At 45.8% G+C, this 72,089-nt stretch overlaps 1 protein-coding gene across 1 annotated transcript; it reads left to right on the forward strand.

Moving 5' to 3' along the window:
• Positions 1-28,276: 28,276 nt before the first annotated feature.
• MYL10 (myosin light chain 10) lies at positions 28,277-54,629 on the forward strand. The gene is made up of 7 exons (XM_079955926.1): positions 28,277-28,407; positions 39,734-39,823; positions 41,091-41,166; positions 42,159-42,263; positions 47,581-47,659; positions 52,977-53,025; positions 54,299-54,629. The coding sequence occupies exons 1-7, from the start codon at positions 28,405-28,407 to the stop codon at positions 54,395-54,397; spliced, it is 501 nt and encodes a 166-aa protein (XP_079812052.1). The 5' UTR covers positions 28,277-28,404; the 3' UTR covers positions 54,398-54,629.
• Positions 54,630-72,089: the final 17,460 nt, after the last annotated feature.

Raw genomic sequence — 72,089 nt, forward strand, 5'->3', positions numbered from 1 at the left:
GCTGCATCTCAAAATTTGGGAAAGCTTGAATGGCAAAGGATAGCCGTGTTTTGGTTTGTCTACTGGGTTGGGAAGCGTGGGTTAGAATGCAAACAAAACCCATTCTCTCCCCCCCATCTCTACCCTGAACAAGTCGACGGGTGGCTGGGGCCCGGTACTTTGCTGGGGTTGCCAGACCTCTGGGGCTGACTCGAAGTTTCCACATTTGCCTGGCCCCTCCAAGTGGCAGCGGGAGGTCTTTAATCTCTTGGTGGGCAAGAGTGCCTTTAATTTTAAGAGGGGAGAAATCAAGAAGATTATGTGTGCAGCCTACAGGCTTCAGAGTAGCTGCAGACGGCTGCAAATCGTTGCATAATCAAGTGGGGGGTGGGAATGGTCATTGCCTGTCCTCCTCTGCTCCCCAATGAACCTCCGTCTCCAGGGCTCAGTGGTGGTTGGTGGAAGAAGACCCTCCAGGGCCCGTTCCTTGTGATATCACCAGGGATGTGAAAATCTCAGGGTCTGGGATGCTTCTGACTTGGCAACCCGGCACTTTAGGCTCATAGAATTGTAGAGTTCATCTATTCCACAACCCTGAGATTAAGAGTCTCATGCTCTACCATTGCTGCCCTGTAAGCAAAGGGAAGTAAAACAAATAAGTAAAAAAATGTAATGGTTTTAAAGGTTTTTCTTTCTTTCTTTTTTTAAAAAAAGGAAGGAAATGAAGCAAGATAGCCTGGGACCAGTGGCGTAGCGTGGGGGGTGCAGGGGGGCCTGGCTGCACCGGGCGCAACATCTGGGGGTTAGGGTTAGGGGGCGCAAATCCACGGGTTAGGGGGCACAAATTACTTGCCTTGCCCCAGGTGCTGACAACCCACGCTACGCCACTGCCTGGGACTCAGACTTCCTGGGATACCAACTCACCACACCCATTATATTATGCCACATCTGGGGGGATATAAAAAATTCTTCCTTTCTAGGGTAACTTTTTTGGCTGCCAGAAGCTGGGTGACATTCTGTCCTTTGGGATGACGTAGCATTTCTCAGAAGAAGAAGAAGAAGAAGAGAAGAAGAAAAGAGGTTTACAGGCTCCGGATGGGTTTGATTAATTGTATATGTGTGCAGCTATTAGCAAAAGGGCGAAGCTGGGTGTGGATCCATTTAAATACCTGAGAGAAAACAGAGGAGCCTGAAGCTGCCGTAGGGAGGGAGCCAGGATAATGGGGCTGTAAGATCTTGGGAGGGACAGACGGAATAAGAACTGGGAGGGTTGTGAGCTTAGTTAACCACATGCCAGCCAACTTTCTTAAAAAAAATAGGAGAGAAATTTATTCTGTCTCTCAGCACTTAAGAGCCGCGATCAAAGTAGTAGGCCCATGATGAAAACCTGGATATATCTGTGCCAGTTCTGAGGGTTCTGTCAAACTTGAGAGCAGGGAACCCTTCCTTGACCCTGTTTTTTGTGCTCTTCGCCACAACAAATTGGTTGGTCTTTAAGGTGCCAGAAGACCTATTTTGTGTGTTCCTTATTTTGGAGAAGGGGAGGTCCGCTTTTCGGAAACCTCACCAGGGCTCCCAACCACCTTGATTTGGCCTTGCTCATCATAGGAGCATAGAATTGCAGAGTTGGAAGGGACCTCAATCGAGTCCAACCCCCTGCAATACAGCTAAAGTATCTCTGACAGAAGATGATAATAATAATAATAATAATAATAATAATAATTATTATTATTATTATTATTATTTATTTGTACCCTGCCCATCTGGCTGGGTTTCCCCAGCCACTCTGGGCGGCTTCCAACAAGATTAAAAATACATTAAAGTGTCACACATTAAAAACTTCCCTGAACAGGGCTGCCTTCAGATGTCTTCTAAATGTCAGGTAGTTGTTTATCTCTTTGACATCTGGTGGGAGGGCATTCCACAGGGCGGGCGCCACTACCGAGAAGGCCCTCTGCCTGGTTCCCTGTAGCTTTGCTTCTCGCTGTGAGGGAACCGCCAGAAGGCCCTCGGAGCTGGACCTCAGTATCCAGGCAGAACGATGGGGGTGGAGATGCTCCTTCAGGTCTACTGGGCCGAGGCCGTTTAGGGCTTTAAAGGTCATCACCAACATTTTGAACTGTGCTCGGAAACATACTGGCCCACCCAACCTCTGCTTAGAAACCTCCAAGGAAGGAGAGCCCACCACCTTCCAAGGAAGTCCATTCCATTGCCAAGCAGCTCTTACCATCAGAAAGTTCTTTCTAGTGTTTAGTTAGAATGTCATTTCTTGTCATTTGAATCCATTGGTTCGGGTCCTGCCCTCATGTAGAAGAACACGTTTGCTCCCTGTGACAGCCCTCCAAGTATTTGAAGATGGCTATCATATCACCTCTCAGCCTTATGTTCTGCAGGCTAAACATACCCAGCTCCTTCAACCATTCCTCATCAGGCTTGGTTTGCAGACCCTTGATCGTCTTGGTCACCCTTCTCTGCACACATTCCAGCTTGTCAATGTCCTTCTTAAACTGTGGTGCCCAGAACTGGACATGGTACTCCAGGTGGAATCTAGATGCTGCTATAGACTCCACGGTTGCAGCAGAGTGGAATGTGTTCATTCCCCTCTCTGCCAAGCCTTTTTGGAACAGGGTGTGGAAGGGCTGTTTTACAAGATTAAAAACATGATTATGCACATACAGAAGTAAGAGATACCATCCGTGTCAATCAACTGGAAGCAAATGAGATGCAACCCAGCAAGGTCAATAAGGCCCATAGATCAATCTGGGTTCGGGCACACCCAGCCCTTACAGGCTAGTGATCAATTTGCATGTCTTCGTATGTTAAATAATTATCTCTGCTCAGCCTAGCGAGAAGAAAATTGCATCAGATCTGTCCATGTTCAGTGCTGATGTATCTGATGGGAGGCTGCTGAGCAGGACTTTTCAATATGCATGGGTAGGTTCTGGAACCAAACACGTTTTTGGCTCAGGTGCTGCTCAACTGGTACCACCCACAAGGTTCCTGGATCTCAATGCTGCTGGCACATTAGAATAAGGAAGTGGTTGTGAAACCTTTCCCATATTAACGTATGCATCCGAGGCTGGTCCTTCAAGATGGAGAAAGGGAAGGTAAACAGGATATTTCCCAGTGTTTCCCAAACTTGGGATTCCAGCTGTTTTTCAGACTACAATTCCCATCATCCTTGACCACTGGATAGGTAGGGATGATGGCAGTTGTAGTCCAAAAACATCTGATTTAAGCAATGCACTTTATATGGGGCTGCCTTTGGGCTTGGTCAGGAAGCTCTGTTGTTGTTGTTGTTGTTTAGTCGTTTAGTCGTGTCCGACTCTTCGTGACCCCATGGACCAGAGCACGCCAGGCACTCCTGTCTTCCATTGCCTCCCGCAGTTCAGTCAAACTCATGCTGGTAGCTTCGAGAACACTATCCAACCATCTCGTCGTCTGTCGTCCCCTTCTCCTTGTGCCCTCCATCTTTCCCAACATCAGGGTCTTTTCTGGGGAGTCTTCTCTTGTCATGAGGTGGCCAAAGTACTGGAGCCTCAGCTTCACGATCTGTCCTTCCAGTGAGCACTCAGGGCTGATTTCCTTCAGAATGGATAGGTTTGATCTTCTTGCAGTCCATGGGACTCTCAAGATCTCCTCCAGCACCATAATTCAAGAAGCTCTATCTGGTGGAAGCTTTACCTGGTGCCAAATGCAGCGGCCAGACTGTTGATAGGGGCATCTGGCTGAGAACATGTGTCACCAATGTTGAAACATTTTCCCTGGCTGCCCACCAACTACCAAGCCAGATCCAAGGTCTTTAATTTACAAAGTCCTGAACAACATTGGTCCAGGCTGCCTTATATTTGGACATTCCAACCCCTGCACCACACAGGCTCTCAGTGTTGCCTGTGGAGTGATGTGGATGATGCTTTCTGCAATCTTCATGCATCCATGGAACTTGGGGGTTGCTACCATCAAGTGATGAATGAGCAAACCATCCTTACTCCATATCTTCTTCCGTTTACATGCTCTGTGATCCGCAATGACAACTGCACAGTCTACCATTGTCTTTGTTTTTTAAACAATTATTGAAGAAGCAGAATCCCAACAATCTCACAGTTTAGTTCCAGGGAGCTCATGGGACATTTGCTAAGGCCAAAACAGAGAGAGGGAAAGAGAGTCAGCAGAAAACTCCAATAAATTAAGAGATGGTTGGGCAGGCAGAGGACGGGGAAGGGGGAGAAATCTCATCATCTATTTCACCTTACTTCACATCAGAGAAAATCAAAAAAGATTACTCACATAATACAATGATGACTTTCTCCCCCGGGGTGTTGAGTTCCTTTCTTCTCAACTTCTCTCAGTGCTTTTAAGATTGCCACATTTCTTCTTAGATCTGGACCTCGTTCCAGGCTAAAGTTGATGCAACCCTGGGTGATTAGGGATCGCAGGAAGGCCTATGGTACGAGGAGAAATCTTCAGATGGCTTTTCTTTCTCAGTCTCTTGATCAACCGCTTCACAAGTCACCGTCGAAGTTGCACAGGGTGATGAGTAAGTTGGTCCCAGGTCTCAGCTCCCCGAAGGGTGTCCTTGGGCTTTGCCTTGGGCCTGGTGACTTGGAATAGAGGGGATGTTCCACAGATTTGCATATGACATCAAACCAGGAGGGGTAACTAATATTTCAGAAGACAGAATCAAGATTCAAGACGACCTTAACAGATTGGAGACCAGGTGTACAAAAATAGGATGGATGACACTTAGCTTGACAGTAGTACAGTGGTACCTCGGATTACATACGCTTCAGGTTACAGACTCCGCTAACCCAGAAATATTACCTCAGGTCAAGAACTTTGCTTCAGGATGAGAACAGAAATTCTGCGCAGCGGCAGTTGGAGGCCCCATTAGCTAAAGTGGTGCTTCAGGTTAAGAACAGTTTCAGGTTAAGAACAGACCTCCGGAACGAATTAAGTACTTAACCCGAGGTACCACTGTACATGTGAAAAGGATTTAGGGGTTTTAGCAGAGCGGAAGCTTAGTAGCCATTATCCTCCATGAATTTATCTACATAAAAGTTGTTAGGAGACCCTCTCTCCCAAATTCCCTTCACAGAACTACAGTTCCCAGAGTGGTTTAACAGTCAGTGCCTTTCCCCAGCAAACTGTGGGAATTGTCGCTGTGTGAGGGGAGTTCTGAGGAGTCCTCCTAATACTTCTCAGCACCCTTAATAAACTACAGCTCCCAGGATTCTTGGAGGGAAGCCGCAACTGTTTAAAGTGACATCATATTGCTTTTAAATGTGTGGTGTGAATTTGGTCTGAGTATTTTTCCCCATGGTGCCCCACTTCCTTTCCCCAACCACAGATAGGATGGAGAATTATGATAGACGATTTGCAGACAACACCAGTCAGAACTGCTGGGATCACACGGAATCAGGCCACTGATCTACCTCCAGTGCAGTATATCCTACTCTGACTGGCAGCAGCTCTCTTACGAACAGGTCCATTTCCAGTTCTGCTGAGATCCTTTTAAAACAACTAAAAAACTGGTGGTGTAATATATTGAGCATGGGGTATTCAAACTACCTTATGCCAGTTTAGACCGTTTGTCCATCTAGCCTAGTGTTGTCTGCTCAGACTGGCAGCAGCTGACCAGGGTGGTCTCAGGCAGAGACAGGTCTTTCCCATCCCCTGCAACCTGTTCCTTCTAACCTGAGTTGCCAGGGATTGTTTGTAGGCCAAGCTGGTTCCCTGGAACTGTCCCTGTATATATTCCTGCCCCATGTTCCCAACTTTCTGGGGGGACACATGGACTCCCCCCAATATCAGCCATCTTGGACCCTATGGCTGGCATAGGAGGTGCTCTGGCTGCTGCCCACTTGGCACTGGTCTGTGACAGAGCCTTTTTGGTGACGGCTCCCCATTTGCGGAACACTGTTCCTAGTGAGATGTGACGGTCTCCCTCATTACTGATCTTCAGAAGAAAGGTAAAGTCATTCCTATTTACCCACACATTTGATGGCTGAGAGATACCGGCTGTGGCAACAGTAAAATTGAACACTGTGAGGGTCTGTTATTTCCACATACATCCAGATGTTCTCATTTTTATTTTAAGTTCCAGGTGGTTTTAAATGAATGCATTTTTTATTTGATTTCATATTGTTTATTTTATTTTTAACATGTTGCTCTCTGCTGCCCTGGGCTGGATGCAAATTTAATAAATACAGAAATGAATAATCGAAGGTGTGGGTTTATTTTCGCTTGGCGAAGCTTGAACCCAGACTCTTGTCTCCTGTATTTCGAGCCTTCTCCTGGGCTCAGCTGCAGATGCAGGCAAACGAGGGAGAGGAAAATATTATTGAAAGAAACACTCTCAGCACAGAATAGGACATCTGGTGAAATTCAGAAGATAAAGAGAGCAGGAACTGTTCCCACCAGACGCCGTGTGATGCTTGGTGGTACAAGGTGCCCTTGATTACTGTAAAAAACGTTCCATGCCAGCATGCAGGGAAGGTATCAGTTTTTATTGGTAAACTCTAGGTGTTTTGAGTTACTCAATGTATTCCCATGCTGTTCCAAGGCCAATTGTTGAGACTTTGAGCTCCCAACGAAAACACTTTCTTTGTCAGGGAGGTGCCACCTAGTGTTGAACTTGAGTACTGCTGTGGAATGTAAGTTATTAAGAACTGGGGAAGATGAGAAACTAAGAAAGAAAAAGAAAAGAGGTCACAATTTCACTTTCAGCAGACGTTTTATGAATGGTGAAATGAAGTAGACAGCTACCAGACAACACCAATTGCAAAAATGAGGGCTTTGTCCTGGAGATATAGAAACGTTTGTCCTGGGGAGATATAGAAACGCTGCTGGCATCAAGAGAGGCAGCGTGGTGTAGTGGTTAGAGTGTTGGACCTGGGAAACCAGGGTTCAAATCCCCACTCAGTCGTGTAGTTCATTGGGTGACTTTGGGTGCAACTGAGCTTTCCCCAAAACAATATATGAGCTGAAACAAAGCCGTCCTTTGAATTTTGCCAAGGTATGAATTGTCAGTGGATGCTTGGCCCGGCCTTTCTGTCCACCAGAGTCTACTTTGAATCATCCACTAAGGAATAAAAATGCTAAGCTTATCATAACATATCAGAGTCCTTTTGTGTATCCTTCCTCTGCAGATCTTATGATAGCTTTAAATTTTGTGTAGTTTTTACACTTCTTATAAACGCTTTTATTCCACATACATCCTTGCGGTTCTTAGTTTTATGCCTGCTGGAGTTTTTGTTTTCAGGTTTTTTTTTAAATTCATTGCTGATTATAGCCAATGAGCTTAAACAAACAAGACTTATTCATGGCCGTTGTTAATAGCCAATAGTCACACAAGGCTGAATAGAGGCATAAATTAAACCAGGCATTTTAGCATCCTGATGCCACAAGTGCCAGATACACAGAGCAACTCCCGGCCCACTGATCAGGCAAGGTGAGGCATCCGCCTTGAGCCGCAAAGCCCAAGAGGGAACACCCACATCACCTCCACCGTCACTGGAGAAGCAGCGCTGGCAGTGGGACCAGTTTCTGGTGAGATCTCGTGAGATCTCATTGAAATCTCACAAGGTCTCTTGATATTTCAGCACTATCCCTCCAGAAGTTGGTGCTGCTGCTGCTTTGTGAGTAAAGGTAAAGGTAAAGGGACCCCTGACCATTGGGTCCAGTCGTGATCAGCTCTGGGGTTGCGGCGCTCATCTCACTTTATTGGACAAGGGAGCCAGCATACAGCTTCCGGGTCATGTGGCCAGCATGACTAAGCCGCTTCTGGTGAACCAGAGCAGCGCACGGAAACGCCGTTTACCTTCCCGCTGGAGCACTACCTATTTATCTACTTGCACTTTGACGTGCTTTCAAACTGCTAGGTTGGCAGGAGCAGGGACCGAGCAATGGGAGCTCACCCCGTCACAGGGATTTGAACCACCGACCTTCTGATCGGCAAGTCCTAGGCTCTGTGGTTTAACCCACAGCGCCACCCTGTTGCTTTGTGGGTGCTGCCACCAAATACAAGTAAGAGAGGCATGGCACTGCAGGTTGTTTTGGCAGTGTGAAATTTATTTCTAGCCATCTGTGTGGTAATAACTAAGTAGCCATTAATAATATGAGTCACTAGCTGGAGTAACAGGACTGCCCTGCAGGGAGAGAATGTCATCTGCTACTTAGCTCAAGCTTACACTGCAGACGGACTTTTAACACAGTTCAGAGCTGCGGAGAATCTCCTTCCCAGGAAACGCTGATCACCAGCCTAACAAAGCCTGTGCTCAGTTTATCTATCTCTATCACACACACCCTAGTACTGAGCACAAGTGGTCAGGACTCAAACTGACCACTCAGGACTCAGACTGGAACAACTGAGAAACAAGAGGCTGGCAACTGCAGAAGAACAATATACACACAGTGCGTGGGAGCAATGTTGCCACTGATTATGTTCTTGTTTTGTTTGCAAAGTGAAGGAGGAATATGTACGTAGAGGTGCAGACACAGAGAAGCAGAGCCTAAAGCAAAAACGGTGCTATGTATCAGCCCTCAGAACACTCTTTCGGGAACCCCTGCCACATTTTATTTCTATTAAAATCATTTCTAAATTTACATCCGTACATATAAATTGCCATATGCAAATTTCTTCTGTTTTCGATTTTGTGGTTTTTTTGGCAATGCATGACTGGCCATCCTCTTTGGGGGCTGGTAAAGACAGGTGTTATGTACTGAGTTGATTAGGATCCAAAATGCAGCAGTCTGATTGGTCCTAGAACAATAGGATTCAGACTGCAGCATTTTGGATCCTATTGTTCTAGGACCAATCAGACTGCTGCAGTTTGGATCCTATTCAACTCAGTACATAACACCCCTCCCCTCTAAGTTCCAGTCCTGCCCGGGAGGATGCATTCATAGTCCTCAAGGTACGCTGGCTGCCTACGCGTGCGTTGCGGCCTGGGGTGTTCCCTGGTCCAGGGTTCTGGCTCGTGTTCCGAGGATGCTGGCTGTGATGGGGCCGTTTGGTCTGGCGCAACCGGCTCGCTCAGTCATGGCTCTGATTCCAGTGTCCTTTTGGCCTCGCGGGTCCTCTCTGTATTTACTGATTCTGCCAGCTTTTTTTGGAATGGGGAAAGAGGCAGAGACAGTATGGGTGTAGGCAGTGGCATAGCGTGGGGGGTGCAGGGGGTGCCGGCCGCACCGGGCGCAACATCTGGGGGTTAGGGTTAGGGATAGGGTTAGGGTTAGGGGGCGCAAATCCAGGGTTAGGGGGTGCAAATTACTTGCCTTGCCCCGGGTGCTGACAACCCACGCTACGCCACTGGGTGTAGGAAGCCACGGATTACAAACCCTGCCTCTCATGAGAGGTGGGCCAACAGCTCATTTGCAAACCTGGCCCAAGAGTTCTTGCCTCTAGAGTTTTAATTGAACCCTGATTCCTTTCAAAACCCACTAGAAACCTCTAAGTTTATATCTTCCCATATACATAAAGGCTGTCGTCATGCAGCCCCCATTAGAAAATGTGTAGGCGCATAAGAATCCTGGATTTCCATGAAGGAAAACCCAAGAGGTTAAGAACAGTGAATTTAGTAGCTGCACGGGGTGGGAAGGAGATCTAAAGGGGTTAATATGGGGGGGCGGCGGTAATGGCAGGTGGTTGATAAGCAGGGGATGCAGCCCCTAATAATATCTATATCTCTCCAAAGCTGTTTAGTCCAACTTCGCTATTGATTATTCAGCACTGCTTGCTGGATTTACAAATGTTTGGCTCCCTCATTCCTCATCCTTCTTCTCTTCTCTGCGCTGTGTTCCCCCCGCTTTTCTTTGCAAATAACTGGGCCACTCTGTTTCCCCAATTGGAACAAGCGTGTTGTTTGATTTATCTGACGGAGAGCCTAAAACTAATTCTGAAGAATAAGGAAGGGGCGGTGGGGTGGGTGGGAGAAGGGAGAAAAGATCTAGAAGCCGGCTGTGAGCTTTTGACTGGTGTCGTTTGTCATTTTCCTTTACGGAGGTGAGCAGGGACAGTTTTATGGTGTCAGGCTGTGGAGTGACAAAGCTGCCCGCGATTTGACACAACCGTGTCCAGGTTTCCTTTACAGCCTCTTGCCTCTCTCCTGATATTATTTTATTTTATTATTTATTCTGCACCCAATTCAGTTAAAGCACAAGATTTGGAAGCGGGATGTCGTGGAACTTTATGCAACTATCGTGGAATGGTTAGGATCCTGCCTGTACTTTAACATTAATCAATGTTTCCAAAAGTCTCCTTGACCGCAATCCAAATTGCTCTCCGGGTGCTGCTGCTGCAGAAGAGCAGGTGACAACCTGTCACTGAATAGCGATGAATGCACTAGGAAGACTCCCATTTTATATTTACAAATGTTATTATGCAAAATGGTCTGCACGCCAATTCTGGAGGTTTCAGGGATGGGCAAAAACCCTCCTGCAGGAAGGTGTAGTGGATGTCCTGATGGGGGAATGCACTTATACTTAGGGACAGGGGTGGCGCTGTGGTCTAAACCACTGAGCCTCTTGGGCTTGCCGATCAGAAGGTCAGCTGTTCAAATCCCCACAACGGAGTAAGCTCCTGTTGCTCTGTCCCAGTTCTTGCTATCCTAGCAGTTCGAAAGCACGCCAGTGCAAGTAGATAAATAGGTACTGCTGTGGCGGGAAGGTAAACGGCCTTTCTGTGTGCTCTGGCACTCGTCCGGGTCCTCCGTGCACCAGAAGTGGTTTAGTCCTGCTGCCCACATGACCCAGAAAGCTGTCTGTGGACAAACACCGGCTCCCTCGGCCTGAAAGCGAGATGAGCACCGCAACCCCATAGTCACCTTTGACTGGACTTAACCATCCAGGGGTCCTTTGCCTTTTACCTTACCTGCACTTATACTTATGAGGTGCCCCATGGGCTTTTAAAATACAGTGGTACCTCTGGTTGCGAACGGGATCCGTTCCGGAGGCCCATTCACAACATGAAAAGGCCGCAACCTGAAGCGCCATATCTGCGCAGATGCGATGCACGATTTGCTGCTTCTGCGCATGCGCGAGCAGCAAAACCCAGAAGTAACCCTTTCAGGTACTTCCGGGTTGCTGTGGGACGCAACCTGAAAAAACGTAACATGAGGTATGACTGTAACCTTTTATCCATGTTTAAAAGAGAATTTTTCCAAGCAGGCAGGGAAGTGGGCTTCGATGCCTCTTGATGTGGCGCTGAAAGGAACAGCATCACTTAATGCACCACCAAATCAAGTGGACAAAAGAAAACACAGATTTGTGTAAAAACAGTACAGTACATGCTACTTTTCATATGTGCAGGGGCAAAAACAACCCATCTCACTCTTGCAGGGAAGGTGTTGACCCTGGCTATTATCAGAGGAAGCCTTGGTGGAGCAATGCCACTGGTTTCCCACAACTGAAGGATCCCTGACAGGTGACCATCCAACTTCATGTGCTCTTGTTTTTTGGTTTTTCCCCAGGAGCCGCCTCTTGAGAGGACTTCTGAAAGGAGCCCTCCTCCTCTCCATGTCTTCAGAGCCTTCCCTTGAGGTGGGGGAAGGGGGCTGGAGTTGAGTCCCGGGACTTGCCAGAAGCCTTGTAGGAAGCGTGGCTGCAAAATCTTTCTTCTTGGATCTTGCATGAAGCGATCGTTACACGGTTATCACCACCAATTTCATAGGGTGCCTTCAGCTGTTATGTCCGCAGAGTCACATCAAGGCAACAAGTTTAAGAAGAAGTCAAGGGCGGGCCATGCCAGGGGCCCCCCAGGCATCCATTCTGCAGAACATAAGAAGAGATGGCTGGATCAGGCCCAGGGTCCGTCTAGTCCAGCGTCCTGTTCTCACGGCGGCCACCCAGAGGCCTGTGGTCAACCCGCAAGTGGGACCCGTGCCCTCCTGCACTTTCCAGCAATGGGTATTCAGAAGCATTGCTGCCTCTGGCCATCCTGGCTAATAGCCATTGATAGACATATCCTGCATGAATCTCATCCTCCTTTAAAGACATCAAGATTTGTAGTCATCACGGGCCCCTGTGGGAGTGAGTTCCATAGGCCCTTTCTTTTCCTCTTTCCCAAATCTTCCGTCATTCAGCTTTGTTGGATATGCACAAGTTCTAGTGCAATGAGAGAAGGGGGGAACCTTTCTCTGCCCACTTTTTTTCTATCCTGTTGCTTCTTTCTCTAAACTAAGGATTCCCAAATGGTTCCAGCTTTCCTCATGGCTCTGCTCTCTTCAATCCTCTGTGTGTTCTGAGAGACCAGAGGGAGGGGAGCTGGTTGCAGCAGGAGGGGGGACTCACTGGCTTCTTCAGCAGGTGTCAGGGGCTGGACTGAGGAGGAACGGTGAGGACAGCCGCCTCCTCCTCCTGAATCTTTCCAAGAAGTGGAGGACAGTATAGATTTAGAACAGTGGTTTGCAGAAGGGCATAATTCAGAGGCTGCAGAGGGGAGAAGCTGGGAAATACTGGGAGATGAGCAGCAGGAAGAAGAAGATGCACCAGGGGAGAGACAGGTGACAGACTCAGTGACTCTTGAAAGCGTTCCTGACCCTCCTTTTCCCAGGACCCAGCAGGCATTGAGAATAGGAGAACAGAAAGCTCAGAGGCGCAAGGGTGACGTAGAATAGGAGGGACTGAGGGGGTGGGGCTTACTCAGAGCAAAGCCATTATCTGAGATAGACAGCATTTCTACATTCTCTCTCTGTGAAAATTGAATTGGTAAGAATTCTTCTTGTTTATCTGCTTCTTGACATCTCACTGTGGGAGAGATAGGATTCCCTGAAACCTGACAGCAGGCTTATTCCTCCCAGTCGGCTCCCTCTTCTCCCTCTGACCCCTCATGGTTGTCCTACCACCAGTCCCCTGGCTCTGAGCCTTCTTCCCTTGGGGGTTCCCTTTGGGGTTCCCCAGCTGGTGCCTCCCCCCCCGACTCCTCTGCATCCATCCAGTCCATCACAGCTACTTTTGTTTATGCAGTTGTTGTCATACTTACATTCCTATCCTACCTTTCCTCCAAGGAGTTCAAGGTGACTTACACAGTTCTCCTCCACCCCATGTTGTCTTCACAACAACCCTGTGAGGTAGGTTAGGCTGAGAGGCAGTGACTGGCCCACAGTGGCCCAGTGAGCTTACTTTTTTCAATAATAATTTTTATTGGTTTTTCCAGATATTTTCCATCAAAACATCCATCTTATATACAAAATATAAAACCATTTGGCTATTACAGCCTGAGACTTCCCTCCTCCTCGGCTAATGGTTTTCCAAATAAATCTCAAATATGCATTTTATTCTTAATAATATTACTTTTAAATCCTAGCCTTAAAAAAAAGCTATAAATTTCCTTTTAGCAATAAATGATAAATTTAACCTACAAAGCTTCTTGTAACCCTACTAGCGATTGCCCAGTGAGCTTCCTGTCTGAATGTGGATTCAAATCCTCAGGTCTCCCAGGCCCAAGTCTGACAGTCTAACCCAGAGCTTTCCAAACCGTGTGTAGTGACACATCAGTGTGTCGGCAGCAGTGGGTAGGTATGTTGTGCAAATGCTCCCTATGCTCCTCCTGAGGCTGGAAAGGGGTTAGTTTAACCTCTGGTTTGCTAGTCAACCTGTGTCATGAAATGGTGCATGTCTAAAAAGTGTGTCACCAACATGCAAAGTCTGGATAGCTCTGGTCTATTCCCCTCCCCCCAGTAGAATAAAAATTAAAACTTTACACCCGTTCATTGGCCCTTCTGCTCCTGCTTAATTTAACATGTAGCCCCCTTTAAAATTAGTTCCCAGACCTGCCAAGGAAAATAAAGAACTTATTTATGTATGCTACAAAAGTGGCAAGAGTCTTGATAGCACAAGGATGGAAGAATAAAGAAACCCCGACAAAAGAACAGTGGCAAGAGAAACTGATGAACTATGCAGAACTGGCGAAACTGACATACAAATTGCGAGATAAGGACAACTGTGACTTTAAAGAAGAATGGGAACTTTTTACAAATTATTTAAAAAGACAACAAAATGAACTGGACTCTGTGGCAGGTTTTGAATAAACACACACAAATTTATTGAGGGTTAATATAGTAGACAGATAATAAAAGGATGTATAGTGGTATCTCGGGTTAAGTACTTAATTCGTTCCGGAGGTCCGTTCTTAACTTGAAACTGTTCTTAACCTGAAGCACCGCTTTAGCTAATGGGGCCTCCTGCTGCTGCTGTGCCACCAGAGCACAATTTCTGTTCTCATCCTGAAGCAAAGTTCTTAACCTGAAGCACTATTTCTGGGTTAGCGGAGTCTGTAACCTGAAGCATATGTAACCTGAAGCGTATGTAACCCGAGGTACCACTGTATACAATTTTACAGTATGCAGAGAATAACATGAGTTGAGAAATTAGAGAGAGGAGCTGAGGGAAGTCTTTGGAGGGGAGGGAGGGTTCTTTGGGGAGGGGGGAAGGGGAAAAGGGGAAAAATAATGAAGATGATTTGTTTTGATATTTTGTTATGTTGAAATTGTTAATAATAATAAAAAAGAATAAAAATTAGTTCTCAATCAGGTCACAGCAGACGGTGGGGTGGTGGGGTGACATTCCCCTGACCCACAGTGGCTTTTGTTGCTAGAGATATGGAAGGGGAGGCATTGGCGAGGTCAGCAGGGTGCAAAGGCTTTGGCAGGAGCCCCAGATACCATGCCGACCTCGCAGCTCCCTCTCCTGGGATGCAGCAGCGATGCAGGTAGCCGGAGGTCAGGTGAGAGCTGCTGGCCCACTGTAGGGATAACTCTGCCTCTTTCATGTTCCTCTTGAGACCGAAAATAGCAACCACCTGTTCTCCATCTGCAGCCAGAGAATAGAGAGGTCCCATTATATCCAGGCAACTCTGGCTCACCAAAGCTATGGCGTTGGTTGAGTCATGATCTGTGAGTACGAAGCTGTCAAGCGGCTTTCTCGCAAAGTCCTAGGGATCAGTTGCCTTCATTTGACACTGGGAGGGATCCGATTGTGAAAGGTCAGTGTATTATAGATCCATGTTTAATTGAAGCGCAGGCCAGCCATTTGACCGGCAATCGCTGCTTTGCATTAAGATTCTTCTCCCAATCTGTATTTGTCACCGGGGCGAATTTATCTTCCAGGGGCCTCCTCATCAATTTTCCCCATGACAGCTGCAACCTTCTGTCTTAGCCAGTAGGCTTAGGGTGTATGACATGATGGTCTGATTTTGTACACACACACACACACACACACACACACAGACAGACAGACACCAGCTATTTTGGCAGCCTGCTGGAAACAGGGCGAAGGCTTTGGCCACTGGAGGATTACACCCTGAACAGATGGCAAGAGAAAACCTAGCAGCGGACTGAAGAAATCTTAACAGTGGAAAATTGGAAAGATAACATTCTCATGCAGGGGTCTCCAAGTTCTGCACCAGAGCATTAAAACCATGTGAAGGCTGAGCAGCGTTTTTCTGCATATTTGGTGGTTAAGGAAAATTGGATTGCAATTAAACAACGCTCACCTCCGTACAGCAGGATACCAGCGGAAGATGGATCCAACTGCCTCTCTGTTCTCCCCTTCTAAAGGACTTCAACAGATTTATTCATTTATTTCCATTTGTGAATCTCTTCCCATAAAATATCTCGGCACAGTTACACAATAAGAACATCGGCAGGGGAAAAACAACAATTAAGTTGTGAACTGGCCTGTGATCTTCAGCCGAAGGGTGGTGCCTGGTCACAGTAGTTCATGCATTGGTTATTTCAAGACTGGATTACTGCGATGCTCTCTATGTGGGGCTTCCCTTGTGCTTGATTTGGAAACTGCCGTTAGTGCAAGATGCTGCAGCACGATTGCTGACAGGAGTGGGGCATTGTCAGCATAGAGCACCTGTGCTCAGAGACCTTCACCGGTTGCTGATTTGCTACCAGGCCAAGTTCAAGGTGTTAGTATATTCCAGGCTTCCTCAAACTCAGCCCTCCAGCTGTTTTTGGCCTACAACTCCCATGATCCCTAGCTAGCAGGACCAGTGGTCAGGGATGATGGGAACTGTAGTCTCAAAACATCTGGAGGGCCGAGGTTGAGGAAGCCTGGTATATTCAGTGCTTTTTTTCTGGGGGGAATGCAGGGGTACACATACCCGTAACATTTTGTGATTCTAAGTTTGGCCTCTTTGAGAGGCAGTATTTCAATATGAGTAGGAAAATGAGAGTATGCTTAAACATTTTTTAAGGAAAAAAAGCACTGAGTATATTAGTATATAAAGCCCTTGACAACTTGGGACCAGTTTATCCCATAAATGCCCACTTGACCACTTTGATCAGCAGAACTGGAATTGTTGCAGGTGCCACATAATTAACCCATTCTGCATTTGCAAGAACTCAGACTTTTAGTGTAGCAGCAACTATACTTTGGAACTCTTTCCAGCACCTGCAAAAAACCCCCACCTTTTTTACTTAGATGCTATGAAGAACCTTGATGTGGATTTTAATCAGTAGTTAGTTTATTGATGAATTTAATTTTAAAAAATAAATCAATCACCGTTTTAACTTTGTTGTTTTATTCTTTAATGCTGTTGTTTTTATTACAGTCAAGCATGTGTATAAATTTTATGAAATAAAAATCAATAAACTACAGAGATTCTTGGGATGCCTACACACACACACACACACACACACACACACACACTTGCATGTTGCATAGCCACAAGGCAGGAAAATCTAGTGAGTAAGCATGCCATGCCATAGGACCTACTGCCTGAACACTGTTGGGTGACCCCATACTCATACAGGGACACACCAGCCCTGATCAAACCTTCATGTCCAAATGGAACATTTAATCAATGAAAAATTAAAGCATTCACAACTAAATGGGCAGTAAAAAAAATTCATTTTAGCAGTAATTTTTAGACAAATCACGTGGGTATTGTGGTAAAGTGATTTGCTTTTGAGGGGCAGAGACAGCTTCTTACCAAGGCTGTAAAGGACCCTAGGTAAGCCTCTGCTTCCAGGTGCCACAATGCAGAAGGCCCTGCCCCCATGACAGTTTTAAGTGTCAGACAAGGTGCATGGAGAGCAAAGTTCAAGCCCTAGCCAGCCAAGAAACTCACTGGGTGATTTTGGGCCAATTGGAATACCTCTTGCCTTAACCTGCTTCTCAGGCTTGTCACGGGAAGTGAAATGAGAGCGCGGATATGTCCCTATATAAATCAAAGAGGGGCAGGAATGCTCGCAAAAATGAGTTTCAGGGGAAATTACATGCAAAATTATCTTTGAGTTTTCATGCAGACTTTAAAAAAAAAAGTTGCAGAAATGGGGTGAACTGCACTTAATTGTGGGGGAAATGCAAGAATCTGAAACGGATGGATTTGTTTATCCCTGCCCAGTTGCTGGAAGGGATACCCTTGTTAAATCTATGGCCCTTTATTCTGTCTCTAGATCAGATTCTACTAAAGCTGGGGTCAGCAAACTTTTTCAGCAGGGGGGCCAGTCCACTATCCTGCAGACCTTGTGGGGGCTGGACTATATTTTTTTTTTGGGGGGGGGGAATGGACAAATTACTATGCCCCACAAATAACCAAGAGATGCATTTTAAATAAAAGGACACATTCTACTCATGTAAAAACACACTGATTCCCGGACCGTCCGGGGGCCGGATTTAGAAGGTGATTGGGCCGGATCCGGCCCATGGGCCTTAGTTTGCCTACCCATGTACTAAAGCCTATCCCAGGCCTATCTTGCTCCGAGATTTGTGTAGCAGTTTGCAGTTGGGTTAAATCAGTGTGAGTGATATATAGCTGGCCTCCATGCCCTGTGACCATGTTCGGTGTTATGTTAAGGTGCCCTTCAGAAGATGCAGCTGCCTCTAAGGTCAAACAAGACTAAGGGCTTTATATTGGCAAAGAACAATAGAGACCAAGCAGCTGTCAAATAGTTGCTTTGCTCTCTCGGGTGGTGGTCTGGCAAAAAATAAAAAAAAGGAACTAAAATAAAAATGGGATCTGATTTCATTGTTTCCTCCTACACTTTTAAAAGGGGGCTGGTAGTTATTTCAGCCATATTAAATACTGGCATCCTGTTACGTGTGGCTGCCGGGAACATTTTTTGGGATCAAAGCAGGAACACAACATCTGTGCTAAAGATTAGTGGGTGTAAGAGAAGGCAATATGCTGGCTTTGATGGGTTTGTGCCCCCTCCCAAAGCATGCCTGCGTGCCATCTTAGAATACAGTTGGTAAAAGAAACCACTAAGATTTCTTTTTGGAGTGTGTGCCTTCACTGTCCTCTTTTCAGTGCCTGCTAAAAACATTTTTTGTTTAGACAAAAGCTTATCCAGATATGTAGAATGTTGACTTTTGCTTTCATCTGTTTTTGGTTTATAGCTGATCTTCTTTTTTTCCTTTTCCTTTTAAAATGTTTTGAATAGTTCTTTTCATCAATAATGTTATTAGAATCATGGAATCAAAGAATTGTAGAGTTGGAAGGGCTCCTGTGGGTCATTCAATCTCACCCCCCTGCAAGGCAGGAATCGCAACTGAAGCATCCATGGCAGATGGCCAACCAACCTCTGCTTTAAAACCTTCAAGGAAGGAGGGTCTACAAGAGAGTCCATTTCACTGTTGAACAGCTCTTAACATCTGAAAGATCTTCCTACTGTCTAGTCGGAATCTACTTGTTATGTACTGAAGTTCTCACCCTGGGCCAGCAAGGAGATACTGTAGGTAGTTTTCACTCAGGTCCACATATGCAAATAAGGAATTGAAAGTGGCGTTCAGTGATTGGATAGTTACAGAAAGTTGTTACTGTTGCATTGTAGTGGAGCTCTATATAAGCAGGTTGGCTGAACCCTTCAGTTCAGTTCAGTTCTGTTCTGGCCTGTGAATAAACAAGAGCTGTTTGAAGAATCGCTGTGTCGTCTGATATGTTCACCCACAACTGAACACCACTTGCTTGTAACTTGAATCCATTGGTTCAGGTCCTACTGTCCTCAGCAGGAGAAAACAAGTTTGCTCCACCATCCAAGGCACAGCCCTATGAAGAAGCTTGGCTTCCAGACCCTTGATCATCTTGGCCAACCTCTGCAGCACAAGTTCCAGCTTGTCCACATCCTTCTTAAACTGTGGTGCCCAGAACTGGACACAGTATTCCAGGTGTGGTTTGGTCAAAGCAGAATAGAGCGGTCCTATAACCTCCCTTGATCTGGACACTAGACTTCTGTTGATGCAGCTTAGAATTGCATTAGCCTTTTTTTTGTTTTGCTGCAGCACCACACTGTTGACTTATGTAAACCACTTTGAGTGTTTTTACAATCAAGCAGTGTATACATTTTTGTGAGATAAAATTGATCTAAAATCTAAAAGTTTAATCCATATGTATGTAAGAATGGGTACTTAAAAAAAAATCACTTCAAACGTAACAGGAAAACAGAAAGAAATATTGTCATCGGACAGTAACAATTAAAGTACAGTCATACCTTGGAAGTCGAACGGAATCCGTTCCAGAAGTCCGTTTGACTTTCTAAATGTTCAAAAACCAAAGCACGGCTCTTGATTGGCTGCAGGAAGCTCCTGCAGCCAATCGGAAGCTGTCGAAGCCCCGTTGGACATTCGGCTTCCAAAAATTGTTCGAAAACTGGAACAGTCACTTCTGGGTTTCGATCGTTTGGGAGCCGATTTGTTTGAGAGCCATGGCGTTCAAGATCCAAGGTATGACTGTATTCCAGTGATCCGGACCTAAATCAATAAATTAATATAGGCAGCCCATATGTCCAAATGCAGAAAGGCTGTGAGATCTTCCAACTGCTGAGTAGTTTTCCAGCCTCCCATTCTCTTTGCAACCACAAATCTTTGCTGGGTCCACTTTCGTTGTCCATCTGTTCTTCCCCACACCACAGGGTTATAATCTAAGACTGCCTGCACATCTGCAGTATTAAGGGCTTTTTCCAAAACAAAGTTAATATGAATAATAATTTCTGACCAGAAAGAGGACATCATTGGACACGCCCACATCATATGCCTTAAAGAAGCACGAGAATGGGATTTGTGGAAGAGCCCGGCCATCCCATTCTTTGAAACAGGACTTTTGCAAAAGAATTTAATCCATGGATTGGGCTCTGATGCACTGCCCTTGGGATAAGTCAACCGGTATCTACACCAAGTTACCTTCTGAAGGAAGCAAAGCTAAATGAGGTGGCCCTTGTAAGTCTGCATACATTATATGCAGACTAAGCACACATCTGTTATATTTTTCATAGTTCATTCTGCTTTTTCGTATGCAGACAGCGATTGATGCCCACCAGAGCTAGTAGAACAGGTTGCCGTTACCTGAAGAAGAGAGGAGAAGGAAGCTCAAGCTTTTGCTAGATGGGTGGGCTGTTGTTGTTGTTGTTGTTGTTGTTGTTGTTGTTGTTGTTGTTGTTATTAGATTTCTGGATAGGGTTGCCAGCTCAGGAGCATCCAAGAAGCTTTGATTTGAGGGTCCAAACCTGAGACCTAGGGCCAGCCCTGGGTGATGTCACAAGAGGAGGTCCCTGGTGAGTCTTCCTCTGCCCTCCCTGCCACCATTGAGCCCTGGAGATGGAAGTTAATTGGGAGAAGGGAGGAGGGAGCAGAGGAGAGAAGACTCCCCCACCGGTAGCCTATGCAAGAATTTGCAGCTGGCTGCATGCATAGTTGTATGCATAGCCATAAGAATGGTAATAGTCAAGTCCTCCCCCTGCCACCTGGAAGGGACCAGGCAAACCTGGATTCAGGTCAGCGCTGGAAGTTTGCCAGCCCTATTGCTGGAGGGTTGGAATCCCCTCTCCCTCTTAGCAAAGGGAAGACCAGGCTGGCTCCCTCCTGGGAGCAGCTGCAGGGAGCTTGCTTCCCTCTTTCCTGCCAACAAAAGTAGAAGAAGTCTTGGCTCTCTATGCCAGGGGAGCACACTTTGGACCCTCCATCAGCCGGCTCAGGAGCATCCAAGAAACTTTGATTTCAGGGTCCAAACCTGAGACCTAGGGCTGGCCCTGGGTGATGTCACAAGAGGAGGTCCCTGGTGAGTCTTCCTCTGCCTTCCCTGCCACCATTGAGCCCTGGAGATGGAAGTTAATTGGGAGAAGGGTGGAGGGAGCAGAGGAGGAAAGACTCCCTCACCAGTAGCCTGCATCCTCTGCTTCCTAGGAAGAACATCATGAGATGGGGAAGAGCAGCCTGGGCCCATCAATTGTTTGATTGTAATTTAGTGGCTGATTTGTGATTGTAACAATTCAAGTTGATTGATTGATTGATTGATTGATTGATTGATTCAATTACATAAAAAGTTGTCCATTTTTTCTTTTCCTTTCATCACTTTTAAGTTATGGGTTATTTTCTCAGGGATAGCAAATCGCCAGACATTTGACTGAAAGCTTTTCATTTCGCCTTCCCAAATTAGCCTGCTTTATTTCCGTGGTTTTTAATTCTTGCTTTTCAAATGTTTTATTTATCGTCTGCACGACGTTTTATATTCTGTTTCCACGCACCGCTAGCGCGTCCTCTCATACAGCCGTTTGTAAATTCTGAAATACATGCAATAAAATAAATAAACAAATAAGTAAATTTGGAGCGCACGGGCTTTGATGGCTTTCATCAAGCGATGGTGCTGCTTTAAGCTCCCTTCAGTGGCTGATTGATCTTCCCTGTTAAAAAACAGAGGCATCTGAGATTGTTATCCCACTGGGTGAAACCAATTAGCACTCAATGTGTGTGTGCAGTGAGCTGCTAATTTGGACTCTGCCATTGCCACTGGACAATCAATACGGAGCGATCAATATGGAGACCTGAGCAATCCTTACCTCCCTTGGAGGTGTCTTGCAAAGGGATGGAAAGATCAGCTTCTCTTCCGTGCCACATCAGTCTCACATGTGTTCAGTCATGCTGAATCGTAGAACTCTATGATTCTCTGTTTCTAGAAGCTAGAGCAGGGGTCAGCAACCTTTTCCAGCCGTGGGCCGGTCCACCATCCCTCAAACCATGTGGTGGGCCGGGCTATACAGTGGTACCTCGGGTTAAGTACTTAATTTGTTCTGGAGGTCCATTCTTAACCTGAAACTGTTCTTAACCTGAAGCAACACTTTAGCTAATGGGGCCTCCTGCTGCTGCCGCACCACCGGAGCACGATTTCTGTTCTCATCCTGAAGCAAAGTTCTTAACCTGAAGCACTATTTCTGGGTTAGTGGAGTCTGTAACCTGAAGCGTATGTAACCTGAGGTACCACTGTATTTTGAAAAAAAATATGAACAAATTCCTATGCCCCACAAATAACCCAGAGATGCATTTTAAATAAAAGCACACATTCTACTTATGTAAAAACACGCTGATTCCCGGACCGTCCACAGGCCAGATTTAGAAGGCAGTTGGGCTGCATCCGGCCCACGGGCCTTAGGTTGCCTACCCCTCAGCTAGAGCTACCTTCCTCTTCTTGTGGACAGCATTACTCCTGACTCTTCTGTCCTTTGGACTAGACCATAATTGTTCATTTCAGGCATCCTTGAGGACACTCTCCCTCCATCTCATCTGTCACCAACTGATGTGCAGCAATGTGTGTGTGTGTATCCCATCTTAGAAAGAAAAGATTTATGGCTCTCCTAATGCTCCTTGACTTTAATTAGCATGGCAGACATGAATCCTATCCAGAACAAGATTATGGCAAAGACATAGAGTGAGCATCAAGTCCTCCACGAGACATTCCTAAAGGAAGGAGATACTTGTGCCTTTACTTCTGCAGACGGATATGGTGTTCCTAACTCCTACCCCGGTCTATCCATACGTAGCTGGGGCACCAGCCTAAAATGGGCACAAACTATTGTTATACCCCAATTCTGAGCGGTGAGATACTCCAGGCACTTACCCACGGTTCAGTTTCCTTTGAATGGAGGCCAGCAGAGACTGTGGGGTCTTTAGGATACAAGGCTTTATTTACACATATACACAACCTAGACAGCATCTTAAAAAGCAGAGACATCACCTTGCTAACAAAGGTCCGTATAGTTAAAGCTATGGTTTCCCCAGTAGTGATGTATGGAAGTGAGAGCTGGACCGTAAAGAAGGCTGATCGCCAAAGAATTGATGCTTTTGAATTATGGTGTTGGAGGAGACTCTTGAGAGCCCCATGGACTGCAAGAAGATCAAACCTCTCCATTCTGAAGGAAATCAGCCCTGAGTGCTCACTGGTAGGACAGATTGTGAAGCTGAGGCTCCAATACTTTGGCCACCTCATGACAAGAGAAGACTCCCTGGAAAAGACCCTGATGTTGGGAAAGATGGAGGGCACAAGGAGAAGGGGACGACAGAGGACGAGATGGTTGGACAGTGTTCTCGAAGCTACCAGCATGAGTATGACCAAACTGCGGGAGGCAGGGAAAAACAGGAGTGCCTGGCGTGCTCTGGCCCATGGGGTCACGAAGAGTCGGGCACAACTAAAAAACTAAACAACAACACACACAACCTGGGCATAAGATGGAAGGTCTCGCAGCACCCAGGCCCAGGCAGAGAGGTGGGTGTGCCAGGTACACTTGCGCCAGGCCTCAGACCATTAAGCGTCCGGGGATCCCTGCCAGGGACTGGCTGCTTCTTTTGTTTGCGTTTATAACATTATTCTTACTAGAGTCCTGCTCCAGGCCTCAGACAAGCTCTGCATGGGTCTGTGAGCAACCCAACAGATTCTGCTTCTTGATTGGTTGCAGCTTTCAGTCCAGCACAGAGCAAGCAGGTCTCTGTGTCTCCAGCTTCCAGCCTGCTTCCAGCCCAGCTTTCTCCCTCCTTCCCTCTCCCCCCCTCTTGTACTCCTAGCTAGCAGCAAGGTTTGCAGGGTGGGAGGTGGCCCACCAATTTGTTCTATGGCACAGAGCAACACCTTTGGTTATGGTAACTGTGTTACTTAACTAGTCTCCCCAAAACTATTATCTAGACAAAGGGGCTGGGTTTGGCAAACTAGCTGTTATACAGTGGTACCTCGGGTTACAGATGCTTCAGGTTACAGACTCCGCTAACCCAGAAATAGTACCTCGGGTTAAGAACTTTGCTTCAGGATGAGAACAAAAATTGTGCTCTGGTGGCGTGGCGGCAGCGGGAGGCACCATTACCTAAAGTGGTATCTCAGGTTAAGAACAGTTTCAGGTTAAGAAACAGACCTCCGGAACGATTTAAGTTCTTAACCCGAGGTACCACAGTATATTTTACCTTCACAGAGACAAGATCTCAAGAACTGGTGGGGACTCAGGGCATCATCTAGACTGACCCACCAAGCCCCCGGCAATAACTAAGTGAGGAGCAAACCAGGAGCACTTTGATACACGGGGGATATTTTTGAAAGGTAGCTCTGCAGCAGCCATTGTGTCCATGAATGGACACAAAAAGAAGAAGGTAGGCGGGGGAACAAACTGTAACCTAGTGGTAGAGTACAGTGGTACCTCAGGTTAAGTACTTAATTCGTTCCGGAGGTCCGTTCTTAACCTGAAACTGTTCTTAACCTGAGGTACTACTTTAGCTAACGGGGCCTCCTGCTGCTGCCACACCGCTGGAGCACGATATTTGTTCTCATCCTGAAGCAAAGTTCTTAACCTGAAGCACTATTTCTGGGTTAGCGGAGTCTGTAAGCTGAAGTGTATGTAACCCAAAGAGTATGTAACCCGAGGTATCACTGTAACTGCTTTGCACTCAGGAGTTCAATTCCCGGCATCTCCTGGTAGGGCTGGGGGAATGTCCGCTGCCTGAAACCATAGAGAGCTGCTGCCAGTCAGTGTAGACGATACTGAACTAGATGGACCACCGGTCTGAGTCGGGACGAGGACAGCTTCCCATTTCACTCAGCACTGGACGGTCTTGCTTCCTACGTTTCTAACGCACACACCCCGTATCCAACGCTCTGTGCTTATTGTAGAAAAATAGATACCAAATGGAAATGCACATCGTGGACATAACAAGGCATTCCTCCACAGCCACATCAGATTATGTCACCTGCCCCCCACGCTTGTTTGGATTAGTCTGCTTCTCATTCATGACAGATTATCCCTCTTGACGCAGTGCGACAAGCTGTAAGTAACAGAAAGTGACCTTGGAGGATGAAAGGGAGCACCATATTTGTCAGATTAGATACTGACTCTACAGGCTCAGCGGAAGAGACAGCCACAAGCCTGCACTTGGCTGTTGCGCCATTGTAAGTCACGACCCAAAAGTCACAACGGCAGTTATTGGGGGGGGGGGAGCATCCGGGACTTGCCACAAACGAATATAAACACTTGAAGCCACACTTTCATAAGTGGACGTCTGCTGGAACTGGCCAGTGGGCCACCTGGTCTAGCAACCTGGTCCCACAGCAGCCAATCAAATGTCTACAGGAAACCCCCAAGCAGGACTTGAGCCCAAGAGCCCTCCTCTCCCCTCCTGCTGTCTCCAGCAGCTGCTATTCAGAAGCAGAGCATAACCATTGGGGTTGGAAGCCATCGCTTTTTTTAAAAAAATGATATTTTATTAGATTTTCACAATAAAAAATTATAAACAATAAATAGGAAAAACACAAGAAAGATAAAAAAAACACAAAATATAAAAATACAAAAGCACAAACACTTAACATAAAAAAGAAGAAAGAAAAAAAAGAAAAAAGAAAAGACTCTTTTCAAATTCATATCCTTCATAGCCTTATTTTCTTAACTTCCACCCGCCCTCCCTTCTTGTATTCCACTTCAAATTTAATTTAGCAAATTCATTTATATTAGTTTTATGCTTTGAAAGTTCCTTCAAATATTATATTATTCAAATTTTTGTCCAATATCTATCCCTTCTTTCATATTTATATTTATCTTAATCACTTGAACCTCTTCTTGTCATTTCAGTGTCCTCAACATTCATAGATTTTGCAATGTTTTTGTAGATAGTTTTTAAACTTCTTCCAATCTTCTTCCACCTGCTCTTCTCCTTGATCTCGTATTCTGCTAGTCATTTCTGCCATTTCCATGTAGTCCATTACTTGCATCTGCCATTCTTCCAAGATGGGTAGATCTTGTCTCTTCCAATGCTTTGCAACCAGAATTCTTGCTGCTGCTGTGGCATACAAAAAAAAAGTTCTATCCTTCTTTGGCACCAATTGGCCGACCATGCCCAGGAGAAAGGCCTCTGGTTTCTGGAAGCCATCGCTATCCCCATCCCCATAACCTCTGCTGTGCTCTCTTCATCAGGTCTTTACTGTTTGATGAAGAGAGCACAGCAGAGGTTATATTTTCTCAGAATCCTCTGGAAATATAATCTCTCAAAGGACCTGTTGATGGCATTTTACCATTGTACTGTTGAGAGTGTATTAACTTACGGTCTGTGTGTGTGGTTTGGGAGCTGCACGGTCAGGGGAGAAACAATGCTGTCCAGGGTTGTAAAGACTGCAGAGAGAATAATTGGTGTCATAAGAAAGCTGCAGAGATAGTGCAGGATAGTGCGCACCCCGGAAATGATTTCTTTCAGCTTCTGGAAGAAGGTACAGGGTTATAAAGACTAGGACTAGCCGCCTGAGAAACAGTTTCTATCCAAATGTGATTTTGGTTTTAAACGCAGTGTAAGGTAGTCTCTGTGGGAGTATATTGTATTTAATTATGGGGTATCAGAGTTTTTAGGGGGTTAACCAGGCAGGGATAGCTGGGATAGCAGGCTTGTTGGTTTTTGAATGTCTGATGTAGATTTTTTCAATTTCGTTGTTCTGTATGGGACAATGACAATAAAGATTATCGTATCGTATCCTTCATGAATTTGACTCGTCTACTTTTTTTTAATGTAGTTTTATTAAATCTTACCCATATAACCCAAATAACAAAATAGAACTTAATTTGTCTTATCCACTTTGAAAGTCATTCCCGCTGGTGACCATCCATCACTGCTTCCTGCAGGAGCCTGTTCCACAGAGTAACCATGCGCCACATTAAGAATTTCCTTCTGTTCTCTGCCCTGACTCTTCAGAAGTTCAGCTCCATGGGATGTTCACAAGTTCTAGTGTCATGAGAGGGCTGTGTGTGTGTGTGTGTGTGTGAGAGAGAGAGAGAGAGAGAGAGAGCGCTTTCCTCTACCCACTTCCTCCTTTTTCTCTAAGCTAAAAAGTCCCAAATGCCCCCATCTTTCTGGGAATTGCTCCATCCTTTTGATTATCTGACTTGCCCTTTTCTGAACCTTTTCCGACTCTGCAGTATCCTTTTTTGAGATAAGGTGACACAGCACTCCAAGTGAAGCCACACCATAGATTTGTAGGATTACTGGCATTTTTATTGTCAGTTCCTTTCCTAAATGGGATTTGCCTTTTCCACAGCTGCCACACGTTATCTAACTATCCGCTACGACCTGAAAGTGCTGCTCCTGATCAGTCAGCACCGGTTCAGACTCCATGACCGTATATGTGAAATTAGGGTTTATTTTATTTTTTTGCCCCAACATGCATCACTTTACACTTGTTTGTGCTGAATTGCATTGCCATTTTACAGCCCATTGACTCAATTTGGAGAGATCCTTTTGGAGCTTTTTCACAACCCCTTTTGTGTTTTAACCGCCCTGAACGATTTCGCCTCGTCAGCAAACATGGCCCTTCATCACTCATCCCTAACTCAAGATTGCTTACGAGCAAGTTTAAAAGCACAGGTCCCAACACCTTCTTCTTCTTCTTTGGCGATCACTCGTAGCCGAGTAAGATTGTCTTCCATAAAGACGCTTTTAACAATGAGTCCATAAGTGACTGTGGGGGCCAATTCTGGATCCACACATCCTTCCACAGTGGGGACATTGGTTCCCAGGTGGGAGCTGATCATGGTGTGGATTTGCCAAGCGTGCCTTCCTCTTAACACGTTTCTCCTTTGCGTCCTGAGTTCGAGTGTCTTCAAAGCCCATGACACCTTTGGTAAAGGCTGTTCTCCAACTGAAGCGCTCGCAGGCCAGTGTTTCCCAGTTGTCAGTATTTATACTACATTTTTTTAGATTTGCCTTGAGACAGTCTTTAAACCTCTTTAGTTGACCACCAGCATTACCATTTTTAAGTTCGGAATAGAGTCCTTGGGGGAACTCCACTTTCTCCATTGAGATAATGGTCCATTTATTCCTACTCCCTTCTTCCTGTTTCTTAACCAGGTTCTGATCCACTAGAGGATCAGTGTTGTACACGAAAACACCCCTCCCCATCCTTTTCTCTCCCAAAGATCTTGCCCATGTGGAATTTCACTTTTGCAACTGTTCTTGTCACTGCTCTCCGGAAAGAGTTATCTGCCAGGTGTTAATTCTATGGAAGCAAGGCTACCAGTTGGGACGAAATGTCTGGAATGGCAGTGTGGTCTGGTTGCTGCCCTTCTCCAGTCTCACATCTATTGTCTAAACTTGGGCTGAGCATATTTTTACTCCCAAATGCTGCTATATATAGAGGGACAATAGTCATTGTGTCGTTTGGCTGGTGGATTGATAGCAGCGGTGAAGAACTCCAATATGGTAGGTTCCTTCCTCCCTCCTTCCCTTCCCTAGGAGGCAAAGCAAATTCATCCTTATATTTAATCTTGCGCAACCCATGTCTTCTTTTTGCAATCAGTTCCTTCCTTCTTTATTTCCTCCTTGGTGCTGTGGCCAAAAATTTGTCCTGGTGTTGTTGTTTTTTAAAAAAACACCCATTCTCCTTCAATTACTAAGAAACAAAAAAAATTGCATTTCAAAATTATCATAGGGAAAAGAACATTTTAGTGATGTTCTTGGGGGTGGGAGGGGGGCAGGGGTTTCATTGCTTTCCAGGTGGCCAGGGGAGGCTTTTATTTCATGCTGCAAATCATCGTTCTGGCAGCCTGCGCTCTGCAGCCTCCTTGGGTGCCCAGGTTTCCTGAAAACCTCATGGATATCCTCAGCTGGGTTTTCTATTGGAAGGTGGGGAGGCTGGCTGCTCTGTGCCTGACAGTCGTTTACCATTCTTTTTTAAAAGTGAAGTAGGTTTTTTAAAAGTCAGTTTTAAAGAAATCAGTTCTGAAAGGGGTGGGGTTTTTTTTTTAGCTATAAGGAAAGATTTCCCTAAAGAAGAAATCCATGACGGTGCCAGTCTCAGGTGCTCAGAAGGCAGCCACCCCAGCTTCAATAAGGAACATATGGAACTGCCTTATATTGAGTCAGAGCATTGGTCCATGTAGCCCAGTATTGTCTACACTGAATGGTAGCTGCTCTCCAGGGTTTTAGGCAGGGTTCTCTTCCAGCCCTATCTGGAGATACTGAGGATTGTACTTGGGACCTAAGGGAAATGCTCTATCACTGACCCATAGCCTTTCCCCTGAAAATAATGCTCAGGGGAAGATATTAGGAAGTAACTTCTCCCATGGGGATTTTTCAGATCAGGGAGATTAACAGAAAACAGGCTTACAGATCGTGGAAAATGCTAAGCCGTCTGCAACTGTTTTTCAGTAAACAAAGATAAATAAGTGCAGGCAGCTAGGGAGGCTGCAGGGTGCTGGATTAATGTTTAATAGAAAACTGGGGGAGCCTTCTGGATGCTTTGCAAGAAGCTTACCTCTCTATGATAAGATACGTTCAAGGGTTAACCCACCAAAATTCTGGAGGGAGAAAAAAATGGGAGGCTCTTTCACAGGAGAAGAAATGTTTTGAGAAGTGGAAGTTTTGGGTACAGCACTATTCCAGCCTTCTACCCTTCACTGGATGCTTTTAAGCAGAGGATGGATGACCATCTGCCTGGGGTTCTTTAGCTGCATTTTCTGCATTAGGGGTGGATTGGATGACCCCTGGGGTCCCTTCCAACTCTACAATTCTATGATTCTCTCCAAGCATAGCTGTCACGTTTCCCTTTTTTTAAGGGAAATTCCCTTATTCCGAATAGGATTCCTCGCAAGAAAAGGGAAAAGTTGACAGCTATGTCTCCAAGTCCTGTGAAGGCCTGCGCCCCTTCTTATCATTGTGGTTATTTTGCATTGTAAGCAGCTTTTTGTTCATTTTTTAAAATGGAAAGAGGGATGAATAATAATAATAATAATAATAATAATAATAATAATAATAAAATTTGTGCTTTAAAAAATACTTTCTGAAGCACACAGAGTCTCAGGGAAGCATTAAACATGTTCAAAATGGCAAAAAGGGTAGGGGGGGGAATCCATTCCTATCGCAAGTAATGATGGTAATATTCTTAATGAAAGCAACCCGAGGACGTCTATACATAAGGAAACGATCATTTTTTATTAATCAGAGAGAAATGTACATGTAATTATGCCAAATGAGCTCTGCAGGGAGGCTTTCCGCCCCCACCCCCACCCCACCCCCCGCTGCCCCCTCCCCACCTCTCACACTTTACGATGTCTTAAAAGGATTTATAAATATTACTGGGGTTTTATAGCATCGTAAAGTTTCAGCTCTTTCTGTAATGCTACTTTCAAACGATTACTGGGAGACAAACCTCTGTTGTCAGAAGTAAGACAATAATCGCTGCAAGGCAGGGAACTGTGGCGGCCCTGAATCTCGAGGGCTGGGGAAGGGGAATCCTAGAATAGCAGCTATTCAGTCCTTCCCCTCTCCTCACTTTCTCCTCAACACATCCCTGTGAGGTAGGTTAGGTTGGGAGATAAGGGCTGGCCCCAAGATCACCCAGCAAGCTTCATGGCTGAACGGGCCCTAGCCCAACACGTCGCCACACAGCCTCTACCACTTCATTCTGAAGTATGCAATTTGTGCAAATTTAGAAACAGTTCCCTTTGTGGTTAAAAAGCAATCCTTCTTCCCGTGGAAGCTGTAGCTGTGAGGGAAAAAAGGCTCTCTTAACAACTCTAGCACCCTCAATGAACTGCGGTTCCCAGGATCCGTTGGGGGAAGCCATGACTGTTTAATAATAATAATAATAATAATAATAATAATTTATTATTTATACCCCGCCCATCTGGCTGGACTTCCCCAGCCACTCTGGGCGGCTTCCAACAAAACACTAAAATACAATAGCCTGTTAAACATTAAAAGCTTCCCAACTACAGCAGCAAGAATACTCATTGCAAAATATTGGAAGATACAAGACCTTCCCACGCTGGAAGAGTGGCAGACGCAGTTGATGGACTATATGGAACTGGCGGAAATGACTGGCAGAATCCGAGATCTGGGAGAAGAGACAATGGAAGAGGACTGGAAGAAATTTAAGGACTATTTACAAAAACATTATAAGTTGTATGAATGTTAAGAATCTGCATGACTTGGAAATTTTAGCTCCTGCAATTAGATTAGGAAAATAGAAAGTTAAGTTATAAGTAAGAAAAAGTTGAAATTTAAAGTTATTTTATGTATTATCTTAAGGTATAAATATTTGACAAAAGGTACTTTAAATTTAGAAGTAAAACACTCTGAAAGATATAAATAAGATACGAAACAAGGTAATAATTTGCTGATATGTTTATTGTAAAGAACGCAGGGTGAGGGAGATGAAGTCCAGTTAGTAACTTAAAAATGTATTTTGAAAGTTGGATTGTTTTTCTTTCTTTCTTTTTTCTGGTTTGTCCTTCTTTTTCTTTTCCGTAAACTGAAAATGTAATAAAAATTTTAATAAAAAAAAAAATTAAACATTAAAAGCTTCCCTAAACAGGGCTGCCTTCATAGGCGCCGACTCCATGGGGCCTGAGGGGGCCCGAGCCCCCTCAAAAATTCGTTTGGGGGGGCTCTGCCCCCCCCCCAATAATTTAATAAAATTATTACCGTAAATTTCGCTCTATAACACGCAGATTTTTTCTCCTAAAAAGTAAGGGGAAATGTCTGTGCGTGTTATTGAGCGAATGTGTGGTCCCTGGAGCTGACTCGCCGGAGCGCAGGGGCAAAAATAGGCAAAAATCAGGCAAAAATAAGATCGGGCGGGCGGAGGGAAGGCGGAAGCTGCTGCTTTTCTGCATTCTACCTCAGGGTCTTACTGCCCACCCGCTTCTGTTGCTGCGTTTGCTCAAACTTAACAAAGAGCAGGGAATCCCCTGCCCTCCTGGCAAGCAGAGGGTTAAGGAAAGGATCGAGTCCTTCCTTCTAATTCTTTCCTAGTCACACTGCGCGCAGGCTGCAGCCCACCACCTCCTCCTCTCCGTGCTCTAGGGACTCGCAGGTGGGAGAGAGAGAGAGAGGGCTGGCTTGGGGGGGGGGGACTTTTGCCTTCCTTTCCTCCCCCCCACCCCGTTAAACTCCTCCCCTGCATTCTTAGCCAGCTGCTTCTCCGCACACCCCTCTTGTGCTTCTTGTCCCTTCTGTGTTTTTCCTTCCCTCCCCATTTAAAACGTGGTGTCAAAGCACGGATCCACATGGATCCTCAGGATTTTTGCATTGGGTCACCCCAAATTCACCATCAGATCACATTACATGTCCATGGCTACAGTCTGTACCAAAAAAATCACGCACCCACTGTTGCCTGGGGCTGCAGTGCTGCAAAAACGTGGTTACAAAGCACGGATCCACATGGATCCTCAGGATCTTTGCATTGGGTCACCCCAAATTCACCATCAGATCACATAGCATGTTCATGGCTACATCTTGCACCAAAAAAATCACGCACCCACTGTTGCCTAGGGTCACAGTGGTGCAAAAACGTGGTTACAAAGCACGGATCCACATGGATCCTCAGGATTTTTGCATTGGGTCACCCCAAATTCACCATCAGATCACATAGCATGTTCATGGCTACATGTTGCACCAAAAAAATCACACACCCACTGTTGCCTAGGGTCACAGTGGCGCAAAAACGTGGTTACAAAGCACGGATCCACATGGATCCTCAGGATCTTTGCATTGGGTCACCCCAAATTCACCATCAGATCACATAGCATGTTCATGGCTACATCTTGCACCAAAAAAATCACGCACCCACTGTTGCCTAGGGTCACAGTGGTGCAAAAACGTGGTTACAAAGCACGGATCCACATGGATCCTCAGGATCTTTGCATTGGGTCACCCCAAATTCACCATCAGATCACATAGCATGTTCATGGCTACATCTTGCACCAAAAAAATCACGCACCCACTGTTGCCTAGGGTCACAGTGGTGCAAAAACGTGGTTACAAAGCATGGATCCACATGGATCCTCAGGATTTTTGCATTGGGCTACTCCAAACTCACTGTCAGATATTAAAAATCTTTATAAAATAGAGAATTAAATACATACAGAATGTTAAATTTTCAGTTTTTAAATATTAGTACTAGTTTAGTACTGTATTTCTATATTACTATAGTACTGTATTAGTTATTTTCAAATACTTAAATATTTCGCTGTGGGTTAAAGCCTCAGCGCCTAGGGCTTGCCGATCGAAAGGTCGGCGGTTCGAATCCCTGCGGCGGGGTGCGCTCCCGCTGCTCGGTCCCAGCGCCTGCCAACCTAGCAGTTCGAAAGCACCTCCGGGTGCAAGTAGATAAATAGGGACCGCTTACCAGCGGGAAGGTAAACGGCGTTTCCGTGTGCGGCTCTGGCTCGCCAGAGCAGCGATGTCACGCTGGCCACGTGACCCGGAAGTGTCTCCGGACAGCGCTGGCCCCTGGCCTCTTAAGTGAGATGGGCGCACAACCCCAGAGTCTGTCAAGACTGGCCCGTACGGGCAGGGGTACCTTTACCTTTATTTACATACAGTATTACAGTATTTACATACAGTATTAGGCATACTGTATTAACTTTATTAACTGTATTAAAGCATTAACTTTGAGATATTATTTTTATTTAATGAACCCTCAGCCTTATTCAAAGTAAGCTTAAATTAGCTATTTCACTTATTAATCAAAGTGCTATTACTGTGCGACAGCAATATTTTATGTTTTATTCTTTTAATGATAGTTTAGGATTTATTTAAATATCATTTCAGTCTTTTCAGAGCTATATATTCACTGCTCTGTAATAGTCTATAAGCATAATTGTTACTGTAAATTAAATTAGCTTTTTACGAAAATACTGTGCGTGTTTATGTTTTGTTTCTTTTTTCAAAGCCAAAAAGTGTTTCAGGCTTGTCGAGTTTCCTGGAGTGTGGAGTTATAGAGAGTCGAGTTTTCGGGGTTCTAATGTTGATCATATGACTCTAAAATACTTTTAAAAAACTTTAAAACTCACTAATTTTCATCTAAAATTTAGAAAACTTCCCGGGGCAGGACCCCGGTATGGGCCCCCCCAATATTTTTTATAAGTCGGCGCCCCTGGCTGCCTTCAGATGTCTTCTAAAAGTTTGGTAGTTATTTTTCTCTTTGACATCTGGTGGCAGGGCGTTCCACAGGGCAGTTGCCACTACCGAGAAGGCCCTCTGCCTGGTTCCCTGTAACTTGGCTTCTCGCAGGGAGGGAACTGCCAGAAGGCCCTCGGCGCTGTGGTGTCCGGGCAGAACGATGAGGGTGGAGACGCTCCTTCAGGTATACTGGACCGAGGCCATTTAGGGCTTTACCGCGGTTTACAGCGGTTATCGTAGTACTTTAAATGGGTGAACATGGAGTTCATCTTTTGGTAGCCGGTTCCTCAGTGGGTTCGTTGCAGAGTGAGCTGCCTCCCTGTTCTCTGTCCTGAATCATCCACTTTGCTTGGAGGATCTCCAAGTTCAAGTCTTGTGAGGAGGAGACAAACTTCCTCCCTGTCTACTTTCATGCGCTAGTTTCTCTTCAGACCCTACAAATCTTCCGTCTGCCTTTTCTCCCTCTCCTGCTAATCAGCTTCCTTGGATGACCCCACTGGGTTGTGGTGCTATGAGAGAGAAAAAAAAAACTTCATTTCCTCTCCCCCGCCTCCATGCATAATTTTATAGATTTCTGTTATTCCCCCCCCCCTTCCTCGCCTTTCCCCCCATACTAAAAAGCCTCTAATGTTATAACCCTTCCATGAAGGGAAGTCTTTTTCGGATTATTTAAAGAAATACTACTATAGTATGATGGATTCACGAGCTGGATTTGAACCATGAGGAACAGGAGGAATGAGAGAGCATTGTATTGTTGTTGTGGTGAGAGAAGATAGGGTGCAGCAAGGGGGAGAAATTAAAAAAAAAAAAAACACCATGGAAAATGGGGTGGGAAGTCGACAAAACCAAAGGAAAAAAATCATTATGTATTGGAGTACGTATGGGATTGTTTTGAAAATTTAATAAAATATAACTGGGCTGCCATACATCCAGGATTTCCCAGACATATCTGGGATTGTCAGAAATATTATCTGGACAGAACCCGCCCCCCACCTCAGGAAAAGCTCAACAATTTTGCCCAAAAATATTTTTTGTGTCCGGATTTTCACTTTTTGAAATATGGCAACTCTGTGGGGGAAATATTATAACTCTTCCTCATAGGGGAAGTTATTTCCCTATTCCCTGGGAGAAGGCTACTGCCTTCCAACCCTGCTTTCCTGAATGACCTGAATGCAGGACTAGGCAAACCTTTTGTAAACCTCTGGAACATTTTCCAGCTGGAAATCAGGGTGTGTGTCTTTTGGTGCTGCGCTGCCACGTAATTCAGCTGACTGCCTCCCCTGCCCCTGAGTTAGTTGGCTGCCTCCCCTGCCACAACTTCTCCCTGGCAGATGCTCACTCCCTCTCCTCCTTGCTCGCTTCCTCTGCCTACGCCACACCTCACGCCACCATGACAGTGGTGGCAGCTTTGGTGGCAGCAGAGAGAAGCCAGGAAGAAGAAGAAGAAGAGGAGAAGGAGGAGGAGTTTGGATTTGATATCCCGCTTTATCACTACCCAAAGGAGTCTCAAAGTGGCTAACATTGTCCTTTCCCTTCCTCCCCCACAACAAACACTCTGTGAGGTGAGTGAGGCTGAGAGTCTTCAGAGAAGTGTGACTAGCCCAAGGGCACCCAGCAGCTGCATGTGGAGGAGCGGAGACGCAAACCCGGTTCACCAGATTACGAGTCCACCGCTCTTAACCACTACACCACACTGGCTCTCAGTGTGAGCAAGAGCGCACATCCACCACCTCCGCTCTGGAGGGGAAATGTCTCCCCCATGCGCAAGGGTTCAACTTCAGGAGGTTTCCATCGATAAGCGCAAGCACCGGCTTCTCCTCCTCCTCCTCCCGTGCTCGGGGGCAGTGCTGGAGGGGGGAAACGGGACACTTCCGGATGAAACCAGAAGCCTGGATGGCTTCTGTAATTCCCCAACTGTCCCAGGAAAATAGGGACACTTGACAGGTATGTTTGTGCGACCTATCAGTCAGGGATGTTCTTATTCAAAGAGGATTGGGAGGTTGGGTTAATAATAATAATAATAATAATAATAATAATAATAATAATAATTTATTTATACCCTGCCCATCTGGCTGGGTTTCCCCAGCCACTCTGGGCAGCTTCCAACAAAGTATTAAAATACAGTAGACTTATTAAAATACAGTAGTCATGCCTATAGGACAGGATGACTAAATGGAACTTCCTTGTTCAGAGGAAGTCTATCTCTGGACACCAGGTGCCGGGGACAGATAACTGGGGGATGCCATCAGATTTAAGCCTTGTTTGTGGGCATCCATTTGGCTGCCGTGGGGAAGAGTATGTCTGATGTGGGAGAGTTGTTGCCATGGGCTCTTGCGGTCCGCTTTCCTCCAGGGTAGATAATGAACTTCCTTGTTTATTTCACGAAATGTACATGCCATAGCATGATTGAATTGTGGAGTTGGAAGGGATCCCCAGGGGCCATCTAGTCCACCCCCACCCCCCGCAATGCAGGAATCACTGCTAAGTAATCCCCACCACTTTCTGAGCTTCTATCCTGGCAGGCAGTTGCCTGCTGCCTGAAATTGAAGTTGAAATTGAAATTGCGTGCAAAGAATCCCCCTTTCCTTCCACTGTCCCTATGAATTTCTTTTCTTTCTTTCTTTCTTTTTTAAATCAGAACACAAAACTCTCTTTTCCATTCTTGGATCCCCCTAAACGTCACCTCGCCGGCATCTCTGCCGTGACACCGTGAACTGAGGCATAAGCCTGGATTAGATTTATCATCTAATTATAGCTAGAACTGGAAAAGGAGGAATAAAAAAAATAATAATGATCAGAGGTATGGAATGCCGTCCATAAAAGGAGAGGATCAAAAGATCGCAGCACACCGGATCCAAATGGAATCCCGGGGGAGGGAAACAGAGATGACGGCAGGACTCTCCAGGGGACTTCCAGCTCTTTCTACAAGACCAGGGTCCCATCTAGTCCAGTGTCCTGTTCTCACAGTGGCCAACCAGATGCCCCCATGGGAAGCCCAGAGGCAGGATTCGAACACAAGAGCCCTCTCCCCTCCTGAGGTTTCCAGCCACTGCTGTTCAGAAGCTTTGCTGCCTTCCACCATGCTGCCACTGACAGTGATGTCCTCCACAAATTTCTCCAGCCCCCCTCTTTTTATAAAGCCATCCAAGTTTGTGGCCATCCCTGCCTCCTGTGGTAGGGAGTTCCATAGTTTAACTATGTACTGCATGAAGAAGTCCTTTATTTTTCCCCCCTCGCCCCGAATCTTCCGACATGCAGCTTCATTGGCTGCCTGCAAGTTTGTTTGTTTGTTTATTTCCTTTATATCCCACCTTTTCCTCCCAGAAGTTCAAGGTGGCGTACATGGGTCTCCCCCTCCTCATTTAATTCCCACAACGACCCTGTGAGGTAGGTCAGACCGAGGGGCAGGGACTAGTAAGCTTCATGGCCAAGTGAAGATTTGAACCCCGGTTTCCTAGGTCCCAGTTCAGCACTCTAACCACTGCTCCACTCTGCCTCTGGTTCTGGTCTTAGTTTAGCCCCCTCTCTGCTGACACACACACACACACACACACACACACACACACACACACACACACACACAGTGTCTGTGTCCTGTCTCAGTCCCTGGATGGCAAGGGTGATTGACACAGTCTGCTCAACTGCATCAGTCCATTGCTCTCATTTCTCTCCTCACTTCCTAACCCCGGCAGCCAGGAGAAATGTAAAGAATTACAGTGGTACCTTGGGTTACATACGCTTCAGGTTACATACACTTCAGGTTACACACTCCGCTAACCCAGAAATAGTGCTTCAGGTTAAGAACTTTGCTTCAGGATGAGAACAGAAATCGTGCAGCGGTGGCACGGCAGCAGTGGGAGGCCCCATTAGCTAAAGTGGTGCTTCAGGTTAAGAACAGTTTCAGGTTAAGAACGGACCTCCGGAACGAATTAAGTACTTAACCTGAGGTACCACTTTATTGCAGAGAAAATCTATAGCGAGGATAATGCATCTTCGCATCAGCCTCTGGTTTTATCTTTGCACACTGTTTCATTTATTTTCAAGTATTTATTTTAAAGTGTGGGGTTTTTTTTAACTCTTTGTTTTTCTTAAATTTAAAAATGGCAGCATTGCAGAATCCTCAAAAATCCAGATCCGTTATTATGACACTTGTAACTTTTTTGGGGGGTGAAAGTGTGGCAGAAAAAGAGGGGGGAAGAAGGGTCCTATCCCACTCTAGCTCCAGCCTTGCCCCCCTTTTTACTGTGGTCCCAGGTACAACTCCTTTGAACCCCCTGACTGATAACCAAGGAAAGGAAACAGAAAAAGGGTTTAGATAAGAACTTTGTCGTCTCTCTCAAAACAAAAACAGCAACAAGAAACTCCTGACTCCACCTGTTATAATTAGATGGAGTTGGCTCCTAGGGGCTGAGGTCCCTTTGTCCCCCCCCAAAAAAAAAAATATTTGAGGGGGCTGGGTGTCCCCAAATTTGATGGGCATTGCTATTCAAATGGTGTGCGTGAGCCGTGTCTCATCATCAATAGTCAGGACTTACTTGGGCCCTCCCAATATTACATTTAAACTGGCACCCCGATTAGGTCTCTCGCCACCTAGTGTCTAAACTATATAATGACGCTATCCACACAAAGTTCCTCCTTTTAAGGAGCACTTCTTCGTCGCATACAAAGTCTCTGCATTCAGAGCAAACTGGGAGATCTTATGTGCAGAAACATTTGTAGGTTTCATATGTTGTTGTAAGTGAACACCATGTGAATGCAACAAAGTTGTTGCGTGATACAAATTGTGTTGCATTACATATACAAGTTTAATGTGTACATTTAGTTCAACTATGATTGTGTGGGTGCTTACCTTATTGATATTTGTCATTAAGGTCTTAATATCTCAACAAGTACAAATATTATCATTTCTATTATTAAAGTAAAAATGAGATCATGTATTCATTTTATATCCTGTGTCAATATTTTTTGCTGGTCTACCCTTGCTGGGGGGCCTGGCCCAAGGGAAAGGGAAATCACTGGGGTGGATTGTAGTCTGTAATGCTGCTGGACTCCAAAGTTGAATTCATTTCAGTCTGAATTCTCATCAGGACCAGAGTCACGCTCTGCCTGGGTACCTGGGTATAGTCCCCCTCCCAGGATTATTCTCAGGACCGCAATACCTCAAGGACTGCCTCTTTCCATATGAACCTACCTGGACCGATATCATCTTCTGAGGCCCTCCTTTGTGTGCCTCCTCCTCGAGAGGTCCGGAGGGTGACAACACGAGAACGGGGCCTTCTATGCAGTGGCTCCCCGTCTGTCGAATGCTCTCCCCAGGGAAGTTCACCTGGCGCCTTCATTATACACCTTTAAGTGCCAGGCAATAACGTTCCTTTTTAACCAGGCCTTTGTTTGATCTGATTTACATCCTATAGCCTTTTAAAATGTGGTGGGGTTTTTTTTGGTGGGGGGCTATTGGGTTGTTGTTTTTATTTTTATTAGGTATTTTGTGGTTTTATAACTTGACTTTATTCTGTGAACCATCCTGAGACCCTTGGGTATAGGGCGGTATATAAATTAAATTAATAATAATAATAATAATAATAATAATAATAATAATATTCTCATTCTTAATTTGCAGGCACCCAAAATGGCCAGACACAAGAAGGAAGGAGGTGGCTCCAATGTATTCTCTATGTTTGATCAAAGCCAAATCCAAGAATTTAAAGAGGTAAGTTCTCCCTAAGGCTGTGCAAAACACTTGACCTTGGGATGTGTGAGGATTTCGTTTGGTCTGTGTTTTTAAACAAAGCAACCTGATTTGCACTTGCTCAACTAATACATGGACCACAATGAAGTTAGCCTTTTATAATAATAATAATAATAATAATAATAATAATAATAATAATAATAATTTATTTATACCCCGCCCATCTGGCTGGACTTCCCCAGCCACTCTGGGTGGCTTCCAACAAAATATTAAAATACAATGGTCTGTTAAACATTAAAAGCTTCCCTAAACAGGGCTGCCTTCAGATGTCTTCTGAAAGTCCGGTAGTTATTTTTCTCTTTGACATCTGGTGGCAGGGCGTTCCACAGGGCAGGTGCCACTACCGAGAAGGCCCTCTGCCTGGTTCCCTGTAACTTGGCTTCTTGCAGTGAGGGAACCGCCAGAAGGCCCTCGGCGCTGGACCTCAGTGTCCGGGCAGAATGATGGGGGTGGAGACGCTCCTTCAGGTATACTGGACCGAGGCCGTTTAGGGCTTTCAAGGTCAGCACCAACACTTTGAACTGTGCTCGAAAATGTACTGGGAGCCAGTGTAGGTCTTATGTGATTTCGGCGGCCGCTCCCAGTCACCAGTCTAGCTGCCGCATTCTGGATTAATTGTGGTTTCCGGGTCCCCTTCAAAGGTAGCCCCACATAGAGTGCATTGCAGTAGTCCAAGTGAGAGATAACCAGAGCATGCACCACTCTGGTGAGACAGTCCGCGGGCAGGTAGGGTCTCAGCCTGTGTACCAGATGGAGCTAATAAACAGCTGCCCTGGACACAGAATTGACCTGCGCCTCCATGGACAGCTGTAAGTCCGAATGACTCCCACCTGGTCCTTCAGGGGCACAGTTACCCCATTCAGGACCAGGGAGTCCTCCACACCTGCCCGCCTCCTGTCCCCCAAAAAGAGTACTTCTGTCTTGTCAGGATTCAGCCTTAATCTGTTAGCTGCCATCCATCCTCCAACCGCCTCAGACACTTCTCCAAATTTCGTCATATTGTTCTTGGCTCAAAAAAACGTAACGAAGTGCATATAAAATGTGTATTTTAGTTTTGAAAGCATACGCAAAGTGTTGAATCCATTCACGTTTTACTTACTGCAGACGTATTGAAATTAATGGACCCCAGTTAGCCGTTTACGAAATGCTGGAGGCTACAGAGGGTTTTTCGCCTCGTTATAAGCAATATCCCCCACTGCCAATCTCTCACTCTTTGTATTTGCAATAGGCCTTCACAATTATGGATCAGAACCGAGATGGCTTCATTGACAAGGCTGACTTGAGAGACACCTTCGCTGCATTGGGTAAAAAGCACAAACCTTTTTGTGTACTGGCATCTAATATGTATTTTGGAAAGTTGTTTGTTTGCTGTGCGTTTGGACGTCTCTTAGGATATTGGTAACCACATTATTTTGATTTTAATCCGATTTTAAGCTGTATTTCAGCCGATTGCTGAATTTTATGTCTTAATGTATTATATATTTTGATGTTAGCCACCCTGAACCCGGTTCTGACTGGGGAAGGTGGAATATAAATAAAAATTATTATTATTATTATTATTATTCACGATGAGATAGAGGAGCAGGTTTTCATCTATGTTTGGATCAAATTGGATACTATTTTGAATCAAGATGGAAGACTGAACCTTCTTGTGTTAGTTGGTTTATCCTAGCCAATCAGAGACGACACAGAAAATGGGATGGCACGATTTGTGCATGAAGTGTTGAATAAACACTCCCAAGTACTTCAGTTTATTTCACCATATGGTAAACCCAGCCGACCTGGGTCTGCAATTTTGCACCAAAGGTTTAACATTGTTTCTAATTCCAGCTTATTTATTTTTACACCTGCCACTCCACCAAACCAATAAATTTCTGCCGAAACCTCAGGTGCTGCCACTTCTGGGATCATTAGTTAGAAGGCAATAACATCTGCCAATAAACTGATTTTCCCTTCACCCATAACCCTTGTAATTTGGAGTCATTCTATAGCCTGTGGCCTTCTTCTTGTTCTGACAATTCTTGAGTTTTCCACAATGTCCCCAGGTTCAAAATATGAGCAGTGATTTTGTTCTCTTAAGGTTTTTACACTTTGCTGCAAGCTCTATTCAAATATGAAGAAAAGACAATATTAGGTTAGAGATTTTGGAGCGGTGGTTTGCGTATCATTCATTCAGGTGCATGTGCAGATCCCTGGATGATGTCACACACCTACAACTACCGGTATATAATTCTTCATGGCTGATTGCCACCATTTCCATTTACTGTCACATGACAAGAACGTTGTTCTATCATAGGTCGCATGAATGTCAAGAATGAAGAGTTAGAAGAAATGATCAAGGAAGCTCCAGGGGCCATTAACTTCACCGTCTTCCTTACTATGTTTGGTGAGAAGCTCAAAGGTAAGCAGAAACCAGTGGTCAAATGGTGTGCGCGAATCTCTGTTTACAAACAGTTCCCAGAATCCTTTGCATGGGGCAGGGCCATGGCAGTTTAACTGGCTCAATGGCAGAGCACATGTTGCATATGCAGAGGTCCTAGGTTCATTCCTTGGCCCTCCAGTCAGAAGGACCCGATAGCAGGTGACATGGAAAAATTGTCAAGAGCTCGTCCTACGCTCAAGTAAGACTCTGGTAGAGTCACATGCCTGACTGGCATGTTCTCTCCCTTCTGGTCATTCGTTCAAGAGCTTCAAAAGCTTTCTTCAGCCCAAACATCACAGCGACCCATGCCAACAGACCTCGGCACACTTAGGGATCCACAGAGTCTTTGCAGCTCGCGTGACAGACCTCAGCAACTCAGCATTTTGGCTAATCTACTTTATTTACATATAAACACACATGGAGCACTGCAACATGGCTCCCTCTCTCTCTAGCATCAGACAGCAAAAAAGAAAAAGGAAAAAAAGAACAAAGGACATTAGTCCCACTTCACGGAACACAGTAATACAAACATCCTGTCTATGTCACTTCCCACTCTGTGGAGTCAAAACATACACCGTCATGTGATAGACAACAATCCCATGACTGCAATCACGGAGCAGGAATTCTAACAAAAATGACTTGTTTGAACCAACAGAGTAATGAGCACCAGGATAGATGGACAAAAAATCTGACCCTAGAGAAGGCAGCTGCTGGTGTTGGTATGAATCCGAGGTATGCTTGGAGTGTAGTTTTGCAACCTGCAATTTTTTGTTCATGGAGCAATGGTTCAGGTATACATGCCAATGTCATGGACTGGTTGAATTCAGAGGAATGGTGGGAGGAGTCAGCTGGGGAGCAGTGGCGGAGCAAGCTGTTCAGGCGCCTGTGGCGGTGCGCATGCCTTGCACCCAGGGGCAGGGCCAGCAACCCGTGGGGCGAGCCGGGGCAGGACTCTCCGAAGGGCCTCCGAGGAGTCTGGCTGGCTCCTCCCACTCAGCCACCCTACAACTGAGAGGGAGGCAGTGGGGAGACCATTTGGGGCAGCGCGGAGCCTGCAGGTGCCCACGCCACTGCGTCACTCCCAGGAGAGACCTGTAGCTTGGGCACACTGCAGGCCCTGTGGTGAGTGCCCAAGGCATTTTGTCACACACACCCCTCAGTGGTGACACCCGGGGCGACTCGCCCCCCCCTGCCCCCTTCCTTCGCCCCTGCTGGGCAGCCCCCCAAGGGAAGAAGGCTCAGAGCTGGGGAATTGGTGGTGGGACGACAATTAGCGGTCAGAGGGAGAAGTGGGAGAAGACTGGGGAGAAGTGGTGTCAGAAGCTGAAGAGGTAACAGGGCTTAGTGAGCGGGGAGAATCTGTGGCAGAGAGAAGACCAGAAGCGGAGGCAGAAGCAGAGGCTGGAGAGGAGGGAGGCCAAGAGGGAGAGATGAGTCTGGCTAGTGAAGAGTCACGGGTGTCTCCCTCTCCTTCCGCGACCAGCTCCCCTCCCCCATGGTCTCCCAGGACAAGAAGTGGCATGAAATGAGAAGAGCAAAGACAGGCATGCAGGCTTGGTCTCAGATTGCTTGGGGAAAACCCTGGAGGTGAGGATCTTCAGTCTCTGCAACTGCTTCATGGGGGCAAGATCTATGAAATAAGAGTTGCTGTGCTCCTTAGGCCTGACCCTCCAGTGCAGATCCTGTTTTTTTCTAATAAAAAGTTAAGTCCACTTACTTTGTACTCGTGGCTGGCTCGCTTGGGACAGCACACACTTTTGCATATAGGCGCCGTCCCTGGAACGTAACCCCCATGCAAGACGCAATCGTACTGTACTGAACAGGATGGACCAATGGTATGACTCAGTAGAAGTCCACTTCCTCTGCTGCTGTTTTGCTCTGCCTAGCCAGTTTGGTATCTCTCAAATTTGTTTAAAAAATAATCAGTGTTGCGGCGGTGTCTTCCCTCCCATACTGTCTTTGGGCGAAAAAAAAATAAAAGAAGCAGTTTGTAGTCTGTAATCCTACTGGACTCTTGAGCTTTGAAGTGGAATTTTGCGGCAAGCATTCCCTATTGATTAGCTTTGAGGACAGCGCGGCATCTCTGCGTGGTATACAAATTGCATTTCCTCCAACTCTTTGTGGAGCAGAGGCCCATGTGGCTGACATTAACACAGAATGCTTTCGGGAGGGTGGGTGTGTTTGCTGCTCATCTGGCAGTGGGATATATATCACTAACCAAAGTTTCCAGCTTCTTCCTAGAGTTCCAGCTCTCTCTCCTCTTGCTCCTGCGCTGACAATGCTTTGATGGCTTTAACAGATTTCTAGCACAGCTAATTGTATAAATCATTGTCATCATCATCAGTAATTACCTGCCCTTCACTTAAAGGTCCTTGGATGCATTACAATGTTAAAACACAATATTAAAAATAGTTGAAAGCCATTTACAATCCCTACGGTGTCATCGTGTCTACAGACCTGGGATAGCTCAGTCGGTAAAGCATGAGGCTCTTAATCTTAGGGTCATGGGTTCTAGCCTCATGCTGGGCAAAAGATTGCTGCATTGCAGGGGGTTGGACTGGATGACCTTTGGGGTCCCATCCAACTCTACAATTTTATGATTCTAAAGTGACTTGTGCTGGGCTTATGTTCCAGGAATTTGAAAAAAATGTACATAGCCAAACCACCCTCGTATGGCCATCCTTAGCTTTCAAGCAAGGCAGAGAGCTTTTAAGAGTTGCTTACTGGGCTCTGGTAGGCTCTTGTGCAGGCTCTTGGAGGACCGTTTGAGTCCCCACAATATCTCACAAGAGCCTCCCAGAGCCTGATAAGCAAGTATGAGAACTTAAGAAGCTCTTTCCGCAGCAGGAGAACCCGGCTCAAAGGAGTTTTCAAGCTCTCTGCCTTGCAAGCAATTAATTTGCGGGGTTTCAAATTTGTTGTTGTTTAGTCATTTAGTCGTGTCCGACTCTTCGTGACCCCTGGACCAGAGCACACCAGGCACTCCTGTCTTCCACTGCCTCCTGCACTTTGGTCAGGCTCATGTTTGTAGCTTCGAGAACACTGTCCAACCATCTCATCCTCTGTCGTCTCCTTCTCCTTGTGCCCTCCATCTTTCCCAGCATCAGGGTCTTTTCCAGGGAGTCTTCTCTTCTCATGAGGTGGCCAAAGTATTGGAGTCTCAGCTTCAGGATCTGTCCTTCCAGTGAACACTCAAGGCTGATTTCCTCAAGAATGGATAGGCTTGTTCTTCTTGCAGTCCATGGGACTCTCAAGAGTCTCCTCCAGCACCATAATTCAAAAGCATCAATTCTTCGGCGATCAGCCTTCTTTATGGTCCAGCTCTCACTTCCATACATCACTACTGGGAAAACCATAGCTTTTACTATATGGACCTTTGTTGGCAAGGTGATGTCTCTACTTTTTAAGATGCTTTCTAGGTTTGTCATTGCTTTTCTCCCAAGAAGCAGGCCTCTTTTAATTTCGTGGCTGCTGTCACCATCTGCAGTGATCATGGAGCCCAAGAAAGTAAAATCTCACAGTGCCTCCATTTCTTCCCCTTCTATTTGCCAGGAGGTGATGGGACCAGTAGCCATGATCTTCGTTTTTTTGATGTTGAGCTTCAGACCATATTTTGCGCTCTCCTCTTTCACCCTCAATAAAAGGTTCTTTAATTCCTCCTCACTTTCTGCCATCAAGGTTGTGTCATCTGCATATCTGAGGTTGTTGATATTTCTTCCGGCAATCTTAATTCCAGCTAGAGATTCCTTCTACTCCACACTTATTAAAAACACGGGATCCATAGCTGTCAACTTTTCCCTTTTCTTGCAAGGAATCCTATTTGGAATAAGGGAATTTCCCTTAAAAAAAGGGAAACGTTGACAGCTATGACAGCATCTTTGTTCTCCTTTGCACCTGGCAAATTGGAAGGTGTGCAAAGGAGGGCAGCCTGGAAACCTAGCCTTATGAAGAATGGTTGAGGGAGTTGGGGATGTTTAGCCTGGAGAAGAGAAGACAGAGAAGTGACTTGATAGCCATCTTCAAATACCTGAAGGGCTGTCCCATGGAAGATGGAGCAACCTTGTTTTCTGCTGCTCCAGGGCGTAGGAGCCAAACCAATGGTTTAAGTTACAAGAAAGGAGATTCTGACTAAGCATCAGGAAGAACGTTCTGGCAGTAGGAGCTGTTCAGCAGTGGAACAGACTGCTTATAGTGATTTCCCCATATATTCATATTTCTCCCTTCCCGCTGTATATTTAATACTTTACACTGCTAACTTTATACTAACCCTGCTAAAGTTTTAACCAGATTAACCTGATTCTTCAGCTATTCTCCAAACATTTCCCACTCTTCCTTAAATACTCCATCTTCATGATCTATTATTCTATTAGATAAATTTGCTAATTCTACATATTCTACTTCTCCTGTGTTGCTATTGTTCTCTTGGTTGCTCAGTTTCTTTGTAGGACTGAGATGGGACTGTTGGTGGCTTAAGTGTCAGTTCTGTTCTCTGTAAAGGTACCCCTGGCCGTTAGGTCCAGTCATGGCCGACTCTGGGGTTGTGGCGCTCATCTCGCTCTATAGGCCGAGGGAGCCGGCGTACAGTTTCTGGGTCATGTGGCCAGCATGACTAAGCTGCTTCTGGTGAAACCAGAGCAGCACACAGAAATGCCGTTTACCTTCCCGCCGGAGCGGTACCTATTTATCTACTTGCACTTTGACATGCTTTTGAACTACTAGGTGGGCAGGAGCAGGGACTGAACAACGGGAGCTCACCCCGTCGCAGGGATTCGAACAGCAAACCTTCTGATCAGCAAGCCCTAGGCTCAGTGGTTTAGACCACAGCACCACCCACGTTCTCCATAGGCGACTGTGAATGTTGATATAGGGATCATTTTCTAGGATAATGCAGAAATTAACGGTCTGGTCTTCTTCTGTAAGCAGCACAGGAGGTTGCGGTATGATGAGGATGATAGATTGCGTATGTATGTGTGCACGCATGTATGTGACAATATTCGTGGGAAGTCCTAATGTGATAAGTGGTAAAAGTTGGCTCTTTAGTTACACAGATGACTGGAAAATGGAGATCATTTATTTACTGTTGGCATGTGACTTGCTGGGCTTGCATGAGTCGTCTGGGCTACCAACAATGCAGTGCTCTCTACTGGAGTATGTTCACACATTCATCTGCCAGTCCTCAAGTGCCCAGTAACTGAGTGGAGTGAAATCAGATTATGTCCATTTGTGGTGTGAACCAGCAGATACATGTGTGCACAGAAGTATTGGAAATATAAATCTCTGCTTGTTCCCCTTATAGGCACAGATCCGGAAGAGATCATTCTGAATGCTTTCAGGGTTTTCGACAGAGAAGGAAAAGGTCATGTGAAAGCAGATTAGTAAGTTTTCACTTCATTTTGAATCTCTTCCCCATGTTAATTTCGCTTCTGTCAAGTTTGTGACACATTGCCAGTCTGTTGTATTGCACTGCCCAATGGCTGGATCCCTGCCCTATGGAATGCCAGATTCTGTGAGCAGTCATCGAAACATCAAATCATGGAATGGTAGAGTTGGAAGGGACCCCAACAGTCATCTAGTCCAACCCCCTTCAATGCAGAAATCCCAGCTAAAGCATTCATGACAGATAGCCATCCAACCTCTGCTTAAAAACCTCCAAGGAGAGAGTGTTCATCACCTCCCAAGGGAGACCGTTTGCTGTTCCCAGTAAAGGTCTGGGCCAGTTTTAACCCAGCTTCAGCCTCTATTTGCTCCCGTGCACGCTACTCTGTGCTGCAGACACAAATTAATCCCCATGTAAACAAGAGTCTCCTCCAGCACCATAATTCAAAAGCATCAATTCTTCGGCGATCAGCCTTCTTTTTGTGAGAGCTGGACCATAAAGAAGGCTGATGCTTTTGAATTATGGTGCTGGAGGAGACTCTTGAGAGTCCCGTGGACTGCAAGAAGATCAAACCTCTCCATTCTGAAGGAAATCAGCCCTGAGTGCTCACTGGAAGGACAGATCCTGAAGCTGAGACTCCAATGCTTTGGCCACCTCATGAGAAGAGAAGACTCCCTTGGAAAAGACCCTGATGCTGAGAAAGATGGAGGGCACAAGGAGAAGGGGACGACAGAGGAAGAGATGGTTGGACAGTGTTCTCGAAGCTACCAGCATGAGTTTGACCAAACTGCGGGAGGCAGTGGAAGACAGGAGTGCCTGGCGTGCTCTGGTCCATGGGGTCACGATGAGTCAGACACGACTAAACGACTAAACAACAACAAAAACAAACAAAAACTGTCCCTGCATATAGAGAACTAGCACATCAGGGAAAGTGTTGAAGGGGCTGAAGCGGCTCTAGCCACTACACAATGCTCCCCCTCCTACTTTACCTGCACCCACACAGTTAATGTCACCTCTAGTCTTATCCTGGGAGAGGAGGATCAAGGGCACCCACAATTTCATAATACAAAGTGGAATATAAATGCGTGATACATAACTGCAGGGTTTTTCTTGCTGGAAAAGGACACCCATAACACCCCACCAAAAATGGTCCCTGCCCAACCTAGCCAAAGTCACAAGACAATTTCATTAGCTCATCACCACACAACAGAACATACTGTTTTCTTATTAGACCCAAGGGTAATGTCAATCATTACATAACAAACTATTAAATCAATCCCATGGCTGCATTTGATGCTCAGCCTCATTTCACATAATTCCAGCATTTAGACATTTGACTCTAATAATTTTTTTAGCGTGGCTCACACATCCCTTTGAAAGTCTTTCCACTTTCAAGGCGATGGTTGCTATTCATTAATAGCATTTCTCCATGTGAAGAAGGAAAGACAACAGAAGAATCCCCCCCCCACCTCCATTGGCGGTGACTGACCTTTTAATAAGAACCTTCATCTAATTAACATCCTTTTAGGGCATTTCATTTTTTCCACTGCGTGTTTTCACCTCTCACTTGGAAAATCGTGACTCATTTGGGAATTTTTGGAACTGATTTTGAATGTGATGGCAAAGATATGTGATATCTATATTGCCTTAAACACCATACTCTTACCACACAGAGGGGTAGAGAGATGAGAAAGAGATTGGGCACACTGCCCTTTGTGATGTTGAAGCTCAACAACAGGCAACAGCCTCCTTCCAATGTGGGCAAACAAAACAAAAACTGGCATGGCGTTTGGAAAAGTTTGGCGATTCAGGTTGCAAAGTTCCCTTGACGTTTATGAGGTTTACTCACAAGCAAGAGAGCACAGTGTTGCGATTATGCTTCCCACAGCTGTCCAATAACAGCACTCCACAAATTTGCACCAACTTGGACCGTGACGGAAATTAGCTGTATTTAAAGTGTGGCCAACCACCTTCTCCAAAGTCCACATTTTCAAAGCCCAGAATATCCCATTTCCCTCCCCGCTTGTTTGCGAGGAATGTGCGTATGTGACGCCAGAGCCCTCTCCTTCCTTCCATATCCTGTTTGCAGAAACGACGCTCTGTTTCCTGAGCAATGCAGGAAGTCATTGTGGATCCAACCTCACATCCACAAGTGAGCTCACAAACTGGAATAGAAGGCAGGCACTTCCAATTGCATGCCCTTCTAGGACTGTAGACCATCCAAGTGTCCCTGTTTTCAGGGACAGTCCTGGATTTACAGAAGCCATCCCAGTTTCTGATTTGATCCAAGAATGTCCACTTTTCTTTAGAACATCCCTTTTTCATCAGAGAAGTGTTAGAGGGTATGGAATTTGTTGTTGTTTAGTCGTTTAGTCGTGTCCGACTCTTCGTGACCCAATGGACCAGAGCACGCCAGGCACTCCTGTCTTCCACTGCCTCCCGCAGTTTGGTCAAACTCATGCTGGTAGCTTCGAGAACACTGTCCAGCCATCTCGTTCTCTGTCGTCCCCTTCTCCTTGTGCCCTCCATCTTTCCCAACATCAGGGTCTTTTCCAGGGAGGCTTCTCTTCTTGTGAGGTGGCCAAAGTATTGGAGTCTCAACTTCATGATCTGTCCTTCCAGTGAGCACTCAGGGCTGATTTCCTTCAGAATGGAGAGGTTTGATCTTCTTGCAGTCCATGGGACTCTCAAGAGTCTCCTCCAGCACCATAATTCAAAAGCATCAATTCTTCGGCGATCAGCCTTCTTTATGGTCCAGCTCTCACTTCCATACATCACTACTGGGAAAACCATAGCTTTTACTATACGGACCTTTGTTGGCAAGGTGATGTCTCTGCTTTTTAAGATGCTGTCTAGGTTTGTCATAATAGGACATCCTTATTTTCATCAGAGAAATGTTGGAGGATATGGGATTGGGAGTTCAGTTGCCTCTCCTCTTTCGACTTACTTGTCAATCCTCAACCAACAATCAAAGGAGGTTTCTAGCATGTGAACTTAAGGGTGTAATAGGCCAGTTTTCAGTTCAATTCTGTGTTGCAGTGGCCTTCAGATACTCTTTGTCCCAAGAGAGAATTTTCTGTTCCTCCCTTTTTCAAAATGAAGAGGGTTGTTCTCCATAATTATAGAGACCACTCAGGGGCGGAGGAAGGGGTGTGTGGTGGGGGCGGCACGCCCCGGGTGTCACCACTGAGGGGGTGACAAAATGCCGAGTGGCACTCACCGCAGGGCCTACAGCGCCTGAGTCACGTGTCTCTCCTGGGAGTGACGCGCTGGCTTGTGCGCCCACAGGCTCTGCGCTGCCCCAAATGGTCCGCCCACCGCCTCCCCCTCAGCTGTAGGGTGGCTGAGGGGGAGGAGGCAGGAAAACTCCCTGGAGGCTCTGCGGAGCGTCCTGCCCTGGCTGGCCCCGCCCCTGGGCACAAGGCACGCCCACCGCCCCAGCCGCCCAATTGGCTTCCTCCGCCGTTGAGTCCACTAGCTTAGAAAGATCAGAATTAGGTGCCTAAGGAACTTACACTTTCCTTTTGTTTAAGTGCAAAGAGTAGGAAGATCCAGTTGTGAGTCTCAATTGTTTCTTCCCCACGACTGCAGGAGACAGTCTGATGGAGCCACAGAAGGATCAAATCCTTCTTGGATCTTCATCCAGACATCACTGGTGCTGCCCACAGCCCCACCGACCTCTTCTTGAGGCTACAATGTGCGCCAGATTATCTCAATTAACGCACAACTTGTTCCGTGCCATTTCTTTTTTGGAAAAAAAAAGAAAGCGCAGCTCTCTGTGACTTACTAGGAAACCAAATATTGGGACTGAAAATATTGGAACGAGCTGAAACTGGCCGCGACAGATACCATCAGGACCCCAGGGCAGGCGCTGTTTTTATAAACCCAGTTTGTTTCTATGTGTCTGATTTTGGGGGTTGTTGTCTCCTCCCTCCCCGCAAAGAAACAAGTAATATGGAAAACAACAACTGCAGGGAAGCTGACGGCTTCTTAGTTAGGAAAATCTGAGTCTTTGTTTCTCTATAAAATAAATAATGGAAACTGTGGGGTTCTTTACTCAGTCCTTCTTATGTGTAATGGTGCCAGAGGCTGCCGTGCTGTGCTTCTGAAGCTCGAAATTGTATTTGATCCTCCTCCTTCGCCACCACCACCTCAGCAACCCTCGCCGCCCTCAATCTGGCCTCACATTCTTTCCAAAAACACTGGATGCATGTGAACAGAAGATGCCAAGTGACATTGGTTGCTTTCTGAAAGAGAGAGAGAGAGAGAGGTAGAGAGAGAGAGAGAGGACCGAGCCTCTTTGGAAACCAAATCAATAGAAGAGTCTTGCGGCAGAAGGTTTCATGGACTGGAGTCAACAGATTTAGGACAGTTGCCAGATACAGACAGGTGGACACAGAGGAGGAAAAATGGAAACAGTGGAAACAGGGAGACCAAAAGTGGCCCATTTTGTCCAGCATCCAATTTCTCTTGGTGGCAAACCAGATTATTGGTGCTTGGGAAGTCTGTCTTCAAAGAGGATGAGTTCCAGTTCCAGTTCTCCCCTTCCAAAACAGGATTAGTTCCAGTGCGAGTTCACCCCCTCCAAAATGGAACAACTTCTGCTCCAGTTCAATTTTCACAGTTCAGTTCAAAATTCATTCCTATGGCGATTTTTTTCAGTCTTCAGAGTTTCACTAGCTGCTCACCTGAAGGATAAAATGTACTTAAGAACACTAAGGCAACATTCAAAGGCACATGTAATACAACAGGAACAGTTGTTTTGTCTATTTCCTAAGCTTAAACAGGAACATCCCTTTTACAGATAAGGGGGGGGGGGGAATGATGACTGCAATGAAACACAATGAATGTAATGAAGCGTGTGTGTGTGTGTGTGTGTGTGTGTGTGTGAATTGAAAAGCGGCCTCCAAAAAATCAGCACAAAAGTAACTTAATTCCTGTTCGGTTCACCCGGACATTGCAGAAACTACTTTCAGATGTGACTCAGAGCTTTCCGAATTAATTCAGCAAATTAGTTCACTTGAATCCATCCGTTCCAAGCACCGCCAGTTACACCCTTAGACATACTGACCTGGCTCTATTCACGTGCAGTTGCTTCTCTAGCACGAGGAGGATACAGTGGGACACAGTGGATCTGTGATTCCTGGAATGGGATCCCTTCCAACTCTACAGTTCTATGATTCCACCCCTTCAGCCATAATGGCGCCAGCACTGCATTCGTCCTGCTATGTACTCCTGTTAGGTTTGAGCACAGTGCAGATTGCAAATGTGGCCTCCTCCGTGGCCCTTAAATAGATTTGCTTTATTTCAAACAGCATGAAGGAGATGCTCATGACACAGGCAGACCGGTTTACTGAAGAGGAGGTAAGATTCCTTACATGCTGCACTCCCTTTATTTCCTGAAAATTTGAAGATTTTTCTATTTGATAAGAACAATTTCCATTTTTTTTGTTTCGTTCCAGATTTGATGGTTGAGATGGCATCATGAGATTGCCAGGGGTAGTCCTTGGGAGTCTGGTTATCTTGAGATAAATGGGGGAAAGAGCTGGTCTGGAATGGATAGATTGATGGTCCTTTAGAGGGGGAACTTCTAACCTTCCCAGTTTCTCTATTTATTTCCTTTATATCCCATTTCCCCTCCAATGAGTTCAAGGTGGCATACATGGTTCGATGGGCGGAGCCATGGATTTTTGTTTGTGGGGGGCAGACAAAATTGTTCAGCTTTTTTTGGGAAATCCACCAAAGTTGTTGAGCTCTTTTTAGGAGATTGCCCCCAAAAGTTGGGGAAGTCACAGGTAAAAAGTAAAAATACCCCCAAGAGCAGGACTTTAGGGGGAGCAGGCTTTGGTTGGGGGGCAGGCTGATGCTAGGGGAGGCATAACCTCAGTTTATTGAGTACTTTCTTTTTTGTACATAATTTAAATTAAGTTTTGTGTTTTACAATTTAAGACACTCATTTTACATCCTTAACATATAAATGACTTCCCTTCTTCTCTTTCCGTGGTTCATTTTACATATAATAAATCCCTGCATATTTTACAAAAACTATACTGTTCAGTATTCCATTATTGCATCCAACAAAACTTATTTACACTGTTGAATTTATCTTAATGCTGCCAGCATTTTCAGCTGTACACAATTATTTCCCATATATTCAATAAACGTTTTCCAATCTTCTTTATTGAGTACTTTCAATGCTTTTCAATAATTCTTGTGCTCCCCCATGCATAGTTCTGCTCCTTCTCCATTTTATCCTGGCAGGTAAGTTAAGCTGAGAGACTGTGACTAGGTCAGCTTCATGGCCAAATCCTGGTCTCCCAGTGCCACACTCTTAACCCTACACCACACTAGCTCTCAATGTTATTGTTTGACACCAGCTCCCTATGGAAGGTTCCACATCAGCATAGAGTGGAGTGTGGTCCATTTGTGGAACCTTGAGCTGCAGCCAGCACTCTGAGAAATATGGCTCCTGCATGATTACAGAGGTTCTCTTCAATGGTACCAACTAACGGGTAGAGCAGGCATAGGCAATCAGTCTTTGAACTGTGTGATTGCTGACCAGCATGCTCCTGTGACAGTTGAGATGCAATTCCCATCCTGTCCTTTCCAATCTTTATTTCCTTCTTCTGTTTCTCAGATGAAACAGACGTTCACCGCATTCCCTCCAGATCCTGCCGGCAACCTGGACTACAAGAACCTTGTTTACGTTATCACTCATGGTGAAGAGAAGGACTAGAAGATGCTGAGATGATCCATCGAGAGAAGGCTATTCACTGTTGCCTCAGAAGAAGCCGAGTGAGATGAAAACCATTATATTTCACCAGGCTTCAACAACCTGGGGCCCTCCTCATGCTTTGGAGTACAACTGCCATCAGACGTAGAAAACAACTGAGGAGCAGCAGATTGTTGAAGGCTGTGCTAGATAATCTTGGGCATTTTTATAAATAAAAGCCGAAGATACCATTTTGTATCTATCTCCCTGCTTGGTCTTCTGTGTATTCTCGTTTTTTGTTGTCATCAGCAATGTAGAAACGGGATGTTCTCGATGTTGGGAAGTGTAATGTAGCTCCACCTCTTCCCCTTCCCTTTATTAAACACCAGGAGATATGTGAAAAAGACAAGGGATGGAGGGAATGTTTGTGAAACAGGGATGGGTTCTTTTTATAACCCTCCAACCTGGCTTAATGTGAGCAGGAGATGAGTACTGGAACCTGTTTTAAATCTGAAGACCCAACCGAGGAACCTGCTTGTTGGAATAACACAAAGGTGTCTTTGGTTCCCTGCTCAAAATGGCCACATAAAGTGTGAAGGCTTCAGGGAATCCTATCCCTCCCATAGTGGGATGCAAAGAAGCAGAAAAACAAGAAGAGTTCTTACCAGGTACAGTGGTACTTCTGGTTACAAACTTAATTCATTCCGTAGGTCCGTTCTTAACCTGAAACTGTTCTTAACCTGAAGTACCACTTTAGCTAATGGGGCCTCTTGCTGCTGCCATGCCGCCGGTGCACAATTTCTGTTCTCATCCTGATGTAAAGTTCTTAACCCGAAGTACTACTTCCGGGTTAGTGGAGTCTGTAACCTGAAGTGTTTGTAACCCGAGGTGTTTGTAACCCGAGGTATCCCTGTAGTTTATTCAATATTCACAGAGGGAGGAGAAGGAAAGCAATCTCTCTTAGATAATGGTATTGTTCCAAGTAAAGTCCCACCCCCTCAGTCTCTCCTATTCTACGTCACCCCTGTGCCAGCTGATCTGTGCTTTCTGACTCTGAGCTTTCTGTTCTCCTACTCTCAATGCACGCTGGATCCTGGGAGAGGGAGGGTCAGGAATTCTTTCAAGAGGCACTGAGTCTGTCAGCTGTCTCTCTCCTGGTGCATCTTCTTCTTCCTGCTGCTCCTCTCCCAATATTTCCCAGTTTCTCCCCTCTGCACCCTCTGAACTATGACCTTCTGCAAACCACTGTTCTAAATCTATACTGTCCTCCTCTTCTCCAGGAAGTGCAGGAGGAGGGGCAGTGGCAGACTCCACCATTCCTCCTTTTCAGACCAGTCCCTGACATTGAGATTCTTGGAGAATGCTAGTACCAATTGCTTGCTTTAGGGCCGAAGTATACAATACATTTATAGTATATTCCATGGACGTTTATAGGGCATGACTTCCCCCAAAGAATCCTGGGAACTGTAGTTCCCCTTTATAAAGCTACCAGTTGCAGCACCTTTAAAAAACTACCGTTTACAACAACTTACAATCGCAAAAATAAAGTGGGTCCTAAAAATATACACCCAGTGTCAAAAGGTCAAAGGGATGCTGTATAATGAAGACGCCAGACATAGCTCTGTGGGGAGGGGGTTCCACAATTTAGGGAATGCCATGGAGAGGGCCCTTTCCTGGGCTGCCACCCCCGAGTCTCTGTGGGAAGAGGAATTACCAAGAGGGCTCCCTCTGACAATCTTAAATGTAACGGTACCCCTGACCATTAGGTCCAGTCACGAACGACTCGGGGGTTGCTGCGCTCATCTCACTCTATAGGCCGAGGGAGCAGGCATTTGTCCACAGACAGTTTCCAGGTCATGTGGCCAGCATGACTAAGCCGCTTCTGGTGACCCAGAGCAGCACACGGAAACGCCGTTTACCTTCCCGCCGGAGTGGTACCTATTTATCTACTTGCACTTTGATGTGCTTTCGAACTTCTAGGTGGGCCGGAGCAGGGACTGAGCAACGGGAGCTCACCCCGTCGCGGGGATTCGAACCGCCAACCTTCTGATTGGCAAGCCCTCGTCTCTGTGGTTTAGACCACAGTGCCAATCTTAGCACCCAATAAAATCTGTAGGGAAGGAGGTGGTCCTTCAGGTATTTGGAGCCTATCAATTATGGCTTTAAATACAAACGTGAGCACCTTGAATTAGGCCCAGAAGCAAACTGGCAACTGGTATATTCTGTAGGTCTGATGAATCAATTTCAGATGGCCACATAAATTAAAAAATAATAATAACAACAACATGAAAAGGGAGAAATAGCCATCACTCATAAATTGCTGGTTTCTGCATTTTCAAATGAGAACACCTTGGCCAACTTAAATATTGTTCCAAAACTCTTTTTAGTGACTTGATTATTTATGGTATTTTTAAACCATCAGTTCACATTTCATTGGTGGTGAAAGCTAGAAATAAATACGCCATGTGCTTACATGCAGTTCCAGAGAATACTGGGTTTGATGCCACCATCGTCAGAGGCAGCAGTGCCTCTGAATCCCAGTTCTGGAAGCTGCAAGAGTGGAGAGGGCTCCTCTGCTCAGGTCCAGCTTGTGGGTTTCCTATAAGCATCTGGTTGGCCACTGTGAGAACAGGACTAGATGGGCCACTGGCCAAGGTTAATTTGGCTTTCATTTAAAAGAATAATAGGTAAATAAAAAAGAGAATTCCCTAGATGCCTAAGATCCAGGTTTAGGGCAAGTACTCTTTGGTGAGAGAACCCCAGCAGAGATTTAAAATCACAAAATATTCAGAAAAGTAAATCATGGAAATATAGGCTGTTAGACTTTTATAATATACCCCTTCCAAGTTGCTTTCAAAGTTCCCCTTTTCCCTTAGCATAGAAAGAGACCACACATTTGGCAACTTAAAAATGGTTTACTTACAAACACTTCAAAGGTCAGATCCATGTGTTTTTCCATACAGCAGTTAAAAAACACAGGCAGTACAATCCTGTATCCATTTTTTTATGGCTTCCCCCAAATAATATTGGGAACTGTGGTACATCTGGTGAAAGTGCTCATTATCAGAGTGGCCTGATGGAAAGAGAGGAAAGGGCTTCTGAAACTTTAATAGCTGGATGGAAGAGAGAATTTCAGCAATGACAAAGTTCACTTGCTGAAGCCCCCTCTGAGAAGTGTAGTTCTGTGCAGGGAATCAAGGCATCCTAACAACTCTCAGCATCCTTAACAAACTACAGCTCCCATAATGCTTTGGGGTTAGCCATGTCTGTTTAAAGCACTACCATAGTGCTTTGAATGGAATCATAGTGCTTTAAATATGAATGTGGCCCTAGAGTCCCATAAGATCTGGGGGCCACCATCTCAACCACCCCGGCCTCAGATTGCTCGGCAGGGATTTTTGAAACATACACGCATACACCCCTCTGCCTTTAAGGTTGCAGGGAGCCAGTCTTTTGCAGGAGTGGGCGTGCATAAACACTGCTACATCGCTATCATAAACACTGGCTGGCTGGTGGTGGGAAATAATTAAGTACCAATAATGGAAATGCTGACATCAGACCTTACCGTAACAGTACGAACAGGGGTGGGCTGTCATTCAGTTGCAGCCTGCAAAGTGCTTTCTTTGGAACGTGAAACATTATAAGGTACCTAGGTTTAATTGGCTAACTGAAAGGCTTCAGAATCAGTCACCTTGGTCCACCTAAATACTCTGAATTCTGTGCTGTTTCAGATGCTTCAGTGGTTCCCAAACTTTTTTTGGACACGCCCCCCCCCTTTGTTCCATAAACTCATCCCCAGCGCCCCCTTTCCCAACCCTATAAACAGCTTTATTCTGAACAGTGGTTTGTACAACCCACTAAGGAGGACAACAACATTCGAGACAATAGCAGTTTATTGCACATTTATTCAAAACCCTGTTAAAACTACAGTGGTACCTCGGGTTACATATGCTTCAGGTTACAGACGCTTCAGGTTACAGACTCCGCTAACCCAGAAATAGTACGGTACCTCGGGTTAAGAACTTTGCTTCAGGATGAGAACAGAAATTGCACGGTGGCAGCGGGAGGCCCCATTAGCTAAAGTGGTGCTTCAGGTTAAGAACAGTTTCAGTTTAAGAACGGACCTCCAGAACAAATTAAGTTCTTAACCCGAGGTACCACTGTATTGAGTTTAATTAATTCAACAAAATTGACAACCTTGATCCTGTGATGCCAGCTTTTCAAAGCCTGATAGTTATTTACATCTCCAACAGCCCCCTATTGCCCCCTTACCTCTTATTGCCCCTCTAGCTAATCCCACCCCCGGGGGGCGCTACTGCACCCATTGGGAAGCCCTGCCTTAGTCCATGTCTGGTTGTTCTACCTGCAAAGGAAGAACACTTCCTGATTCGCCCCACGTTCAGATTTATTTATCCGTATCTACTCATTGGGTTGTCACAAAACAAGAGTTTAACAACAGGATCTACATATTCATATAAACTAAAGGTGTGGATATCCTTCTCACCCCCCTTGAATTTGTCCTATTCAACTTTAACTGAATTGAGGCCAAGGTGTTAAGTGCCCCTCTCTCCTCTGCAGCGGATAAACTGCATCATCCAAAAGGATACCAAATGCAAGGGGACCAGTGGATGAATGAATGGACTAATTCATTCCAAAGGTTAAACAATGCTCCATGGAGAATAAACAAAACTTGAATCGGAAGAGGGTACATTGTCTTACAAAGATTTTGATTTTTTTTTTTTAAGCGCAGCAAAAAGGCAAAAGCTCCAATTAAAATGAAAGAGGAAGTTTCCAGAGAGAAACACTTTTTGCAATCAAAGCATTGCACATCTGGAACCAATCGTCAAGTGTTTAGAAACCATCAAAGCAAATGTTATTAATAAATGCAAGGAGACATTAGCAGACAGGCAAGGAGAGCAGACTAAGGACAGAGGTGGGGCTGACATGAACCCTCAACACAAACAGACTCATTAGCCTAAAAGGACTTTGTCTCCTGCCTTCGCAACTCCACATTCCTTTTCATCACGTCCTTGCGGTACTTACAAAGATTTTTTTGGCATCAAGACTACTTTAGGTAGGAGACAGCCCATCCAGACAGCACCTCCCATATGCTCAGCTCTCCCCCTAAGAAATCAATGCAAGCAGAAAATGCATAGGCAATTATTAGGCAAGAGATTGAGAAGAAAATAGACAGCACCGTAATGACTTTTTGTCCATTTAGGGTGTAGCCCAAGGGAAGCCAAAGTGGTGCCTTCCATCAGCCACAGCCAGCAGAGGTGGAAGTCCAACGACATGTGGAGGGATGCAGTTCTTCCATCTCGGAGTGATATTTTTGGGGAGGCGGAAGCAGAGAGAGCAGTAATGAAATGCTGAAAAAGACTGACCTGAACACAGTGAAAACAGAGTGAAACAAAATGAAGACAGAGTCAAACAAAGTGAAGACAGAGTGACCTGGACAGAGTGAAGACAGGGTGAAACAAAGTGACCTGAAGTAATATTTCTAGGGAGCAGGGGAGCAGAGAGAGCAGTTTCCTTAACAAAATGCTGACATGGAAAGTATGCTGCAGTGCAGAAATTGAGAGGGTCTTGTTCACCCCCTATTTTCTTTGGCCTCTGTTGCCCCATATCCTGCCTCTGTTTAATAGGATAATTTAATTAACTTCTCAAGTTTGGTATCATTTGCTTGGTCCACCTTTTTTCTTCTTAAAACCAGCTGAATAGATGGAGAGAGTATACATTTCAAAGCTTTCCTGCATTAAGATAATGAAATAAAATATACTGCAGCCTCCTGGATTTTGTTCTCTCTTTCTGTGTGTATTGGATGGAGGAATGGATGGTCGACTTATACAATTGGAACTTGGGGATGGGAAAACAATCTATTCATTCAGATGTGCCCCTCCCCTCCAAGTATGTCTTAACCTTGGAAAAACAAACAGCCCCAAAAACATACACACAGAGGTTGGAAGATAGAAAGCTGCCATACTTTTCTCCCACTCTCGTAACATCCAATGAAACTGAGTGTTGGGAGATTCAGAACAGAGAAAATAAAGTACTTATTCACACACAGCTGAAAATTTGTAAAAGGTGATACGATGTGATAATATTGTCAAAAAAATGGAAAATTAATTTTAAAAAATTATTAAAAGAGGTACCTATTCATACACAGCACATGACTAAACTATGGAGCTCACTTGCACAGTTTGGAGGCAGTATTGGTTCTGAATACCGATTGCTAGAAACTGCAGGATGGGATAGCTCTCTCCACATAATAAATGCTTATTTCCTATCTTCTCTGCTGTTGGCAGTGCAAGCTCCCAATAGCTGACAGCCCTGGTGAGGAACTGCATTTTTTAAACAAGGAAAGAAGAAAAGGTCTTCTGTAGGTTTGCTGTGTAATACCAACGCAAGGCACAGCACACAGGCAGTTAGCTGAACAGAGTTACAAGAACGCCAGCGAGATGTTTGGGGTGGGAAGCATATCAAAAGATTGGTAGTGAAGGCTGCTTGCAAGCTATTGCATGCAAACAGGAGATGGGTTTCTGTGCTTTTAATGAGCTTTTTAATAAACCTTCCTTACACCATCATTGTTAAGTTGTGGGTTGACATAGCAGACGACACAGCGATTTCTCCAAAGCAGCTCTTTATTTTGTAAGCTGGAACAGAACTGAACTGAGGAGCTCAGTCAGCCTGCTTATATAGAGCTACAGAACAATTGTAACTGTTGCAATGTTCTAAAACTATACAATCACTGAACGTCACTTTTCGATCCTTCATTTGCATACAAAACTATCCAATCACTAAATGTCACTTTCAATCCTTCATTTGCATAACTATCTACAGTATCCCCCTGCTGGCCCAGGGTGAGAACTTCAGTACATAACAATCATCATCTTTCCCACTTGTCAAACCCCCAACCACCATGACTGAGAAGGCAGGGTGGAAATTACCATCCAAAATGGGGCAGTAATAACAGAGCATGCTCAGCAACCATGGACTTGTCTGTTGGGAAACGAGAGCAGAAAACTGGGGAACGATGGAATGGCATGTTAGAGGAGGGTATGGCTGGCAAGAACTCTCCTATTAGGGTGTGAGGATACACTGCAATGTTTTGTTGGTGATCCCTCTTGTCAGAATTTAAAGGTCAAGTGCATGCAGTGCTGGATTCACGTATAAGCTATAATAATAATAATAATAATAATAATAATAATAATAATAATAATAATTTATTTATACCCCGCCCATCTGGCTGGGCCTCCCAAACCACTCTGGGCGGCTTCCATAGAAACCAAAAATACAGTAAAATATCACACGTTAAAAACTTCCCTGAACAGGGCTGCCTTAAGATGTCTTCTGAATGTCAGGTAGTTGTTTATCGCTTTGACATCTGCTGGAAGGGCGTTCCACAGGGCGGGTGCCACTACTGAGAAGGCCCTCTGCCTGGTTCCCTGTAGCTTTGCTTCTCGCAATGAGGGAACCGCCAGAAGGCCCTCGGCGCTGGACCTCAGCGTCCGGGCAGAACGATGGGGGTGGAGACGCTCCTTCAGGTATACTGGACCGAGGCCATTTAGGGCTTTAAAGGTCAGCACCAACACTTTGAATTGTGCTCGGAAACGTACTGGGAGCCAATGTAGGTCTTTCAAGACCGGTGTTATATGGTCTCTGCGGCCGCCCCCAGTCACCAGTCTAGCTGCCGCATTCTGGATTAGTTGTAGTTTCCGAGTCACCTTCAAAGGTAGCCCCACGTAGAGTGCATTGCAGTAGTCCAAGCGGGAGATAACCAGAGCATGCACCACTCTGGCGAGACAGTCCGCAGGCAGATAGGGTCTCAGCCTACGGACCAGATGGAGCTGGTAAACAGCTGCCCTGGAAACAGATTTGACCTGTGCCTCCATGGACAGCTGTGAGTCCAAAATGACTCCCAGGCTGCGCACCTGGTCCTTCAGGGGCACAGTTACCCCATTCAGGACCAGGGAATCCTCCACACCTGCCCGCCTCCTGTCCCCCAGAAACAGTACTTCTGTCTTGTCAGGATTCAACCTCAATCTGTTAGCCGCCATCCATCCTCCAACCGCCTCCAGACACTCACACAGGACCTTCACCGCCTTCACTGGTTCTGATTTAAAAGAGAGGTAGAGCTGGGTATCATCCGCATACTGATGAACACCCTAAACAAGCTATAGCTCAGGGCCCCACTCTCTTGGCCCCCCCACCAAAAAAATTTCACTATTAATATACTTCTTCTTAATTGTATTTCAGTTCAACAATTACTTGGATAAAATACATATTTTGTTATATGCAAATAGCTTTAGATACCTATTAGGTCCATAAATTACCATATAGCATATATTCAACACAAAAAAACCAGTGACAATTTGTTGTTGACAAAGGACAGCTGGACATATAAAGGACACATAAAGGCCCCATTACCTTCAGTAGCTTAGGGCCTCATCAAACCTAAATGAGTACATCAGAATGTTCTCAATCGAGCTGTTTAAGCTTTGCACCTAGCCATTGCGCCCAGAATCTGTGACACACATCTAAAGATACACAGTTTGAGTTTTTGCAGAAAACTGGCAAGATCTCCGTTTCCAGCTTAAGCCATCTCCGTGTGATTTATAGCCAAGGCATTTCTGTAGGTGTGGCTAATCTTCTTTTGGCATGGCTAGACTAGAATGCCGTGGCTGAGTGCCACGCAAATAAGGCTTGGACGTGGGTTAACGGTGGGTCAGTGAGACAGTGGGAAGAATGTGATTTTGGAAAAACTTTCTCAGACATGAAAAAAGACAGCTTCTGTGGTTGGTGTCTTCAGTTTCCTGTTAGAGTCCCACAGCTGTACAGTGGTACCTCGGGTTAAGAACTTAATTCGTTCTGGAGGTCCGTTCTTAACCTAAAACTGTTCTTAACCTGAAGCACCACTTTAGCTAATGGGGCCTCCTGCTGCCACTGCGCTGCTGCCGCACGATTTCTGTTCTCATCCTGAAGCAAAATTCTTAACCCGAGGTACTATTTCTGGGTTAGCGGAGTCTGTAACCTGAAGTGTCTGTTACCTGAAGCGTCTGTAACCCGAGATGCCACTGTAGTCTTCACTCTTTTTAAAAATAAAAAATAGAAGTTTTATTGAAGTTTTCCAAGTAATACAGTGAAGTCCATGCAACACACACAATACTATAAAACAAATGCTTTGCAAAGAAAAGGAAGAAATCTACAAAATAATACCATACAATGGACAATTGTTATCAGCCCTCACATTAATATGATAATAGTAGATGCAATCTTAGGTAAAAGAGCTGAACTTTTCCCTGACAACCAGTTATGCTCCCTAGTGTTTGGGTGGGGCTAGGGTTAGCCTACCCCACCCCATCGACTACACAAGACCTTTGGCTTTCAGGAAACTGTTGGATAAATCTTTAAAATTGGCCTCTCAGCTGAAACAGTCGCTTTTGATGCAAAGCTTCCGGCAAGCTCTGATTTCTAAATCATCAGCATAAATCACCGGTCCTCAAATTATTTCCTCTTGAATTGTGCCAGAATTGGTTTTGCAAGAGCTATTTCTGGTTTCAACCGGTTCCAGTAATGTTTACGGGCCAAGAGTCGTAATCTCAGCAAGATGGACCACTGGTGAGATATCAGATTGGCCAGATTTGTTGTCCTCACCATATCCTTTGCAGAGTAGCTAGTTTAACAGGTTGTGTCTTGACCTTGATAAATACTTCCCTTTATCATGTCTTGGCTCAAGGTATTTAGGGCTAGATATTGTTACACACTACCCCAAATCTGAGCGGTGACATATTCCAGGGTCCCTGGAGTTTACACGGGGTTCAGTTTCCTTGGAAAGAGGCACAGCAGAGACTGCCGTGTCTTGGGATATATGCTTTATTTACACATATATACAACCTGAGCCTAGGATGGAGGAGCTCACAGCATCAACACCCCAGAAGGCCCTGCTTCTCCACTGGTTGCAGCCTTGGTTTCTAGTGGAAATCAAGCACGTCTGTCTCCCAGCTTCTGCCTGCTGCCTCTGAAGACAGTTCAGAAACTTCAGCTAGTGCAGAATTCAGCAGCCAGGTTGCTCACCAGGGCAAGACGGTTTGAGCATATTACACTGAACCTGGTCCGACCACTGGCTACCAATCAGTTTCTGGGCCCAATTCAAAGTGCTGGTTTTGACGTATAAAGCCTTAAATGGCTCAGGTCCACAATAACTCAAGGAACGCCTCTTTCCATATGAACCTACCCTGAGATCATCTTCTGAGGTCTTCTTCCTTATCTGCTTCCTCCATGAGAGGTCCGGTTGACGACAACACAAGAACGGGCCTTTTCTGCGGTGGCTTTCTGTTTGTGGAACGCTCTTCCCAGGGAGGTTTGGCTGGTGCCTTCATTATACGCCTTTCCTCTTTAACCAGGCCTTTGGCTGATTGGCATCCAATACTCTTTTTAAATGTGGTGGGGGTAGGGTTATTGAGTGGTTTTTTAAAAAAAAAAATATTATGATGTATTTTGTGTTTTTATATTGTGATTTTATGTTGTAATCGCCCTGAGCCCTGGAGGTATAGGTTGTTGTTGTGGTTTAGTCATTTAGTCGTGTCCGACTCTTCATGACCCCATGGACCAGAGCACGCCAGGCCCTCCTGTCTTCCACTGCCTCCCGCAGTTTGGTCATACTCATGCTGGTAGCTTCGAGAACACTGTCCAACCATCTCGTCCTCTGTCGTCCCCTTCTCCTTGTGCCCTCCATCTTCCCCAACATCAGGGTCTTTTCCAGGGAGTCTTCTCTTCTCATGAGGTGGCCAAAGTATATGAAATAATAATAATATAGTGGACGCTCGGGTTGGGAACGTGATCAGTGCGGGAGGCACGTTCGCAACCTACAGCATTCACAACCTGCCACCCACACGTCTGCGCATGCGCAGGTTGCAATTCGGCGCTTCTGCGCAAGTGCCAAAACCCGGAGGTAACTCGTTCCGGTACTTCCAGGTTCGGTGCAGTGCACAACCCGAAATTATGCAACCTGAAGTGTCTCTAACCCGGGGCATGACTGTAATAATAATAATACCCACCCATTTGCCCTCTGGCACAGGGCAACTTCTTTTGCTACACTAATGATGGTACTTAGGTGGCAACTATGGCCATTATCACACATAATAATAATAATAATAATAATAATAATAATAATAATAATTTATTATTTATACCCCGCCCATCTGGCTGGGCCTCCCCAGCCACTCTGGGCGGCTTCCATAAAAAGCAAAAATACAGTAAAATATCACACGTTAAAAACTTCCCTGAACAGGGCTGCCTTAAGATGTCTTCTGAATGTCAGGTAGTTGTTTATCGCTTTGACATCTGATGGGAGGGCGTTCCACAGGGCGGGTGCCACTACTGAGAAGGCCCTCTGCCTGGTTCCCTGTAGCTTTGCTTCTCGCAATGAGGGAACCGCCAGAAGGCCCTCGGCGCTGGACCTCAGCGTCCGGGCAAAATGATGGGGGTGGAGACGCTCCTTCAGGTATACTGGACACAGAGAAACTTGCCTCATTAGTTCAACAATTGAATCCTCCATCAGACATTTCTGGGTCCAGGACCCCAGGAATTAGAAGGGACTCAGACATCATGTAGACTGACACCCTGACCAAGCTCACAATGATATCTTCTGCGCCAGGGACAAGAACACCATACCTGATGGTCTTCCTCCATATGTAAAGTCTGCCCAGTCCTTTGCATAAGGACCACACAACTGTTGTCTCCTGTCGAGCATCTGGAATGCTGAGGAGAGGAAATGATTAAATAGTTCCTCTCTTGAAATTAACCAGCTGCGATGTACATACTGGAAATGCCTCCCTCTCAAATCCCATTAAATTGCCCATCCGGAGGGGTTTTTGTATTCAATAATGATCTTCTGCTGGAATATCGCTGTCATCTTCATCACGGACCATTTAATTTCTTTAGATGATTTGACAAGTAGTCCCTGACCTTTAGGTGACAGCGGCTCTGGGGCATTTGACCTTTCAGGAAAGAGCTAGTTGACATGTTCATAATGAGGTCATGCGTCCCATAGGTTCTGACTGTACTTCCACTAGCCTGGGCACACACCAACACCCCTCTACCTCCTCGGTCCAGAAGAGCATGTATTTGGCACCCTCTGTTGATCTCTTTAGTCACTAGTGCAAGCATACAGTCCAAACGTCCTTACAGAATAAAATAGAATAGAATCACAGAGTTGGAAGGGACCCTGAGGATCATCTAGTCCAACTCCCTGAAATGCAGGAATATGCAGCTGTCTCTTACAGGGATCGAACCTGCAACCTTGGCGTTATCAGCACTGCGCTCTAACCAACTGAGCTGTCCAGCTGATACCAGGGGCAGTTTGGGCCTGTTCATGCACATGTTCATTTCAACACTGGTGGAACGCTCTGCCTCATGAGACCAGGGCTCTGCAGGATCTGATTTCTTTCCACAGGGCCTGTAAGTCAGAGTTGTTCAGCCTGGCTTTTGGCTTGGAATGAACTTTATCCCCTCCCCCTCTTTCTTTTTTTCCTTTTTCCTTCTGTGGTGGAACTCCTACTTGGGGACTTCCCTGGCTTTTTTCTGGCCCACGTAGGACCAGGCTGGATAGTAAGCCTTGGTGAAGACTTGACGTTTTCATCCCCAAAAAAGTTTTTGTGTTTCTGCTGAAATGAGGCTGCATTTTAATGTTGTATTTTAATCTTCTTTTTAAAGTTGTATTTCAATCAATTGTTTTATATCTGGTGTTAGCCGCCCTGAGCCTGGTCTTGGCTGGGGAGGGTATAAATAAATTATTATTATTATTATTATTATTATTATTATTATTATTATTATTTCTTTGTTGGAATAGCACAATTTCGCCTAATGAAAGTTCCTGGCAATGTGTTTTAGGAATGTCCCTCCTGTAAACTGACGGAGATGCACCCTTTTGCAGTGTTGTTCTCCAACACACCCTATGGAACCACAGTGAGACTTCCTGCCCAGTAGATGTTCACAGGATTGCACCGCACGGTGCGTAAGGACTGGGTGCTTTCAGAATGGGCTTCTCCCTGATGAACCTGTCCAAAGGCTGAGATCAATATCAGGGGCTCCGGCTGGTGTTCCTCTGTTGTGGCAGAGCAGGGCAGGTGGGAGTGAGGGACAAGCACTCCCCCCTCCCCCCTGGCTCCAAGTCTCTTCCAAAGGAGGCACATACCTGGTCTACCCAAAGGCAGTCCAGGGCTGGTCTCCTAGCCATGATGTCTATGCTCTGGGAACCAGTTGCTGGAAACCTCAGGAGGTGAGAGTGCTCTTGCTCTTGTCGCTGGAATCTTGCTTGCAGATTTCCCAAAGAACGAGTGAGCTCTGTTAACCACAGAAGCAAAGAGATGGGTCTTTTCGCTCTTCCCGCTTCACCTGGCTGCATGCTGCTTCGTCTAGGAGGAAGAAAAACAGAAAATATGGTGCTGTACAGTGGTACCTCAGGTTAAGAACTTAATTCGTTCTGGAGGTCCGTTCTTAACCTGAAACTGTTCTTAACCTGAAGTACCACTTTAACTAATGGGGCCTCCCACTGCTGCCGCGCGATTTCTGTTCTCATCCTGAAGCAAAGTTTTTAACCCAAGGTACTATTTCTGGGTTAGCGGAGTCTGTAACCTGAAGAGTCTGTAACCTGAAGAGTCTGTAACCCGAGGTACCACTGTACATGAGTTTTGGCTGATGCTGGAAGAAGAGAAGAAGAGTTTGGATTTGATATCCCGCTTTATCACTACCCGAAGGAGTCTCAAAGCGGCTAACATTCTCCTTTCCCTTCCTCCCCCACAACAAACACTCTGTGAGGTGAGTGGGGCTGAGAGACTTCAGAGAAGTGTGACTGGCCCAAGGTCACCCAGCAGCTGCAGCTGCAGGTGGAGGAGCGGGGACGCGAACCCGGTTCACCAGATTACGAGTCCACCGCTCGTAACCACTACACCAGACACAGAGGCTGGTCTTGCTCAGTGCCAGACCCAATGTCAGGCTGCTGCCAGCAACACTCACGGCCGGTTGCCCAGGAACGTACAAAGACAAGGAATGTTCATACCGTCCGCTTTTTATTCAGTATTTACAGAGAGGGGCTATAGAACCCAGCCTCTTGTGTAATGGTGTTGTCTCGAGTGAATCTCCACTCCCGTCTCTCCCATTTCCTCATTCGTCATCTTCACCACCTCCTCTACATGGGCGGATAAGTGCTCTTGGCCTTTGAGCTCTTTACTCTCCTACTTTCAAGTCTTGCCAGGTCCTGGGAGAGGGGGATCTGGAATGCTTTCTAAAGACATTGTGTCCATCAGCTGTGGCTCCCCCCCCCCGCTGCTTCCTCTTCCTCCTCCTCCTCTCCCATTATTTCCCAACTTTCCCCTCATCTGCCTCTGAGCAACACCTGTTGTAATTCTGAACTGTCTTCCTCTTCTCTGGAATGGTCAGGCTTGGGAAGCGGCCTCCACCATTTCTCCTCTGCCCAGTCCCTGACACCCAAGAGCTTTGAGCCTGGAGCTTCCCTGGAACACAATGGAACACAAAATCTATCAGAATGGTGATGATTCAAGCCCCTTCTATCCTATGCTCAAGTTGTAAATATGTGTCAGTGAAACCATCCATCCTAAGGGCACCACGGTCTCCACCAACCTTCATTCTAAGGAAACCAAAGCCCTGATATAAGCACAGGCACTCTTGGAATCTCTTGTTGTTCAGGATGCAAAAACAGGAGCATTGTTATTAGTTTGGGTGTTTTTAAAAGAAGTAAATGTTTTAACCTAAAGAACAAGCTTGCTCTCAATTTTTAAATCAGTAGGGACAGGTTATTGCAAAGGAAGTGAATGTAGAAGCTCGCAAGAAGGGGAGAATCTTTAACTTTTTTTTTTTTTAGCAACACAGGAGGGATCAGCGCAGATCAGTTGATGTGTGATTGGGAATGTTTCAGGTATGCAAGTGTCCCTGCTTTCCCCTGCAAAATGTTGGGGGGATGTGCAGGAACACAGAGCGCCAGCTCTCAGAGACCGGAGCTGTGAGGTGCCCCTAAATGGATGTGTCCCACAGAGAGCCCAGATCCGAAGCTTTTAAAGGTATGTGCATTATTGATTTTGCAAAATGGGAACTTCGTGTTCTGCTGTGAACGCTCTTTACTTATTCATCCAGGTGCCAGTGTCCATCTTGCAACAGCGCCCCCAAGGGGCCCACCATGGGAACAGTTCACTTGTAATGTATTTATTAATGACCTCGAACAAAGAGGTGCATGTATGTGGGGTGGAAAAGAGTGTGGTGCCAAGAAATTATAGATAGCATAGAATTTGTTCACCGTAATGGAAATCACATAGGAAAGAGCTTTCAGAGAGAGCGAGGCTGCCGACATCAGGGCCTCTGCTAAGTAATCCATGATGTTGATTCATCTGATTACTGAACCCGGGGGGGGGGGGGCTGGTTCACACATTCGCGTTCTCAATCAGTATCCTCTTCCAGTAGTCCGGTTACCTCCTGCTTTGATTACTGCAATGCATCCTTTGTGAGACTGCCCTTGAAGACTGTTTAGAATCTTCAGCTAGTGCAGAAAGTCTGTCTGCAGGGACTTTATTTAAGCCTATCTTAGATCCAAACTAGACATAGAATCACAGAACTGCAGAGCTGGAAGGGACCCCAGGCTCATTTAGTCATCGTCCCCTCCCCACAATGCTTTGTGTTAATTGCATCATTGCAATCACTAGGTCTAGTTTAAAATTTTGGAAGAGCAGCTGTAAGTCCCTCCTGCCAACCTAGCAGTTTGAAAGCACGTCAAAGTGCAAGTAGATAAATAGGTACCGCTCTGGCGGGAAGGTAAACGGCGTTCGTTCGCCAGAAGCGGCTTAGTCCTGCTGGCCACATGACCTGGAAGCTGTACGCTGGCTCCCTTGGCCAATAAAGCGAGATGAGCGCCGCAACCGCAGAGCCGCTCACAACTGAACCTAATGGTCAGGGGTCCCTTTACCTTTACCTTTTAGCTGTAAGTCTGTCTGGGACCGAGAATGTGCAGGATGCCAGGTTTAACAGTTTCCCTCTAAATGAGTTTCTCTCCATGTGACCCCAGTGTAATAAATGAAGTTATTAGTCCTGGTAGCTATAGGGGACAGGCTGCAGCTCAGGGGAAGAGAATCTGTTTTGCATGCAAAAGATGGCAGATTCAATTCCCAGCACCTCCAGATAGGACTGAGAAATATTCCGTGCCTAAAACCCTGGAGAGCTGCAGCTAGTCAGTGTGGACAACCTTGGGCCAGGTGGACCAATGGTCTGACTCTGTATAAGGCAGCTTCTTGTGTTCCGGTATTTGGGAGGAAAGGGGTGAACCCCACTTAACCAATGGCGCCCTGGTGAAATTCCAGCCTTTGGGGAAATAGCTCGCTGGTTTGTTTTTTTTTCCTTTCCCCCGTTTCCTTCTTCAATTTGAAAATTGTTGGATTGGAGAGTGGCTGCTCCCTGGTTTACCGACACTGCCGTGTAATTGTCAAAAATGTTTTGAAATACGTCTCTCAAGAAGAGACGTTTAGTGCCGTAATTAATAGTTTGTCTCTTGGAATCGCCCGGAGAAAAGTAACTAATGCATTTGACAGCAAACATGAATAAGCTTGTAAAAATTTAGGGGGAATTACTGAGCCTGTGCAAACTTGATCAGCGCGAGACGAACCTCAGGGAGGGAAGGGCTGCCAGAGGAGTCCCAGGGAAAGGACTTTGCTCCGGCTGGTTTTCCTGACCCTAATCATCCAAGAGGCCTTCGAGAAGCAGAATCAGGGGGGTACACCCCAATGTGGCTGTAGGGTAGCCTGCGCCACGCAGGTGGGGCCTGCCGCTTCTGAACTGGTGTGTAGGAATGAGTGCCTTTTTATTTTTTTAAAAGCATCCCTCTCCCTCCTGTGTTAATGTTATCCTTCCAGGGGTTTTTGCTTCGTTGTTTTGATGAAATTCTTTGCTTTTAATGCAGTGACAGATCTAGAGGCGGTCGTAGCTCAGTGGCAGAAGGTCTTCTTTGGAAGCAGAAGGTCTCAAGTCCAACCCCCAACATCATCTCCAGGTTAGGCTGGGAGAGCCCCTCACCTGGGCTTCACAGAATTGGAAGGGACCCCAAGGGTCATCCAGTCCAACCCCCTGCAATGCTCCAGACAGGGAATGTTTCCCGGATATACCATTGGGGATTGAACCTGAGGCCTTCTGCGTGCAAGAAGCTCTACCACTGACCTATGGCCCTTTCCCCCTTCACACTGCAGGGAAGACTGTGAGCCTACAGTTCACATGCTAAATGTGGGTGGGCTTCAAGGTGTCTCTTGCTATCTCTTTTGATGGTTCTTTATCTTGAAACCTGACTTGGACTGGAAAGCCCTTTGGATTAGGGTTGCCAGACCTCCAGGGCTGACCTGAAGGCTCTAGGATTGCCTGGTTCACCTCAGAATTTCCACCTTGACAAAACTGCCTTTAAAAAATTAAGAAGGCTATGCAGGCAGCTTGCAGCCTTCAGCCCAGAAGGATCTAGCTGTATATTATTGCATAGAACTGCTCTCTCCTCCCGTCTCCCAATTAACCTCCATCTCCGGGTCTTAGTGATGGGAGCGCAGAAGAAGAATCACCAGGGACCGTCCCTGGGTCTCAGGTTTGGGCCCTGAAATCTCAGAGGCTGGGATGCTCCTGACCTGGCAACCCAACTTCAGATAGAAGTTCTCCTTTGACACTTCAAATAAAGAGC

This window comes from Podarcis cretensis, assembly GCF_951804945.1.
Source record: "Podarcis cretensis genome assembly, chromosome: 15".
Lineage (NCBI taxonomy): Eukaryota > Metazoa > Chordata > Lepidosauria > Squamata > Lacertidae > Podarcis > Podarcis cretensis.

What these genes read in the sequence shown, in the direction of transcription:
- MYL10 (XM_079955926.1), top strand. An exon ending in AGACACCTTCGCTGCATTGG is followed by an intron (nt 41,167 to 42,158) that starts GTAAAAAGCACA and finishes GTTCTATCATAG; the next exon opens with GTCGCATGAATGTCAAGAAT. An exon ending in GTTTGGTGAGAAGCTCAAAG is followed by an intron (nt 42,264 to 47,580) that starts GTAAGCAGAAAC and finishes TTCCCCTTATAG; the next exon opens with GCACAGATCCGGAAGAGATC.